We start from the raw sequence: 72,089 nt of genomic DNA on the forward strand, positions 1-72,089 counted from the left end.
CGCAGTAGACTATTTGACTCCAAATAGTTCGTCAAGATGTTATTTACGTGCCTCTCAAGCAGTTTGCTCAGCCAAGGGAGCAAGGAAATAGGACGATAATTCGCCAAGTTGTTCTGGTCAAGATTGGGCTTCTTCAACAAAGCCCTCACCATCGCGCACTTCCATGAAGGGGGAACAGATTTAGAGGAGATGGAAGTGTTGAGAACGTCCAATATGACCGGGCGAATCACGTCCATAGCCAAAATGAGGGTCTGAGGGGGTGCTGGATCGTTAGGAGAACCGGAGGTGATTTTGGAGATAAGTTTATCTAAGACCGGAGTATCCAAGAGTGGAATTATATCAAGCCTACCGGAGACCGAGGCATCAGAAGCTGTAGAAGTGGGGTGTTCCAAATCATTGTTGACCTCCCTAAACGAGGAATATATAGTCTGAATTTTTTGAGAAAAAAAATTGGCCAAATTATTGTAACGGTTTTGGGCGCCATCAGCAGAAGGGCATTCCACAGGGGGTGAGATAAGGGATTTAACAATTTTAAAAATTTCCCTGGGGCATTGGCGGCTGCATTGATTTTGCTACCATAAAAGGAAGCTTGTGCCGCCTTTATCTCTTGTTTGTAGAGCCTGATAGTGGCTCTATATTCATCCTTCCTAAGTTGGGAGTAGTCCTGTCTCCAGGCTCTCTCATATTTACGACAGGCTAATTTCATAGTCTTAAGAGTGGGTGTAAACCATGGGGCAGCTTTAGGTCTTTTCATAAGGTTATTAGTTTGTTCGGGGAGGACTATGTCAAGTGAAGAAGAGATCCAACCATCGAAGTTGTTGGCTGCTGTATTGGCATTTAATGCCTTTCTAGGTGGATCTCTAACCAAGGCAGCTTCCCATGCAGGGAGGGGGAGAGAGGACCATTTCCTACCTTGATGTTTAGCAAGGCAGTGAGAGGAGGGGAGGGGGTTTATACGCCAAATAAAGGGTATCAAAAAATGGTCGGTCTAAGGTAATGGAATAGAGGGCTCAACCGTAATATCATTAATATTGCTAAAAATGTGGTCAAGGAGATGACCTCTATTGTGCGTTACATGAAAGCCCTTTTGATGAAGGTCCAGCGCTTGAAGGTTGGAGCAAAGAGAATTAGCTGCAGTATCGAGAGGATCATCTAGATGCAAGTTGAGATCCCCCAACAAGGTGAAATTAGGTGAGGATAACACGATACTTGCAGCAAGATCAGTTATTTTAGTAATAAAATTGTTAAGAGCGCCAGGAGGACGATAGGCTAGGATGCCGGAAAAGGTGGTGGTGGGGGAGAATTCTAGTGAAAAGTGAAAACTTTTGCAAGTGGATGATGTGGTGGGGGTAATTCGGCATTTATAGCTGTCTCGATAAACAATGGCCAGTCCCCCACCTCTCCCAGTCTGGCGATCCAATCTCTTTAACGTAAATCCTTGTGGAATGGCCCAGACAATAGCTGGATCATTCTCTGTCTGAAGCCACGTTTCCGTTAGGAAGAGAGCGTGAGGATTAAGCTCTTCAATCAATATGTGTAGTTCTGTATGATGTTTACTAACAGACCTACAGTTTAAAAGAAACATTCTCCATTCCTGAACAGAAGATGAAGGACAGGCAGGGCGAAAAGAAGGGCTCCAATTACAGTTTTTACAGGTGTAATCAGTGTAAGTAGGGAGGAACGAATGATCACATGACAGGCTAGTAGAAGGACGAAGGGCAAGAAGCGAGGGAAAATCATAGGAAAGCGGAAGACCTACCATAGCGAATGAACCTAGCCACCAGGAAGCAGGAAGCGTCTGGACGCGGACTGGCGCAGACTGGCTTCTCTTTGGCGCCTCTTCGGCGCGTCTAAGGCGCTACCGCTGCGCGTCACCGCTGCGCGGCGAAAAAGGGACTATATAGATTAGGCAAAGGGGTAGACTAGCGCGTCAACCCTCCTAATATGGCCGCTTATGCTGGAGCAACCAGGAAGTGGTGCCGCTTGCCTCCCTCCACAACAAACAGCACAGGTTGCTGCGGTGGACCGGGGAGTGAGCGAGCAGAATACAAGTGAGGAAACACAATTTTTAAAAGTTTACAAGTTAAAACACAATAAACGCTTGTAACAGTCCTAGCTCGCTGCCAAGCGCTAGCGCAGCGAAATTAGCAATCAATTTCGAGCGCGAAGAACTCTGACCCTTAAGTAGTCAGGGCAAAGGGTAGACTAGCGCGTCAACCCTCCTAATATGGCCGCTTATGCTGGAGCAACCAGGAAGTGGTGCCGCTTGCCTCCCTCCACAACAAACAGCACAGGTTGCTGCGGTGGACCGGGGAGTGAGCGAGCAGAATACAAGTGAGGAAACACAATTTTTAAAAGTTTACAAGTTAAAACACAATAAACACTTGTAACAGTCCTAGCTCGCTGCCAAGCGCTAGCGCAGCGAAATTAGCAATCAATTTCGAGCGCGAAGAACTCTGACCCTTAAGTAGTCAGGGCAAAGGGTAGACTAGCGCGTCAACCCTCCTAATATGGCCGCTTATGCTGGAGCAACCAAGAAGTGGTGCCGCTTGCCTCCCTCCACAACAAACAGCACAGGTTGCTGCGGTGGACCGGGGAGTGAGCGAGCAGAATACAAGTGAGGAAACACAATTTTTAAAAGTTTACAAGTTAAAACACAATAAACGCTTGTAACAGTCCTAGCTCGCTGCCAAGCGCTAGCGCAGCGAAATTAGCAATCAATAGAGACAGTGAGATAGTATTTGCACAAACACACATATTGCATGCAGAGAGAGACAAGGTAGATTACATGTAACATCTTGGTCATGTGCCTAAGATCACACTGTGAGTCAAGCTTGATTTTAAATGGATCTGGGTGAATAATATGCTTAGTTGATGTCTTTAAAAATATGGAAGTACATCTTATTTTAAAGTCAGATAGGCTTTAGTATATGTTCTAGTAGGGAATCTTAGGCAGCATGTGTGTTAGGCCTCTTACTTCAGAAATAGGCTCTAAGCTGTGCAATCAAGATCCAGGGTGTGCCTTTGAAATGAAAAAGGAATGTTATGTCTTGTATATATATATGTGGTCTGTTTTTTGCCAGTAGAGACAGTGAGTTACTATTCGCACAAACACACATATTGCATGCAGAGACAGACATGGTAGATTACATGTAACATCCTGGTCATGTGCCTAAGATCACACAGTGAGTCAAGCTTGATTTTAAATGGATCTGGGTGAATAATATGCTTAGTTCATGTCTTTAAAAATATGGAAGTACATGTTTTTTTAAAGTCAGTTAGGCTTTAGTATATGTTCTAGTAGGGAATCTTAGGCAGCATGTCTGTTAGGCCTCTTACTTCAGAAATAGGCTCTAAGCTGTGCAATCAAGATCCAGTGTGTGCCTTTGAAATGAAAAAGGAATGTTATGTCTTGCTTATATATATGTGGTCTGTTTTTTGCCAGTAGAGACAGTGAGATAGTATTTGCACAAACACACATATTGCATGCAGAGAGAGATGAGGTAGATTACATGTAACATCTTGGTCATGTGCCTAAGATCACACTGTGAGTCAAGCTTGATTTTAAATGGATCCGGGTGAATAATATGCTTAGTTGATGTCTTTAAAAATATGGAAGTACATGTTTTTTTAAAGTCAGATAGGCTTTAGTATATGTTCTAGTAGGGAATCTTAGGCAGCATGTCTGTTAGTCCTTTTACTTCAGAAATAGGCTCTAAGCTGTGCAATCAAGATCCAGGGTGTGCCTTTGAAATGAAAAAGGAATGTTATGTCTTGCTTATATATATATGTGGTCTGTTTTTTGCCAGTAGAGACAGTGAGTTACTATTAGCACAAACACACATATTACATGTAGAGACAGACATGGTAGATTACATGTAACATCCTGGTCAAGTGCCTAAGATCACACTGTGAGTGAAGCTTGATTTTAAATGGATCTGGGTGAATAATATGCTTAGTTGATGTCTTTAAAAATATGGAAGTACATGTTTTTAAAGTCAGTTAGGCTTTACCATATGTACTATTAGGGAATCTTAGGCAGCATGTGTGTTAGGCCTCTTACTTCAGAAATAGGCTCTAAGCTGTGCAATCAAGATCCAGGGTGTGCCTTTGAAATGAAAAAGGAATGTTATGTCTTGCTTATATATATATGTGGTCTGTTTTTTGCCAGTAGAGACAGTGAGTTACTATTAGCACAAACACACATATTACATGTAGAGACAGACATGGTAGATTACATGTAACATCCTGGTCAAGTGCCTAAGATCACACTGTGAGTGAAGCTTGATTTTAAATGGATCTGGGTGAATAATATGCTTAGTTGATGTCTTTAAAAATATGGAAGTACATGTTTTTAAAGTCAGTTAGGCTTTACCATATGTACTATTAGGGAATCTTAGGCAGCATGTCTGTTAGGCCTCTTACTTCAGAAATAGGCTCTAAGCTGTGCAATCAAGATCCAGGGTGTGCCTTTGAAATTAAAAAGGAATGTTATATCTTGCTTATATATATGTGGTCTGTTTTTTGCCAGTAGAGACAGTGAGATACATGAGAAACATAGTAAAGATTGTGGATGAAGCATTTAAAGTGAAAAATAAGTTATATGGATTAGTAATGAATAGAATTCGTACACTAGATAAGGTAATCAATGTGTTCAAATCAAAATGTAAATGGAAAAGAGTAATGAATCGGACTAATTTCTGTGATGTTTTTTCTGGAGAATGGAAGCATAGTTCAAGTTGTGAGCCATTTTTTAACGAAGAAAGTTACTTTCAGGATAATGATTTGGTGCATGCGGTTGACACCAGTGGTTGAGCATATGAGGTGCAGGACGGTTGTCCGGTTGAAAAAGAAAAGATTGTGCCTAGAAATACAGAAGAGGTGTTAGCTGGTGAACTTTTAGGGAGATGTCCTAAGGCTCCAGTGTATACTTGGAATTGTAGTAGTATTTGTAGTGTGCGACAGGATTCAATTGATTTGTTTCGCAGTTTCTTACGGACATATACTAAGAAAAGTCTAAAACTAAAAATGAAAATTTTGCAAGAGTTAGTTCCTTGTAGAGTGAGAGAAAACACAGGTTTGCAAGGGCATTCACTGGCTTGTCTTTCAAGAAAGTATGTCAGAGTGTTTTTCACCATTTTAGGATGTTAGCAGTGCATCATAATAAAGTGAGGAAATTAGTGAGAAGGTTGTATTATGCAAAAAGTCCAGCACTTAAACTAAAACAGTTATACAGTGCTCTTTTGCATGGAACTGAATTAGATGTGAAAAACATTTGTGAAGAAATTGAGTTTTGTTACTTTGGTGAAAAAGAGGACAGTGCAGAAATTGATACAGTAATACAAGGTAATGTAGAAGAGAATGTAGAGATTTCAAGTACAGAAAAATTTTAACATGAAATTACAAAGTTTAAGGTGAATTCAAGTGAAAGGCCTAATTTTACTTGTGTATGTTGTCGACAAACTCATTATAAGCATCAGACTAAATTAGTTGATTTATATGTAAAAAGCAAAAAGGTAAATAATAATGAGTGGAAGGATTTTGCAACTTATTTGTTGGTAGAAAATTGTTTTCATTTGGGTTCTGATCAACGTATTTGTAAATATTGTTATAATAAATTAAATGAAAACAGAATGCCTGCTCGAGCTGTTCATAATAATCTGGAGTTGGCAGACATTCCTTCTGAATTGATGGATTTAAATACCTATGAGTCTATTCTGATTCAATGTGTGCATCCTTTTCAGGCATTTGTTTGCATGGAGCCTAAGACAGGGAAAGTGCCTCCTTCAGATTTACAGAGAGGATTAAAGGGAAGAGTTGTTTATTTGCCTCTAGATTTTAAGAAAAATATTGATACCATTGGTGTAGAAAAAGTAGAGGAGGAACCTCTGGTTATTTTAGTTAATGGTGTTCCGACAAAGAGTAAGAAAATCTGGCAAGAATTAGAGGATGTTAGGAAAGTCAAAAAGGCAACGTTGTATCTGGAAAAAAATAATCAGTACTATAAAAATGTGTAAGTGGGAGAAGAGGAAACAACTGTAGAAGAGGACAGTGATTTCTCAGCTGGGCAAATTGAAAAAGTTGATGTCTCTAGAAGTGAAGAAATTTATGAACATTATAGTGTTCATCCATTGCATTCCAAAGAAGTAATGGGGAATGCTATTGACTTGTTTCAAATGAAAGAAGCAAAAGGAAGTCCCATTAGTGTATGGGAAGAAAGTTTGTAAGCTTGTTGTTTTCCACAGTTATTTCCAACAGGTGAAGGTGGACGATATGACGACCGACCTGTTCAAATTCCTTCATCTGAATACCGGACTTCAAGATTATATGCAGAAGATCCAAGGTTTCGTCAATGCATTCCATATTTGTTCCATCTACTGTTTGAGAGTGACTTGTCTGGACTTTCTTATGCAGTGAACCATATACTGAAAAGTGGAGCACATCTACAAAATGTTTCGGCAAAGGACTTTATGGATAAAGTGAAACTGCAAGACAGTGTTTTGGAATCTCAGCTAATTATTCTCATGGCATGTCAGCGTGGTACTAACGAGTATTGGTACTGTCGTCATGGGGAATTGAAATGTATGCTAAGAAACTTAGGAACTCCTACATGGTTCCTCACTCTTAGCTGTGCTGAGTATGCTTGGGAAGACTTACTTGAATTTCTACGAGAGGCAAATAAAAACATTGAAAATATTGAATACAAGACACCTGGAGAACTGTGCTCTTTGGATCCAGTTAATGTATGCAGGTATTTCAATCATAGGTTTGAAGCTATGATGTCTTTTATTACAAACAAAAAAAATCCTCCGCTTGGAGAGATGTTGGATTTCTTTTGGAGAAAGGAGTATCAAGCAAGAGGTGCTCCTCACATACATATGCTGCTATGTATTAAAGATGCACCAAAATTTGGAACAGATTCAGATGAGAAAGTGATGAGTTTCATTGAGCAGTATTCTACATGTGCTGTTCCGAAAAGTACAAAAGGGGGTGGTGATGGACGGAGCATCTGAACCAATCAAACACTCACACCCAGTCAAAAGACCTGGGTTTAATCCATCACCGTTCTTTAGCCCACTCTGCCACCCCAGTTCAGACATGGCTATATGCAAATCAGTCTGACCCTGTGCCTCATGGGAACAGTCCAGCCCGAACTGCCAAGCCATGTCTTCCCTGGACCGGAAACAAGCTTCCGAGGACCGGTTTCTGGCATTCCAGCCGTCTTCGGCCCGGCTTGCTTGAATCCAGTGGCAAAGTGAGCAAGGGACTCACGTCTGAGCATACCCTGCCACACTTATGGTGGCCAAAAGCGGTGCAAAAGGGGGTGGAGATGGACAGAGCATCTGAATCATTCAAACAGTCACACCCAGTCAGAAGATCTGGGTTTAATCCATCACCGTTCTTTAGCCCACTCTGCCACCCCAGTTCAGACATGGCTATATGCAAATCAGTCTGACCCTGTGCCTCATGGGAACAGTCCAGCCCGAACTGCCAAGCCATGTCTTCCCTGGACCGGAAACAAGCTTCCGAGGACCGGGTTCTTGCATTCCAGCCGTCTTCAGCCCGGCTTCCTTGAATCCAGTGGCAAAGTGAGCAAGGGACTCACGTCTGAGCATACCCTGCCACACTTATGGCGGCCAAAAGCGGTACAAAAGGGGGTGGTGATGGACGGAGCATCTGAATCAATCAAACACTCACACCCAGTCAAAAGATCTGGGTTTGATCCATCACCGTTCTTTAGCCCACTCTGCCACCCCAGTTCAGACATGGCTATATGCAAATCAGTCTGACCCTGTGCCTCATGGGAACAGTCCAGCCCGAACTGCCAAGCTATGCCTTCCCTGGACTGGAAACAAGCTTCCGAGGACCGGTTTCTGGCATTCCAGCCGTCTTCAGCCCGGCTTGCTTGAATCCAGTGGCAAAGTGAGCAAGGGACTCATGTCTGAGGATACCCTGCCACACTTATGGCGGCCAAAGCGGTACAAAAGGGGGTGGTGATGGACGGAGCATCTGAACCAACCAAACACTCACACCCAGTCAAAAGATCTGGGTTTGATCCATCACCGTTCTTTAGCCCACTCTGCCACCCCAGTTCAGACATGGCTATATGCAAATCAGTCTGACCCTGTGCCTCATGGGAACAGTCCAGCCCGAACTGCCAAGCCATGCCTTCCCTGGACCGGAAACAAGCTTCCGAGGACCGGTTTCTGGCATTCCAGTTGTCTTCAGCCCAGCTTGCTTGAATCCAGTGGCAAAGTGAGCAAGGGACTCGTGTCTGAGCATACCCTGCCACACTTATGGCAGCCAAAGTGGTACAAAAGGGGGTGGTGATGGACGGAGCATCTGAACCAATCAAACACTCACACCCAGTCAAAAGATCTGGGTTTGATCCATCACCGTTCTTTAGCCCACTTTATTCCACTTCCCTCACTTATCCTCATTCCCCATTTCTTCACTGACCTTTACCTCTCTCCCATCCCCAACTTTCCAGCTCTCAGTCACTCTACTTCACTCCCCCTCTCCTTCTTTCTTTTCTTTGCTCCATGAATAATTCCAGTTCTCTCACTAACCTTACTCCACTTCACTCACTCCTTCTTTCACTCCCACTGTCCTCTCACATCCCCACTCCCCTTCCCTCACTCCCTCTCTCTTAGCCTCACTCTCTCGCTCCCCTCACTCTCTCACTCCTCTTCCATCATGCTCACTCCCTATAACTCACCCACACTCCCTCACTTAACTTTCTTTGCTCCCTTACTCAGTCCTTTTCTCTCACTCTTCCCTTCACTACCTCTATGTCCTCACTCCCTTAGTCCCCTTCTCTTACAATCACTCGCCTTTATCCACCCTCTATCACTCCTCTTTCCTCAACCTCACTGCCCTTCTTTCAGTCTACTTCACCCCGTTCCCTTACTCCACTTCCCTCAGTTATTTTCATTCCTCATGTTTACTGCCCTTTCCCTAACTTCCCTCCCACACTCAACTTCTTTCAGTCTCCCTTCTTCACGTCCCTTCCCCTCTCTTTCTTTCCTTTGCTCCCTCACTCATTCTTCTTCCTTTACTCACCTTACTCAAATTCTCTCACTCCTTAAGTCACTCCCTCTGTCCTCTCACTTCCTCAGTCCTCTTTCCTCAGTACCTCTGTTTTAGCCTTATTTTCTTCGTCCCTTCAGTCTCTCACTTCTCTTTTTTCTCACTCACTCCCTATAACTCACCCACACTCTCTCACTTACCTTTCTTTGCTCTCTCACTCAGTCCCTTTCTGTCTCTCTTTCTTTCACTACCTCTATGTCCTCACTCCTTCACTCCCCTTGTCTCATGCTCACTTGCCTTTATCCTCCCTCTATCTTCCCTCTTTCCTCAACCTCACTGCTCTTCACTCACCCTCCCTCACCCTTGTTCCCTTACTCCGGTTCCCTCAGTTATCCTCATTCATCATCCTTAACTCCCCTTCCTCTTTCTCTCCTCAAGCACTCACCTTTTCCCAGTCCCTTTGCTTCACTTCTCTTCCCCTTCTTTCCTTCCTTTGCTCCCTCAGTCATTCCCCTTCCCTCACTCACCTAACTTCTCTTTACTCACTCTTTTTCTCACTCCCTCTATTCTCTCATATTCTCACTTGTCTTCCCTCACTCCCTCTCTGTTACCCTCATACCCATTGTCCCCTCACCGTCTTATGACCCTACATTCACCCTCACTCACCTTCCATCCCAAAATGTCATGAATCCACCATCAATCACTCCTGCTTCCCTGTCATCACTCCCCTTTCTTTATTCCCCTTTCGTTCTTTAGTTTTCCTAATGCACATTCCTTTAGTATCCTACCCACTTTCATTTCATTTCTCTCTCCTTCTCTTGTTCTCTGTCACTGAATGTATCCATGACATTATCCTCTTAATAATTTGCTCTCCCTCTAGTTCTTTTTCACTCTCTCTAACTTTCACCATTCCTTTGTTTTCCTTTCTGAGTCCTTCACTCCTACTTTATCTCTTACTACCCTTTTATGACTTTTAATCTCCTGCTTTCTCTCTTGTATTGTAAAATATATATTATAAATATTATAACTTACTTTTTTCTCTTCCACAGATATTAAATTTACTGAAAATATGTAAGTAAGTTTACATTACTTATAAGGTACGTTTGACGTACAAAATTTAGTTTCTCAACAGTCTTTTCCTTAACCTCACTACTCTTCTTTCACCCACCCACACCCCTGTTCCCTTACTGCGCTTCCCTCACTTATTCTCAATTCCCGTGTTCACTCCCCTTTTCCTCACTCCCCTCCCACACTCACCTTCTTTCAGACCTTCTCCTTCATTTCTCTTCCTTTCTCTTCCCTTCCTTCGCTCCTTCACTCTTTTCCCTTCCCTTAGTCTCCTTACTCCACTTCACTAACTCCTTCTCTTACTCCCTCTGTCCTCTTACTTCTACACTCCCCTTTCCTCATTCTCTCTCTGTTAGCGTCATTCTCTCCGTCCTCTTAGTTTCTCACTCCTCTTCTGTCACGCTCACTCCCTATAACTCAGCCACACTCCCACACTCCCTTTCTTTCAGATCTCCTGTTTCATTTCCCTTCCTCTCTCTTCTCTTCCTTCGCTCCTTCACTCTTTTCCCTTCCGTTACTCTCCGTAGTCCACTTCACTAACTCCTTCTCTCACTCCCTCTGTCGTCTTACTTCCTCAATCCCCTTCCATCACTCTCTCTCTCCTACCCCCATTCTCTCTGTCCTCTTAGTCCCTCACTCCTCTTCTGTCACGCTCACTCCCTAAAACTCAGCCACACTCCCTCACTTATCTTTCTTTGCTCCCTCACTCAGTCCCTTACTGTCACTCTTTCCTTCAGTACCTCTATCCCCTCACTTCCTCACTCCCTTTGTCTTACCCTCACTCACTTTTATCCACCCTCTTTCATCCCTCTTTACTCATGCTCTCTGCCGTTCTTTCACTCCCATTCTCTTAGTCTGGTTCCCTCACTACCCCTCATTCCCTATCTTTCTCTCCCTTTCCCTTTACTTTCATCCCCCACTCACCTTCTCTCAGTACCTATGCTTCAGTCCTCTTCCCCTCTATTCCCTTCATTCGCTTAGTCACTCATTCCCCTTACCTCACTCACCTTACTCCACTTCACTCACTCTTTCTCTCACTACCTCTGTCCTGTCACATCCCCATTCTCCTTCTTTCAGTCCCTCTCTCTTAGCTTCACTGCCTCCATCCCCTCACTCTCTCACTCCTCTTCCGTCACGCTTACTCCCTATAACTCACCCACACTCCTTCACTTACCTTTCTTTGTTCTCTCACTCAGTCCCTTTCTGTCTCTCTTTCTTTCACTACCTCTGTGTCCTCACTCCTTCACTCCCCTTGTCTCATGCTCACTTGCCTTTATCCTCCCTCTATCTTCCCTCTTTCCTCAACCTCACTGCTCTTCACTCACCCTCTCTCATCCTTGTTCCCTAACTTCGGTTCCCTCAGTTATCCTCATTCATCATCCTTAACTCCCCTTCCTCTTACTCTCCTCAAGCACTCACCTTTTTCCAGTCTCTTTGCTTCACTTCTCTTCCCCTTCTTTCCTTCCTTTGCTCCCTCAGTCATTTCCCTTCCCTCATTCACCTAACTCCCCTTTACTCACACTTTTTCTCACTCCCTCTATTCTCTCATATTCTCACTTGTCTTCCCTCACTCCCTCTCTGTTACCCTCACTCCCATTGTCCCCTCACTATCTTACGACCCTACATTCACCCTCACTCCATCCCTCAATGTCATGAATCCACCATCACTCACTCCTGCTTCCTGTCACTCACTCTCCTTTCTTTACTCTCCTTTCTTTCTTTAGTTTTCCTAATGCACATTCCTTAAGTATCTTACTCACTTTCACTCTATTTGTCTCTCCTTCTCTTGTTCTCTGTCATTGAATGTATCCATGTCATTATCCTCTTAGTAATTTGCTCTCCCTCTATTTCTTTTTCACTCTCTCTGACCTTCACCATTCCTTTGTTTTCCTTTCTGAGTCCTTCACTCCTACTTTATCTCTTGCTACCTTTTTATGACTTTTAATCTCCTGCTTTCTCTCTTGTATTGTAAAATATATATTATAAATATTATAACTTACTTTTTTTTCTCTTCCACAGATATTAAATTTACTGAAAATATGTAAGTAGGTTTACATTACTAATAAGGAAAGTTTGACGTACAAAATTTAGTTTCTCAACAGTCTTTTCCTAAACCTCACTACTCTTCTCTCACCCACCCACACCCCCGTTCCCTTACTCCGCTTCCCTCACTTATTCTCAATCCCCATGTTCACTCCCCTTTTCTTCACTCCCCTCCCACACTCACCTTCTTTCAGACCTTCTCCTTCATTTCTCTTCCTTTCTCTTCCTTTCCTTCACTCCTTCACTCTTTTCCCTTCCCTTACTCTCCTTACTCCACTTCACTAACTCCTTCTCTTACTCCCTTTATACTCTTACTTCTACACTCCCCTTCCCTCATTCTCTTTCTGTTAGCGTCATTCTCTCCATCCTCTTAGTCTCTCACTCCTCTTCTGTCACGCTCACTCCCTATAACTCAGACACCCTCCCTCACTCACTTTCTTTCAGATCTCCTGTTTTACTTCCCTTCCTCTCTCTTCCCTTCGTTCGCTCCTTCACTCTTTTCCCCTCTGTTACTCCCTTACTCCACTTCAAAAACTCCTTCTCTCAATCCCTCTGTCCTCTTACTTACTCACTCTCCTTCCGTCACTCTCTCTCTGTTACCCCATTCTCTCCGTCCTCTTAGTCTCTCACTCCTCTTCTGTAACACTCACTTCCTATAACTCAGCCACAATCCCTCACTTATCTTTCTTTGCTCCCTCACTGAGTCCTCTTCTCTTACTCTTTCCTTCACTTCCTCTGTCTCCTCACTCCCTCACTCCCCATGTCTCACGCTCACTTGCCTTTATCCACTCTCTATCACCACTCTTTCTTCAACCTCACTGCTCTTCTCTTACCCTTCCTCACCCCCGTTCCCTTACTCCGCTTTCCTCACTTATCATCATTCCCCATATTCACTCCCCTTCCCCTCACTCACCTCCCACACTCACCTTCTTTCAGTCCCCCTACTTCACTTTCCTTCCCCTCTCGTCCCTTTCTTTGCACCCTCACTCATTTTCCTTTCCTCTCTCACTGCACTCCACTTCACTCACTCCTTTTGAATTTGTAAAGAATACAGCTCTTTTTGAAGAATTGGAGGTAGTTCTAATAAGACCTGTTTTTTTTCTTCTTTTTTAGTTTTTTTTTTTTTTTTACTTTTTCCGAACGTTTTTAAATTTTTGGGGTATTTTTTTCAGAACAAAAAAAAATAGGGAATGCCAAACTGCTCAACAGGAGCAAAAAAAAGGTGAAAAATTAGGGCTGAGGAGGGCAGCGATGTTCTTCCCTTTTACGTACAATTAGCAGAATACTCTGCTCTCCGTAACAAAGCAGTTCATCACACTGCTTACACTTAATTGTGATGTCCGTATAAACAGGTTGAATATTGGGAATTAACTCCACTGGTCTTCCTCTTACGGATGTTGTTGGTCCTCCGGTGGAAGTTGAGGCACCATCTCTGGGGGATTATGTGCCAGGTCCCTGACATTCGCCCGGGTATAGTTCTGGGGATGCCTCCTTTGCACATGCCTAATCATTGTTGAATTTCCAAAACTATATTTTCTTCTAGGGTCACCCCGTGAAAGAACAGTTTGGCAAATTTTGCACTCCACCTTTGGAGCATTAACCTTTTTCTCTCCTGGTGGAATAGTAAAAAAAAATCCAAATAAAGTGCTCCTTTACCTTCGGCTGAGGAGGGTCCTCTTGAAGAAACTCATCAGAGTCCTCACTGCTGCTTGGTGGTTTTGCAACCATTGTTTCCACTGAATTGAAGAGCAGAAGAGAATAGGTCTTGAAGGAAATGGGTGGGGTTTTCATTAGTTGTAAAAAAAACTGTTAGCAACCAATGAAAAGTGTTATTTTAAGGTCACATGACTTGACTGCGCTCTCGGGTGAGCTTACCGGTGCGCGCACCCTGAGCGCTCCGAGACAAAATGATAAAAAAAACACATGAAAAATACATTGAAAAATTTATTTTAGAAAAAATAAATAAAAATAATTAATAGTTATAAAAAAACAGCTGCTAAAAAAATTAATAATTCACTTTAAAAATCGGAGGTTACAATCTTGATATAGCAAGGAATTAGCTTTTAAAAAACCTTTGAAATTCACTAAAAAAAACATAGGTTTCACAATCAATATAGTTAGGAATTAGCATTTAAAAAACCTTTGAAATTCCCTAAAAAAAACATAGGTTTCACAATCGTTATAGTTAGGAAATAGCATTTAAAAAACCTTTGAAATTCACTGAAAACACCATAGGTTTCACACCAGTTATAGTTAGCTGAACATTTTACTCATACAAAACCATTGAAATTCCCACGTTATAGTGAGTTGGACTCACTATAACTCGCGCGCCCGCAATCCACTGCTGATGATGTCACATATTACATCATTCATGACATGGTCAGTGACATCACTGATGACATCACTGATGACATCCCAAATGACATAACTGATGACATCTCAAATGACATCACTGATGACATCATCAATGCGATAATACGATGCACCTCTTCACACTCTAATCTAACCTTTGATACACCTAGTGTTAAATACAAAATACCATTCCTGAAACCATTGACACACCAATACCAGTTACTACATACGTACTCACTGATTCCTAGGCACACACATCCACTCATTCACCCATACAATCACTCATACATACAGACACTCATCAATACAACACTATCATATGCACTCATACACCTATACAGACACTCACACACTGCCACTCATCCATGGAGTTACTCACATATCTAGTCAGTCATCCAAAAAATCAATCACACTCCCATTTCCTCATCTATACAGTTATACAGACAACACCTCAATTATACAAACATATACTAACACATACTTACTCTCTTATACAATCACTGATACAAGTACACATTGATCCATACAGTCACTCACACAATCACTGGGTCTCATGTATAGTCATTTATATATGCCAACTCTCACATGCACTGTGTTTTACATATGTACTTACTTGGACATGTAGCACTGAGATATCCATTCACTCACCAACACAGCCATGCACACAGTCAACCGCCCATACAGCGGTTTCCTCATGCACTCTTGAACCCATACACCTAGTGAATCAACTGCTCACACATCTATGCCCAGAGTCACACACCTCCTACCACCCATACACAAACTCAGCCTCACATACAAATACTTGGGCAACCAATCGATAACCTGTATAGCCACTCATATAGCTACTGATCAACACATGCAGCAGCTTACACAACAACAGACATACTGATGCACACATTCAGACAGTTTACTCACTAACCCATGCATTCAGTAAGACACATTTAATCACTCACTCTGGCCCGGGACCAGGGTTCAATTCCCGCCTCTGCGGCTCTTGGACACAATTTCCCCGGACCTGATAATTCTCGTCTCCGTGCCTAGTCTAATCATGGGTCCCACTCTGTGGCTCTGGGCAATAGCTTGCTTAATCTCCACAACGGCCCCAGCAGCGCTTGGATGCCTGGCTTCACCTTGGGGGTGCCCAGGAGTGGACATTTCACAGGAAAGCCAGGAAGGGTTCCACAGCGGTATGAATACAGTGCTACGAGACCTCAGGGTAGAAGGCGCTATATAAATACAAACACATTTACATTTAGTACTCCGAATCTACTGCAGATTGCAAGTACATTGTAAGACATACACTGCATGATCTGTCTTACAGGTGTACAGACTATTGATCTTACTAAGAGTCTCTGAAAATGCTTCATGATATTCTGTAGTGTTAATTCCAAACTTGCACGCTCTACAAGTGCTGCATTTGTAGAATCCAGTTAGTTTGGATAACCAATTAGGTGTTATAGTAACTTCAGCTCTTGTTTTAACCAAGGCATCCCTCATAGAGGGTGCTCTCCAAAATGTTATCGCTAGATGGTCCTACAATAGGGGTGCTAAAGTGATGTCTGTCTTAAGAATAGCATGAAGAAGTGGGACTGTCTCCAGTCCCCAGAAAAGCACAGCTAAAACTGCCACATTGGGCTGTACCTATATTCTAACCTTTTGATCCTGCATTAATCCATAGTAATCCATAGTTTTTTTCCTTTATTCCAAATTTCTCCTCCAAATGGGAACACGCACGTCGTGTATACGTTGTTTGTCAAGTTTCTATTATTCAAATGGTGCCGCTTAGGGCTTCAACCAAGAATAAGACTGGTGACGCAAAATTCATTCCAGGCAGTCTTTATTGAAGTCACATAACCCAATGCATTTCGGGGCTCCAGCCCTTCTTCGGGGGTCACTGTAAACAATGGTGATATTGCATCATTACACAGCTGTTTGTTTGCATTAAACATCATCATAATCCATAGAGCAGTATATATATCTCTAGTTACCTATGATAAATAAAAACGGCATGCTAAAAATATAATCTTCATGAATTGAAAAACCCCAGATTAGAACCCCTGTATTCTGCGCATTGCTACCCACCCCATTATTTCACTGCGCCACCGCTACTGTTGAAAACCTGCTTCATCAAATCTTAAAACAACCGGCTCCTTTTTCCGTCCACATTAAACATGTAACGTATTGCACTCCTTTTTATCTGCATGTTAAATCGTTTATAAAGATCTGTGTTTTATGCCGTCCAAATAAATACCAACGTTAGCAAAAGATGACATGCACTTGACCTATAGATAACGTTTGGACTCGCGGTACAAAAACCTGCTCCATCTAGCTGAGAAACACTATTCTCTTTCTGTTGAAATGCAATCTAATCTCCCGCTAACACATACCTGCCATAACGATATTTCAAGGTCACATCCTTCCGATACTGACTCAAAAAGTCCTCACCCTTCCCATGTTCCCTCGTTTTTAAACACATATCATGAGCTCCAGTTGGTTCAAACACTCGTATTAGTTCCCACCCCCTCTAGTCTTCACAAGTGATTTCACCTGGGGTCCTTGATTAAAAAACTACCTCTCCCAGAATTCTTTATTTAATACATTGTGCAACAAAAGATCAACGTTTTTGCAATCAAGTCTATCTAGATATGATACTGCATATTGAAAACATTCCAGATTCTGTCCTTATTCTCAAACAGTCAAAAATGTAAAATAATGCAATAACAGTTCTATGTCCACCGATGTCATGAACCACGATGCTGTTCATTGTGCGTGAACTCATATTCTCCCCAACTCTCCATTCTTCTTATGGGTGCAATCCTGTAGTTTGGGCAATAGTTATGATGTCTGTTTATGTAGGCAGGATGCACACCTTTAATTATCCGATATTCAACCATATTTTGTCGTCATCTTTTTGTTGTAGGTGCGTGCAATTTTCTGTAGTGCTATGCCCAAAGCACAGAGGTACTAATGCGCAGAATACAGGGGTTCTAATCTGGGGTTTTTCAATTCATGAAGATTATATTTTTAGCATGCCGTTTTTATTTATCATAGGTAACTAGAGATATATATACTGCTCTATGGATTATGATGATGTTTAATGCAAACAAACAGCTGTGTAATGATGCAATATCACCATTGTTTACAGTGACCCCCGAAGAAGGGCTGGAGGCCCGAAATGCATTGGGTTATGTGACTTCAATAAAGACTGCCTGGAATGAATTTTGCGTCACCAGTCTTATTCTTGGTTGAAGCCCTAAGCGGCACCATTTGAATAATAGAAACTTGACAAACAACGTATACACGACGTGTGTGTTCCCATTTGGAGGAGAAATTTGGAATAAAGGAAAAAAACTATGGATTACTATGGATTAATGCAGGATCAAAAGGTTAGAATATAGGTACAGCCCAATGTGGCAGTTTTAGCTGTGCTTTTCTGGGGACTGGAGACAGTCCCACTTCTTCATGTTGTTAGTACCTCTGTGCTTTGGGCATAGCACTACAGAAAATTGCACGCACCTACAAAAAAAGATGAAGACAAAATATGGTTGAATATCGGATAATTAAAGGTGTGCATCCTGCCTACATAAACAGATGTCTTAAGAATAGGCCAGTTAGATTTCAAGATTTGCCTGATTTTACGTTCCTGGCAATTAAAAGTCGTGTTAAGCCTAATTTTACTTTTCTCAGCCCCATTATATTGGGTTTCTTCCGGAATATCATTAACAATCAAAGTTTCATCAGAGGAGACGGGCCATTAGCCATCATTTTATTCAAAGGTTTTATAAGCTCCATTTTGTTATAGCCTCTAGCTAAAAATCTCTGAAATGAATCCTCCAGACATATACTTAAATCCCCCTCATTGTTGCAAATTCTCTGTATTCTTAAAAATTCCCCATATGGGATACTTTTAATTAGGTGGCGAGGATGATTGCTTTGGGCATGCAGAATGGAATTACCTGCCGTAACTTTTCTATGCATCCTGGTCTTGATCTTATTATCCACAGTGTAAACTTCTTCATCCAAAAAATCAACTTTGATATCATTTATATTGGCTGTAAATTCAAGATTCAAATCATTGGTGTTGATCTTTTTGACAAAATCTTCAGCGGACGCTTTAGAACCCTGCCAGATTATGAATACATCGTCTATATAAAGCGCCACATCTTGATGATGCGTATCTCAGTATCCTCCAAATAGCTACAGGGCCGACCCAGAACGTGCTTGTCCCACCATCCCACGTGTAAACACTCGTAACTGGGGGAGACGCACGCCCCCATGGCCACGCCCCGCAACTGTTGGAAAACCTTGTTGTTAAAAAGAAAATAATTATTCTTGAGGCATAAATCAATCATTTGGATCAACATCTTACTATGGTTAAAGAATCGTATATCCTTTTCTGACAAGAAATGTTCAATTGCTCTTAAACCATCACTGTGATTTATAGATGTATAGAGAGAACAAATGTCCATTACCACAAATTGATAATCTGGTTTCCAACAAACTTCATTCAATTTATTGAAGAAATCACTAGTGTCTCATATATGTTGGAAGAGCCTCCATAAATCTGTGAAGAAAAAAGTCCACATATGTAGATATAGGCTCCAATAATCCTTTTTGGGCTGAGCCCCGGTATAGGAGAGGTGCCTTTGTGGATTTTGGGCAATAAGTACAATGTAGGAGTAATCGGATGATCTTTCTTTAAAAACTCAAACTCCTTTTTACTTATAAACCCATCTCTTTTCCATTGATTCAGATTGTTATGGACTAGTTGCTTCACCTTATTAAGTTCATTGAACGAGGCCTTTCTGTAACATAATGGGTCATTTAACTGTCTCTCAGCCTCTTCAATATAAACATCCCGTGGCCATAAAACAACATTACCACCCTTGTCAGCTTTATTCAGTATGATGTTGCCGTGGTTGTTGATTTTGCGAATAAGAGAGGTATATTGTTTATCTCTGTAGCTCCTATGATTCTGATTTAGTGCCACAGTACGATTCAAACTCTTAAGATCCTCAATCATTCGATCGTTAAAAATGTCAATTGCGTCCCTAGGCATCAATGGGACAAGTGTGTGAACTTGAGTTTCCCTACTTTATTTTTCCTTGCAATATTATATAGCGCGAACTCGACAACATGGCATGAACACAATTTACATTACAGAAGAACATATTCTTTTGTGGTAGGCACTGGGAGACAAACCGATTTGCCTGGATTCACAGGATGTTGAGCTGATGCCAAGATTCAAACGTATCTTCCCAGCTCTAAAGTTCGCAATTCTAGAACTTGTGGCGGGAGGTGTGTCTAAAAGTGTATGTCGGTGCTGGCCATCAATGAGAGAGACCTGTGCATTTTTCAAATGGGTGGTGAAAAAATATTAGTATGTTGCTGGAGATGTGGGCCGCCATGCCACCAATGTACTTACCGGGGGAGGGTAAACACCCATTATTCCGCAACTTTCTTTCCGCATACCATCACTTTCGTAATGAAAGTACAATGACTCCGCAATGCCATTATAACGCATGGCATTACATTTTATATGCTTTTACCACGCATACATTTACAACGAAATTCGTTGTAAATGCATGAATGGTAAAAGCATGTTTTTTAAAAATGTTTGGATAAGGTAAGTATGGGTATAGGGGTATATGTTTTGGGATACTGAGGTATATGTTTTGGGGTGGTTGGGTATTTTAAGGGTTCAGATATAGTTTTGGGTTATGGGGTACAGGGGTAGTTTTAGGGTTTAGGGATAGGTATGGGTTTTGGGGTACAGGGTTATTTTTAGGGTTCAGGGCTAGGTTTGGGTTTTGGGGTACAGAGGTATTTTTAAGGTTCAGGGGTAGGTATGGGTTTTGGGGTACAGGGGTATTTTAAGGGTGCAGGGCTAGGTTTGGGTTTTGGGGTACAGGGGTATTTTTAGGGTTCAGGGCTATGTTTGGGTTTTGGGGTACAGGGTTATTTTTAGGGTTCAGGGCTAGGTTTGGGTTTTGGGGTACAGGGGTATTTTATGGTTCAGGGGTAGGTTTGGGTTTGGGGTACAGGGTTATTTTTAGGGTTCAGGGCTAGGTTTGGGTTTTGGGGTACAGGGGTATTTTTAGGGTTCAGGGCTAGGCTTGGGTTTTGGGGTACAGAGGTATTTTAGGGTTCAGGGGTGGTTTGGGGTACAGTGGTATTTTTAGCGTTCAGGGCTAGGTTTGGGTTTTGGGGTACAGGAGTATTTTTAGGGTTCAGGGGTAGGTTTGGGTTTTGAGGTACAGGGTTATTTTTAGGGTTCAGGGCTAGGTTTGGGTTTTGGGGTACAGGGGTATTTTTAGTGTTTAGTGCTAAGCTGGTTCACTTCATTTCTCCAAAATCGGACACAACAATTCAAAGTCAATAACACCCTCTCCAAGTCCGTTCCAGTTTCCCTGGGTGTACCGCAGGGATCCACACTATCCCCAACACTGTTTAATCTCTTCCTGGAACCCCTCACCGAAATTTTACAAACATCTAATGTGCAATATCACATGTACGCAGATGACACACAAATATACCTCAAGATACATTCCCTAGAGGAAATAAAATTACTAAATACAGCTCTTAGGAATACCCAAACTTGGCTGGCAGAAAATCATCTGAAACTGAATGCCCTAAAGTCTGAATTTCTACTAATTGCTCCACCGGCTCAAATCCCGAAAATGCAAGATTTGATCAAACATATTACGGCGTTCAACGTTCAACCTATCATTGTGGACTCAGAAAAGTCACTAGGAATAACGTTAGACAGTAATCTCAACATGCAAAAACATATCAGTACTGCTACAAAGGGAGCCAACTTCCAGATAAACACACTGAGGAAACTGAAACCCTTCCTACCACAGAATGACTTCAAGCAGGCAGTACATACTCTGGTTATACCCAGAGTTGAATACTGATGTTTCTCTCTCTGTGGCTTACCCAAGGCAACTACTGCACCTCTGAGAGCCTCAATCAACGCCTCAGCAAGACTCATAACTGGATCTAAACGTAGCTCCCACATCTCTCCGGACCTTCAATCCCTGAACTGACTACTCCTAGAGGCGAGAATCCAGCTGAAAATTGCGTGCATGACGCACAGAGCCATACATCTTAAGACTCCCAGTTACCTGACACAGAAATTGACGATCTCAGGTGGTTCCAGAACCTCTAGAAATGCGGAAAAACTACTACTGAAACCACAAAAATTCCATAAGAAAAAAACTTATAACAGATCCTTCTCTGGGATGGCACCCAGAATTTGGAACGCCTTACCACCAGAAACCAGACATAACCCGTCCACTACCTCTTTTAAAAAGGAAGTTAAAGCCATCCTCATGGCCAAATACACTTGAGTAGGACTTGCTGAAACCCTGATACAAGACGCACTCGCGCTCCCATCCACAAGACAACTCTTGATGTTAAATCTAGCTATGTTGCAATGACTACATGTTTTATTCACTTGTGTTGATCTGCGCTTTTTTTGATGTATAAGTAGCATTTATTGTTTGTATAGCGCTCTGATATCCGCCAGGATCTTGTTCGCGCTTTATAAAACTCTCAAATAAATAAATAAATATGAGACATGGCATGAAGGGCGGAACGTACCACACGCCCCCAGCGTTTGACACGCCCCCAGCACACGCCCACAGCACAACGCAGACACGCCCACAAGGGACTACTTTGCTGGCACGGTTCTTTTACCTTTTAAATGTATATGGTGGGCGTCTGCATAGCCTATGTCCTTCTGCTGCAACTGCCCTTTCCAACGCTGTATTGGGTGTTGTGGTTGGTGCTGTGGTTCCTGAGATTACCCGCCTCAAAGGTTTGGGCTCTCTCTTTATTATATTAGTATAGATATATATGAAACATTCGCTACCAACAGCTGCTTCACTTAAACAGGAATGACGATAAGCGGACCCAAAGTTCTTAGTGCCAATCAAAGTGATTTATTAGTGCCCAGCAAGTCTGCCATTAAGCATTTTGACCCCCACTCGGGTCTTGATCACATGACATATATATATATATATTAAACACAAAAGCGTTCAGCATTATTCAACAAATTATAATAACCAACATCAGTATTCAGAAAGCAGTGAGCACGCAAGAAGATGTCCAGATCCCAGATGTGGATTTCTTAAAGGATTTCTCTTTATTGTGTTTTTTTATAAAAATAGAAGACCATACCCGACACGTTTTGTCTCATGAAGAGACTTCTTCAGGGCTTCACTGGAGTAAAAATGTGTGTTCACAAGGACGTTGTAGTTTTCAACATGCTATCAAAGAATCCAAGTTTCGGTAGTCTTTTATATAGAAGACATTATCAGCAATGGCTTAATTAAAATCCTTTATTTAAAAAGGTATCAGTTCACTAAAAAATTTTTGTAAAATTCTATTGGGAAGCCATCATTGCCATAAGCCGTGCCACTAGGCATTGTGGCCAGGGCAAGTTGGATTTCTTTTGCTGTAATATCTGCCAATAATTCTTCTAACAGTAATCTTGTCAATTGTGAGAGTTTTTTGGAGTGGAAATAATAAGATAAAGTCTCCTTTGAGACCGTATATTTAGCTGCATATAAATCATAATAATGCTGCAAAAACATTTTGGCTATCCTATCCTTTGCAGAAACCTCAGCATTTTGTCTTTGGTTCAGCGAGTGCCATAATCATTGCCGCTTCCTGCTTAATCCTGGTTGAACGAGCAAGGAACTGCCCTATCATCTGGCTTTCCTCATACTCCCTGTGCTAATATAGCTGTAAGCTCTTTATTCCCCCTAGAATAAAAAACTCTCTTAACTCATGCTTTGCTTTGGTTAATTCCTATCAACAGCATTTTGTGTCACCAGCCGGCTAGCCCTGTGCTATAATAGATCGTCGAGGGCAGATTGCAATTGAGCTATATGTGTTTCCCGACTTTTGAATTGTGCAGTCATAAATGCCACCATTTGTCCACGGATTGTTGCCTTTAAGGCCCCCGAAACTGAAAAAAGATGAAGTGCCCTTGTTTGTCAGAAAAAAAAATCTCTATATGCTTTCTCATATCTGTTACCCATTGCTGATTAGAGAGAAGGGAGTGGTCAATCTGCTACCAGGACCTCTCCTTTTTTCTAATTTCAACCTCCTGATTGATACTAACCAAAGACCAAAGAATGAGCAGAAAAAGCTTTAGCCCATATTACAGAACCCACACAGTTAAAATAACGTGAAAATAAAAATAAATCCATACAGGATGCAGATTTAAAGAACTGTGAATAACAAGTATTTTGTGAAAACCCTGTATTAGCTCTACGCCATGGATCCACCAGTTGATACTCCCTTTTCAGTATAACAAATATGTTCTTGGTATAAGGCTTTAACTGCTTCTTTGTTTTGTCCTGTATGAAATTTAAACCCCCTCCTATAGTTATGGGGCCTTCTGCTCCCATGGCCACCTCACTAATCTAGAAGATTGCTTTAGAGTGGTCCACTACTGGGGCAAAATAGCTCACTAAGTTAGTTGAGTTCCCATTTATATGGGTTGTGACCCGGGTCCATCTACCATTAGGACCCCGACAAACTTGTATGTCCTCCCAATCTAACCCTTTACTAAGATACACCACTACCCCCCTCACTGCCAGCCCAGCTGAAGCAAAATATGCCCCATAATATTATTTAGGGATAAAAAGTTTTGGCGTGTTGGTTTTTAGGTGGGTCTCCTGAAGCATTAAAACTTGTGGAGAGAAAGATGTTAACCACCTGATTAAGCCTCCATGCTTTTGTTTTTTGGATACACCATAACATTGCAAGATAATATTCACATTTTAAAACATTGACTTCTATAGGCTTTTTTTCCCATAAGATCCTATATTTTCTATACCAACTCTGTATTCTTTTGTTACCTAGTACTCTGCTTATTTGTTTCCTGCTGATGCGCCCCAACACCCCCACCACCCTGAAACCTATCTGAGCCCCTCTAAACAACCCACACTCCAAACCTCCACAACCCAATTTGAGAGAGAATAGACCATAATACCCCTCTCAAGGTGGTATCCGGCCCTTTTGAGTGCCATGGTCTTGTACCCGGTAGACGGCACACTCCCACATCCCAGTCATAAAAAGAGCACTATACTAACATCTATTGTATACATCAATCTCTGCCCCAATTAAGTTCTCTCATGTCTTGACCTTCTGCCATCATTTTTTTTCAGTTTGAGATCACTTGTAACATTTCCTGGGGTTCATTCAAACTTGAAAACAGATGAAAATTTTCTTTTACCAACACTCTTAATTTAAACTGTTGGGCTATTGCTACTTGTGCACCCTGAGCATTAAAGAGCTGTAGTAACTTTACAAATTCATTTGTGCGACGCGCTGCTGCTGACATATCTGAAAAGATGCGACAGCAGGGTAATTCACAAAATTTATCAAGATTGTCGGAGGCAGCTTTGAATTTGGAAATGGTTGAGCCAGAACTTGATGTGCTTGTGTAATTGTAACATCCCCAAGTACTCTGGCAGTACATTTTTCTTTATAAATGACTCAACCTATTGGGAGAACTTGCAACCCCGTGCACCCTTCCGCTACTCCTACCAAGTGTTGTGAATGGTTTTCCAATTCATCGATTTTAACTGCAAGTGATGATTTTTCTTTTCTTACAACGCTGACCTGTTGCTGCATGGCATTCATATGGTCCTCAAGATGCGAGATCCTTTACTCTGCCTCCTGGATTCTTGCTGGGAAAATGCCCACTGCTTCTTCAATCTTGGACAACCTCTGATGCACAGATGCTATCTTGCTGGCCTGCGAAGTCTTTAATTCTCTAATTTCCTCCAGAACGAGGTTCAGCATAGTTTTTATAGCCCACTGAACAGTGGTCTCTCCGCCTTGTTGTTTTACTAGTGGCATCTCTTGGGGTTCCCCTTGTTCTACAAGGATCTGTTCTTGCTGACTCTGTATATCAGTAATTATAGTAGGAGACTGCTCCTGAAGCTGAATTGACATTAGAAAATGTACTTGGTTCAGCGGATGATAGCTGAATACCTTCATCCCACTCAGCTATCTGTTTTGAATATATAAGGGGAAAAGGGGTTTTGCTATATAGATTAGTTCACTGCTTAGAGGATCTCCATGTAATGCTTTTGTAGGTGTTTTTGCTTTTACAAAGAGTAGATAATCTTTTGCCCTGTCTGAAGTCACCTTAGTATTTGTTTCCTGAGCATTCAGTTGAAGATTTTCTCCCCCTCACTGATTTTTTTACTTTCCTGATCCGTGACATTCACAATGGGGTCTCCCACCCCTGATCTCTCTGATATCAGTAATCTTTGAGAATCTGGGGCCGCTGCCACTGCTCTGGCCTCAACAATATTATCTGGGGTAGCTTAAGGAACTTTTTGCAGAACCCTGGCGTACTTTTTGGCTCCGCTCTGACCTTGCCGCAGCTGCATTTTTCATTTGGGCTGTTCGGGCATTGGTTTTATGAACAGTGTCCATATTGTCCATCATGTTTGTCATTTTTAAGTTCTTCCCCATTATTTCCAATTCCCCTGTTCTATCCTTAATTAAATTTAGCATTAGAGGTCTTAGAGGAGAGACCACCCAGCGACCCAACCCCAGTCAGACTTTCAAATGAGACCTCATTCACATAGGTACTGGTGTGAAACTTGGTGGTCTCTCCTTATTGCCACTCTGATGACTTCTCTCCTTTTATTTCCTTTTGCGTTTTTTTGCTGAGCCAGGCCAGGAAAGAGCAGAAAAATGAGATGTCCAACGTTGGCCTTTTCCTCCACTAGACTCACTTCCACCTCTGTCGAAATATGCCTGCTCTAGCCAGAAGCAGGAGAGACCAGGATGAAGGAGACTCCGCTGCTCCAACAAGCTCCGTCCCAGGACCTAGAGCAGCGGCCCTTCGGAGAAAAACAAAGCCATGTCTCCAAGTCTCCTCAGGACAGTGTCCTCAACCCGTAAGCCGAAACAGAAGCGGGAGCCTGTCAATGGAGTTCATTGTTGGATAGGAGGACGGCAGAAGTAGCCTCTTAACAACAGCGCCAGTGGGATTGCCTGCCACCTGCTTCCTATTCCCCGTTTGATCAATCTTCATGACATTTCCCCCCAAAAAGTGTCTAGGTAGGTTCTGGTTGTCATTGAAAGTTTGAGGGTGATCTGTGATTGTTACTGTGGCATAAACTAGAGTGGTTTTAGTATATTTAATTTTCTTAGACTACAATAGTTTTTAGAATATTGCTGAAATAAATGTCATAGCATTAATTGTTTCTTGCATTATATTTTATATTATTTGTTTTTATATTTTAAAGTTTAAAGTATTTTTATAAAATATTTTATTCATGGTTTTACATTTTATATATATTCATAGCAATACATAAAAAATATAAATAAAATTAATATACTGTAAGATAAATATTTTTATTAATTATGTTTCACTATATATAAATGGGAGCTGGAAGTGTTCGAATCAGAGGAGAAAGAATTATCCACAAAACCCCCACTACCCTGTACAGAATTTTCAAGGGCAGCAGCCTCCTTTTTGGCCTTTCCCGAAGTATCTCCAGGGCCAACCGCAATACATCCCTGCCAGCAATTCACCTTTTTTAGGCACAGGCTGGGGCAGAGGAGGAGGGCACAAAAGAGGAGGATAAAAACAAGTCCAGTGGCAGAACCAGGAACTGAATTTGATGGAAACCAGGAGTAAAACACAGGGCAAGAGAGTCTAGTGGTAAATTTGTCACATAGACAACTGACACCTACAGAACAAATAGTACTTGAGAAAGGCCTTGGCTCTGTCCCCACCCCCAAAGAGGACAGTTTTCAGGAACAATGTGAAACCCAGAAACTGTTTAGAAAAATATGCCTTAAAGCCCACTTCGAAGATACTGAGGAACCATCCAGACTGGATTTAGGCCTTCGCAATCCCTCGACCTTCACACCTACCGTTGGCATGGTACCTGTGGAGGTAGTGACATTTGATAAAGCTGTCTTAAAAGACTTGAAGAACCAGGATACCAGAGTTCTTTTCCATAATCTCTCTAATCAAGAGCAGGCAGCGATTAGATCATTGACGGAGGACAAAAGCATTACGATAAAGCAAACTAACAAAGGGGGCGCCACGGTCATACAATCCACATTTCGGATTACAACACCAAGTGCCAACGCCAACTACGGAATAGTACATTCTATACTCCAATAGCAACAAACCCCACGACTCGATTGACAACTGAGATAACCACCATGGTCTATGAGGCAGAGAGTAATGGGTGGATCAGTGGTAATGAAGCTGATTTCTTGATTACCAAATATCCCAAAACACCCAATAGTTTCAGGAATCGACTAACTCTTAGAGCCGCTCTCAAAATTCTGCGACCATTACCTACAACCTTTGGTCAAACAGACACCATCATACATTAGGGATACAACAGATATCCTCTGTGTTATAGGTGAAAAAGAAAACACAAGCGATATTGACCTCCTGGTCACCTTGGATGTGGAACAACTGTATACCAATATCCCACAGAGAGAGACATAGGCAGTAATAGAATCTGCACTAAGTGGGAGTGAATGGACAGCAGCAACACCCATTTCATTCATCATGCAATGTGCCACCCTGGCCTTAACAGAAACCTTTTTTGAGTTTGACAGCCAACTCTTCCACCAGTCTCAGGGTACTTCGTTGGGGAGTACCTTTGCCCCCAGTGTGGCATGTTTGTATATGGCGGCGTTTGAACAAGAGACCATTCAACATGCGAGTAACCCCTTCGGAGCTAACCTGAGACTGTGGAAGAGGTACATAAATGACATCCTCATCTTTTGGCAGGGTGACATACAGAGATGCGCTGGATTTTGCGAGTGGAATAACACAAAAAAAGCACTTGAAATTCACCCACACTATATCTGCCACGAACATTGCCTTTCTAGATCTCACCATCAGATTACAATAGGGTAAAGTAATGACATCCCTATACAAAAAGCCTACCAACAGAAACAGCTTGCTACTGTACAGCAGCTAACATCCTGCTACACTGAGAAATAACCTTCTCTTCAGCCAACTTCTAAGAATTAGAAGAAATTGTAGTTCTACAGAGGACTACAAAATTGAAGCAGTGATACTGGCTGACAATCTGCTGAAGAGACAATACCCTAAGAAACAGGTTCACGCTTGCATGAAACAAGCAAGACACAATAATCGTGAAAGCCTCCTAGAGGAACATGAGAAAGGACCCACTGACATTTTGACCTGTGTGGCCACGTACACACCTAGATCCAATCTAATAAAGAAAGCAGTGAACAAACACTGGGCAATTCTGAACACGGGTACACTGTCAATACCCAAACCAAGGTTTGCGTTTAAAGTACCAACAATTTAAAAGATATGTTGGTGCACACTAGACCCAAGAAGAGCAACATCCCTAACCAGAGGCAACTGTGGGATCTCCCACCCATGACAGGACACTACCTCTTGTACTGTGTGCCCACAGACCAGACACACCAAACAATTGGTTCTATCAGACACATTTACGTGGACTCTAATCAAACACACTAACTGTAACACCCCACGTTGTGTGTACATGCTGACCTTCCCTTGTGACAATAGGTATGTTGGCATGCCCATGAGGCCCGTTAAGGTCAGAATCACTGAGCACACGAGCAATATTCGTTGCCATAAAACTACCACCAAACTATACACCCACTTCTCTGAACTCCGACACCCCCCAGAGAGTCTAGGCTGGGTCATCCTAGAATCCCACCAATAAATGACACAGACTGCTTTGTTCAGGATTGAACAAAGGTGGATGTTCCGTCTTGACTTAGCAAATGACAGCCTGAATGACGCCATACCCTGGAGCACCATTAATTAATCTGATATATACAACCATTGTCCGCAACTTTAACGGATGAGTATTTCAGTTTAGGACTCCACGCTAGTCTCTCACCTCTTAATACATCTCTGCCACATAATATCGACATCAGGCTAGTCAGATATGGAGATTAGGCTATGTTAGGACGATATATCTAATAACTAACAAAAGAGTACAATACTACACTCTAAGATGGCCGACATACGAATCACCCAATCGGCAGATGCCAGCAACTTATGCACAAATTTAGCGCAGTGACGCGAGCATTTTTGCACTGTATAAATTCTTGTTCACATTGTTGATAAAACAGCGCCACTCAATACCAATTTTGAAGCCTTTGATGCGCGTCCACATCAAGGTAATAGCCAGAACTATATACTTTTTTTTTTATAGCGCAAACTAGACCCGAACCGAATCAGGTATCAGAGCGCTTTACATATTTTCCAGTTACGTTACATGAGGACACACTTTCATTTTAGGCACGGGGAGATTAAGTGATTTGTCCAGAATCACAGGAGGTTTTGGCGTCGTTACCGAGACTCGAACACAGATCCCCAGGTCCGAGGTCGAGCGCCCATTCAAAGATGGCCTCTATAGTTACACTGTAGATGATATCATGCCGACACCAAAACACACAAGATGATGGATGGAATGTTTCACAATGGCAAAACATTCAGCCCCAGTCACAGATCTTGGTTTAATCCATCGTTATTTTATCCACCAAGCCACCCCAGATGACAGCTGATAGCCAGACACCGGTCCTAGGATGATTGATTCCGGTCCAGGGAAGACATGGCTTGGCAGTTCGGGCTGGACTGTTCCCATGAGGCACAGGGTCAAGGCTGATTTGCATATGGCCATCTCTGAACTGGGTTGGTGTGGTGAGCAAAAAAACAATGGATTTAGGCCCAGATCTCTGTACTGGGGTGAATGTATGACATTGTTCTGCATTCTGTCCATCAACTGTTGTTTTTGCATTTGTCACCCCGAGTGTGACGGGTATGCTCAGACATGAGACTGGTGCTCTCCACACCACTGGAGTCAAGCTATCCTGGCTGATGATGGCTGATAGCAAGAAACCGGTCCTAGGATACTTGATTCCGGTCCAGGGAAGACAGGGCTTGGCTGTTCGGGCTGGACTGTTCCCATGAGGCACAGGGTCAAGGCTGATTCGCATATGGCCATGTCTGAACTGGGTTGGTGTGGTGAGCAAAAAAACAATGGATTTAGGCCCAGATCTCTGTACTGGGGTGAATGTATGACATTGTTCTGCATTCTGTCCATCAACTGAAATTTTTGCGTCATGCTGACACCATCACACCACACACCAGGTGCGGCTGATTTACCATGCTTAACAGCACCAGGAGAGGGTATTTAAGACAGGAACTGGCAACCTGTATTTTCCTTCCTGATGCAGTGGAGCTGGTAGGTGAACCGGACTGCTCTGAGTGGGAGCAGGTGAGTATGGATTACGCGTTGAGACTGTGCCTGGTCACAAGCTTTTAAGAGAGGTAAAAGGTGTTGTTAATTGCTGACAAGTTACCGCTGGTCTTTGGGAAGGGTACACTGACTCTGATGTTCTATAGAGCTCTGCACTAAGACATAGCTTGGGCGCTCTAGACACTCTTAACACACCGCACGATTGGCTTAATGTCGGCACCATGGTGAAGGCACCAGCAGCTATGCAGGCAGTTCTAGGGCACTTTTGAGTTTGTTGAATAACCTTGACAATGATACCAATTTCACAACTATGAGCTTACTTTAACCTGAACCATGCCCACTGTCACTCTAGAGTCATGGCCTTTGCAACTAAAAGTTGTGCCTACAAGCCCACACCCAGCATATTTTGTTGTTTGTTTTTTCCTTTTAATAAACAGCAACACTACATTGAGTGTCCATATACTCTGCTGCGGTCTGATGAAGCAGCACTTGAATCCTTAAGAGGTGAGCTGATACACACTCACCATGATGTTCAATTACTCTAACTGGTTATATAGAGATTTTTATATTCTAAAAAGAAATGAAGGCACACTTAGAATGTGATATGCATGAAATCACATTGTTTTTATCACTTGTATAGATTCAGAGAGGTTGTGTACGGTGAAACACACACACTGAAATTAATAGGACCATGTACCAAGAACTCCATTTGGTTTTTTGATCCTTTTTGTAATCTAGGTTGGCTGCTTTTCTCCGGGGCAACGTCCTACTGAGAGAAGAATTGGTATGTAGAACCACCCCACACACTGTAGATAGTTTTCATTTAGTCACTAGGTCCTGCAGAATCACCAACTGATTTGTTAGACACATTTTATAGGCGAGAAACATGTTGACCACTAAGAGGTAGAGCGTAATTTTTGTCATATTAAAACAAAATAGTCACCCTCCTTCTTCTTTTTACTTTTTAATCAGGTTGTGACTTCTCCAGAATAGAAATATTTATAGAGAATTCCCTTACCTGTTTTAACCCACACACCACATCTACATCTTACCAGGCCCCTCACACCCACGGCACCTATACGGCAAGGAACAAAAGATCTCCGATAGAGAGCATTGAAGCCCCGGCTTGAAAAGGACCAGACTCATATGATGAAGCATGACACCTAGCTTGCTGGGTGTGTGAGGGTCCTGTTCCGAAAGGAGGTATGCCCCACCAGGTGGCCAACTGGCCACCCAGGAACACCGTACCTCTTTTGTCTTCTAGTTCTACCCAGGGTAAGTACGGTGGACCTTTATCAAGCCCTCGTTGTCCCCCTTGTTGTTTACTATATATAAATGCACATAATTTTGTTAATATATATATATGGCGTTCGCCAGTAGGTAGTTATAGTTAGGAAAAGAGTTTTATCTTTTCCCAATAACTTTGGCGCCAGGTGTTGATTCTTCGCGAAAGTTTCAGCAACAGTGGCCAGCTCCAGTCAGCTTCTGTCTTGAAAGATTCGGGCTAATTCGTCAAGCAGGGGCTGAGAGAAAAGGGGTGTCCCAAACATGTTTTCCCCATGTTAATTTCCATAGGAATCTTTAGAAAAAGATACAACCCGAACTGCTTTAAATGGAATTACACCACATCTGCCAAAAATGTAGGTCTTAGTTCAGAAAGAGCTCTTTTTTTTAAATGGTGTAATCCGTTCAGTAGTTCCTGAGAAATTAGAAAAAGAATGGGTTTGATATCTGTCCTCCATAAGAAACTTTAGACAAAGCTACAGCCCGAACTGCTGAACGGAATTACACCAAATTTGGCAACAATGTAGCCCTTGCTTCAGAAAGAGCCCTTTTTTGTTAAATGGTGTAAATCCATTCAGTAGTTGTTGAGAAATTAGAAAAAGAAAATGTCGATATCTGAGCATCAAGGAGGGTTCGCGTACCCTGATTGTCTGCCAACACTCCAAACCAGGAAGTGTTGGCAGCCATCTTGTGACTTGGTAGAACCAAGTGACAAGAAAAAGTGGAAAAAAGAAAAAGAAAAAGGGGGCAGGGTAGAAACACCCTGACCCGCTAGGCCTGCTCAGGGGGTCCCACAGGGACCACCAGGGCCCAAAAAAGCATTAATTTGTTTAAATTGGCAGAATTTGCACTGGGTGCACGAATGCTGATGAAAATTAAAAACAATAAAGCGCAGGCTCCCTCGCTTTATTTTAATGAGGTCCCCAGGAGGGCCAGGTCCCGGGGATATTGTCAATAAATAATAGCAGGGGCCCTGGGGGCCCCCACAGCCCTGGGGACCACCACCTTCCCAGGGCTATGCTGCTTATGTGAGTGGGGGCATGTGGACCCCCACAGCCCACAGCCCCGACGACCACCAACTCCCCGGGGGCTGTCTTTTAAAAAAAATAATACAAGTGTGGGGGGATAAGAGCCCCCCACATGCCCCAGGGACCACCATCTCCCCGGGGCAATCTTTCTTTAAATGCAGGGATCCGTTACAGACCCTGGGGACCACCACCTCCCCGGGGCTTTAAATTTTGGGAGGAGTACCGTGCAGCTACCTTCCTGGAGCCCTTGATGGCCCTTGGGACCGCCACCACCCATGGCCAGCTCCTGAAGGGTCCCGGGGTGGCCACCCCCTGGCTCGTTGCAAGTTGGGGAATTAATTCCCCTTGAATACTGAGGGTCCCTGGGGGCCAACTAGCCCAACAGCTACCTCCAGTATGCACCACAGAACTGCGTTACAGAGAGGTGTTCTGAGGCCACACCCCTTTTTACACCTCTCTGCAACACAGCTCTGTGGTGCCTACTCTATGTACCTGGTAGGGTAGTTGGCACCCAGGGAACCTCAGGACTCAAGGGGAAGTCATCCGCCAATTTACAACGAGCCAGAGGGTGCATTTGCACAGTGGTGGAGGGAGGGAACGGGGCCTAATAAAACAAGTGTGTAAATGTGCCCCCTGGCCCATTTTATATTGGGATTAAGTCGCCTTCAACTAGCCCACCAGGTACCTCCAGTAAGTGCCACAGAGCTGCGTTGCAGATAGGTGGTCCAAGGCCACACCCCTTTTTATACCACTCTGCAAACGCGGCTTCTGGTGCACTTCTGCCTCGGAGGATGAAGTCCACTTGTGTCCTGACGTCCTCAGAACAGAAGAGGACCTCATCGCCCCACCAGGAGTGCACCAGAAGCCGCGTTTGAAGAGTGGTGTAAAAAGGGGCGTGGCCTCGGAACACCTCTCTGCAACACAGCTCTGTGACACTTATTGGAAGAACCTGGTGGGCTAGTTGGGCCCCAGGGACCCTCAGGATTCAAGGGGAGTTAATCCGTTAAGTTACAACTCACCAGGGGGAGCATTTGCACAGTGGTGCAGGGAGGTGGCAGCCCTGATATAACAAGTTAGTAATCTTGCTGTGTGGGACTTACTGGAGGTAATAAAAGTGGTAGTTGGCCCCCACAGTTGACGTTGGGGGCTAACTACCCCTACTGCTGCCTCCAGTAAATCCCTCACAATGGAATTGCTAAAAGGTCTTTGGAGGCTACTCTCACCTTACTCCACCACTCTAAAAACAAGACTGCTATGTCATAGTTAGAAATGAACATTTAAGGTCGACGTGGCTTGCGCCCGACAGTGATGGCGGCGTGTCCGTAGTTCCCCGAGGCAGACGGGAATGTAGACGGACCAACGCGGTGTCTATACCTCGTGTATCGACTCCAAAACGGAGGATGAGGTACATGAGTTGGCCGTGACCTCTATGGAAGCTGTTTGGACGCTCAGTGACTCGAGGTAGCCAGCTATCTGCCAGTTTTACTCTCAGCGCAGCTCCAAGGATTTCCCGACTGCCATTTTAAGGAGTTTGTTGACGGACCGGCTTTCCCGCAGCGGTTTTGTTCTCTCTACGTATTGCTCATTTCTCAACCACTGCACAAGTCTTCCAGGGCACTACAGATATTTTTACTCAGGATGAGACTGCCTCCTTACTTGTGACTCTTTCTCCACAACTTTGGCGCTAGTTAACTTTCCTCAGCATTCACCCGCCATCTTGCACAATACTTTCTTTTACCGCTGACGGAACATTTATCCTACACAGTATTCTGCTGAGCAAAATAACTGTTATTTTGGGCTAATGGGTCACTGGTCACTTAGAATTCCCTCGAATGCGCCACAATAGATGACTGCATCCACTGTCATGTTGTATTGTATTTTATATTTATGAAGACGCGCTGACTACTTCTTTCTGATTTTTCTGACCCCCTTCTCATTCATACCTGTCTTGTTAAGTCTCTATATTCAGTTGCCTTATTTACTGCCTATTAAATGCACAAAAAAATTCTATTTATCCACTGTGGTTATGCAACTCATTAGCGCTGGGACGCCCATTGCTGGGGTAGCCATGCGCTTTACAAGACAACATAACATAACATAACATAACATGGTCTCCTATGGCATATTTTTAGACATGCATCATCCTAGTCTCATGCAAACCCCTTGTAATCCTTTTTTCATGATTGTTTACTGAATAATTATTTGTATATTCATTTATCAGTACTATTGCAAGATTTTATTCAGTTATTTGTGCATTATATACCTTCTTGAATGTTTGTATATTCTGTTGAAAAAAACTAATTTTTTTTACCTCTTTACTTGGTAGTGATACCATCAATACTCTTTAATTGCAATTTAGAATCTCTACATGGGAAAACAACTTAAAGAGGCACTCCTATCCAAATCTTCATCCCGCAGTTTTCCAATCCATACTAGTTCACGGTACCAGTGTTTAGATATGGATGACCTAGCTGACTCCTCGACAAAAAGCGCGTCATCAGCGGTGAATACTCTGGCTTCTAGGGGAAATAAAGCATCGACCAAAAGACTGAAAAAGGACCCTACCTCTCCTCCTAAACAAGCCTCTTCCGTTACTATGGACCTATTGTTAGAGGAAATTAGAGCTTTACGTCCATTTGTTGAAGAAACCACTACCACACTCCAGGAAACTACCTCAACACTGCAGGAACTTTCCAATAAATGGTCGTGTGTAGAAAAAAGCGTCACCACATTAGAATGAAATGTCGACTCTTTGAATCCTTCCAATTCTAAAATTGATTCTTTGTGCTCTCAAGTATCAAACCTACACAAGCAAATAGAACATTCAGAAAACAGAAATAGAAGAAATAATCTCTGTATTTATGGCTTGCCGGAAGGGTCAGGAGGGTCAGATTCAATTGCATTTTTCAAGTCCTTTCTTCCCAAACTTTTCAAGCTTCCGAAAGGTACCAATTTGAATACCCAAAGAGCACATCAATTGGGTTCATCATCACACCTAGCCTCTAATTCGAATAAACCAAGAGGAGTGATACTATATTTTCTTGAATATACTGACTTAATAAAAATTCTTTCTGCGGCTAGAGCATTGAGTACAACTACTTGGTCAGGAAGTTCATTATTTTTCAATCAGGACTATGCTAAATTAACAGCAGACCGACGCAAAGAGTTTTTAGCAATGAGACCTCAGTTACGGTCGATGGACGTGAGATATGGTGTCTTCCACCCATGCTTATTTAAAGTGACTATTAACAACAAGACTACTACTTATGAGGATCCACTAAAACTTAAAAGTTTCCTTTATTCTTTTCAGGCTGACTCCATAGACACCTCTTCTTCGTCAAACTTTAAATAGTCACTTTTGACTCTAATTTGTCTTCACTCCTTGCATGCGCCTTACCTTACTTATGGTGTAGTCACAAATTTACCCATGGACCTTTCCATGGGCTGATATTAATATTGTTATATGTTGATGTCACAGTCATAGTGACACATTTGCGTTTAAGACCCTGGTGACAGCTTAACTACAACATGGACACCCGAATCAGTCGATTTCTCAAATAGATCACAACGGACAACGCCCATACCTCCGGAGTTATAGTTCACATCTTCGCGCAGCACTGGCATACGTCAGGCCAACACACTCCGCTTACACTTACAGTAAAACACAACAACGCTACATGGCCCAGATTTTCATTCTAGTGATCTACTAGTTGCAGGTCTAGTTGTCAGAATGGTGCACACACTCCCTCATAGCTGGTATACACCCACAGCACATGTGACTCTACCAATAAATAGACAGGGTGCACGTGCTCTATGCCATTTTAGAGCTGCTCCCATCGCAAGTGCTGTGATGACCTGTCTTGGTGGTTCGGACGCCTCATGTAGGCCCGAACCACCGAGCAGGTGGGCCCATCACTACGTGCATGGCCTCTTTGGTCTCTCAGTTAGTGGTACCTCAGTGACTGAGCGGGTGAGCAACCTGCGATGATGATGGGTGCACGAGTATGTCCTTAGCCATAGTGATATCAAGACTCAGCACCATATGTGAGACTTCTTGGTGGCAGAGCGGGACGGCGAAAAGGTGAGCGGTGAGGCCTGGGTGCGCAGTGGAGGGAGTAGATGGGATGCAGCAGACTGGATACAAAAAGAAGATGCAGAGTTTATGGCATACGCAGTCCTATATACCCTGTCTTATTACATTTGGATATCTTTTTCCAATAGCAGGAAAGTTTTTATAGTCGGTTAAATGTCCATCGCTCCCACATGTGTAGCAAAGTAGATGAGTATTTATTTTTTTATACTATGTACCCTTAAATTTACTATCTTATTTTGACAACCTTTCCTTTCTCAAGTCATTTAGGAGTCGTGCCTCTGTTGCTGTGCTCAGTACAGCTTGTGCCTTCGTTGTAGTGCACATCACTACTCACGCAGTGCTAGACATTTCCTAACTGAAAAAACAGGGATATGAATCTAACCTACGAATCATAGACGCTTGTGCATGTCTGTTTCCCTCCGTGCTACCCCATTGGCCTTTGTGTGCGACTTATTCTAAAAGATGGTACGCAATTGGCCAGAGGCGGGCTCATTGCTCCCCCCCATTGCCTATTCGTGTCTATTACGCGCTTGCTGTGCGTAAAAGACTCCAATACGACATGGGGTTTCAATTATCACGCACAGACACGGGCGTGATGATTGAAACCACGTGTATGTCTGCGCACCCTTGTTTCCTATAACCAGATGGAAAACATTACAACTCTACTAATAGTTGATACATCGAAGCCCATTAAACATGTTACAGGTGTACAAATGGTTGTATTTTTAATGGGGGAGGGGAGGTGTGTGAGAGGGCGAGTTTAATATACTCCACATTAAGATAGTGGCAATTACCAATCATAACATTTTTCTTATACTATCTTTCTTTAAGATGTGGAGCTTCAGAGTGCACTATGTCCCGGTACTTGGTGGGAAACACACCAGTGGCAAAAAGATGAGCTGCGAATATTCTTTTCAGTGTCACTCTCTCACTCTCTATCCTCCTCTCTCCTTTGATGAACAAATGATGCACAATCTTATCTTCCTTTTTATCTAACAGATTGTGCTTCACGAATTGGCGTCCCTCACCACCCCCCCAACCCCACCAAAGCTCAACGTCTGAGTAATCTGCGATGATGCGTGGCCATCTTAATAACGTCTGAGAAGGTTGCTTGGCACGTGGTGGACAGTCTTTGAAACACGTCGGTCGGGCAAGGTGAGCAGCAAGCTTCTTTCCGCAGCAGCGAGAAGTCATCTCTAGGTGGTGAGAGTGGATAGTGTGCAGCAACCTGAGTGCGTAGGAATGGACAATAACCTCCAGGCAGTGGAAGTGGACAGGGTGCAGCATTCTGGGTCCGTAGGTACGGGCACTCACTTCCGAGCACTGGGAGTGGATGGGGTGCAGAAGTCTGGGTGCCCAGTAATGACAAGTCACCGCTGTGCAGTGGGAGTGCATGGGGTACAGCACCCTGGGAAGAAAAGAGTGCACAGACACCTCCTTGCAGTGGGAGTTGATGGAATACAGCAGGCTATGTCAGGTACGCTCCACAGGATCCGGGCGACGAGTATAAAGCCCACCTCCAAACGTCACAAACACTCTGATAATTGTCAACAGAGGATTTGAGCCATTAGGCGAGGGGAAAAGTAAAATAATAAACAGGGAAGGGAAGGAAGGGAACAGCTGGGAAAGGGATGTACCTGAAATGACAGAACATACAGGGGTAAGACCACCAATCGTACAACACCGCAAAAGCTAATGTACTACTACGTAAACTAAATACCTGTGGATTAAAAGGCAGGTCTTTTCTATGGGTTTTCTCTATTCCCCTTTTTTTGAGAGACAGGCTTGAGACCTATAGGGAACATATACAGGTTAACTTCAGTCTGATAGCAAGTACTGATACACACATGACCCAAACAGGACACTTCCTTTCATACCTGATTCATATTCTAAGAACGCAGGAAAAGGGATTCTGGTTATAAGTCACCACCATGAAAGAAGAACAGGACTGAAAAGGAACCCTGTAGCAGTGAAAATGCCAACCTTCTGGACACGGTAATGCGTGGGGAGCAAGAACCACAGCATTCCGCTCCGTTGGAACAGTACACTCAAAACACAAGGCAGTCCTTTGGTATCAGACAAAAGGAGAGTTCAAAGTAAATGATACACGAAGTTTGTTGTAAGCCCAAACACATAGGCTCCGCCAGGACAACACTACCTTTTAGGCGTGCCTATGAAACCCACGGAAACGCGTAGCTGCGACCGCCACAGCGCTCCGCCTGTAAATAGGGACAAAAGGTCCAAAAGAATAACCACAAGCGCTTGCTCTGGCTACGCGGAGCTGCGACCGCCACCGCGCACCACCTACTGTCCGTGGTATGGAAAACGAGTATGGCCACAATGTACACAAAAAGGAAGAAGACACGGCAGCGTGTGGCTTCCTACCACTCCGCTCCGCTCTTCCACATCAATCCAAAAACAAAGAACAAGGCGCGGCAGTTCTTGCACTGCACGCACCAGGAAACGGCAACGCGTGGACACCCACAGCGCTCCGTTCAATGACGGGCAATCAAGATGCGGGAGGGGCCGCTCCTACCTGAACTGCAGAACAACCGCTGCAACCGTCCAGGACGAGCCCCCCAGCAAGGCGGCAAGACGCGACCTTCCTTCTCGGACTCACGAGCAGGAAACAGGATAACACGCAACAGGAAGCGTGTCTCACGGACAGATGTAGCCTCAGCCGAGGCTTCTGGGAAATGTAGTCTTTGCAACCTAGAGGTGAAGACGATCGTTCCTGCCACACAGCGCAGTCATGCAGGCGCTCCGACAGGCTCTGACAGGCTAGGTATGCATAGGCGTAACACAGAAAAATACGTGTTCAGTTGTATGTACTCTGCAATTACTAATTGTATACTATCTTTCAGATCACTAAACTTGAGGGTGCACTATAACTCGGCATGCAGTTGGACACACACCAGTGGCAAAAAGGTGAGCTGCGAAGATTTTCTCCAGTGTCAACATTCCCTACCCTGCTCCATCTCTTCCTTTCTCTCTCTCACACTTTCAATGTCTTTTTTTCTCTCTTCCTCTCTCTCTTTCTCTCTTATTCTTTCTTTCTCTCTCTTAACTCTTTCTCTCTCTCTTTCTTCCCCTCTCTCACACTATTTCTTGTTATCTTTTCAAGTTAGGAACCCTGCTGTCCACAGTGCAGATTAATAAATCCAGGCTAAATTCAATGCTGTCCGCAGTATAGATCCAAAGCAGACTTCAAGTTGTGACCTCTGCTAAAAGTAGTGTTTGCAACAGGTAAGCAGAGTGGCCTAGATGCACAAGGCCTACAATTAAATGCGGTGCGAACAAACTATATTGTCCTGCATAATGATGTGATCTCTCACCTCATTCAGTCTCATCTCTAAATCATTTTAAAGACCTGCTGGATCATACTGTAGATATCAGCCACCAGGGCACTTTCCTACAGACACCTCTTCAGCGCGAGCCTGCGAGAGGGGTGGGATGCATAAGGCAGTCTGCACAAGTGCTAATAACCAATATTGCCAAGTGTTATGTTAATTTGTGATCTTTCACCTCATTCAGTCACATCTCTGTCACATTTTAAATACTATCTGCACCATAAGATAGGCCAAAGCCTACAGACCACCCTGCCCTACAGACTCCTGTTGAGGGTGATTCTGCAGGAGGGGTGGGGTATACTTCCCTGGGTGTGCATCTGAGAAAAAGCGATGTTATCGTCTGTAAGCATGTAATCTCTCACCTCATTCAATCACATCGATCTAATTTTAAGGATCTCCTGCACCGTAGTATAGACCTCAGCCAGCATCCAGCGCTGCTCTACAGATACATGTTGTTGGCTTTTAGGACACTGTAGTTAGCTCCTTACTGAGTGTACATGCACACAGGCTCCCGCCACTGCATTCCACATGAACATTAAGCTTCTAGCATACGATATATTACTATATATAAAAACATTAGCATGATATATTATTAGTTAACCTCGTGTTTTCTCGTGCACTCCAACTCCTCTTGAACCACGATTATCACTAATGATTGATCATACTTCAAAAACGAAGAATGCACTCAACTCATATTTTTTATCAAGCTTAAAATAAACATTCATGTACCTCCAAATTTTTCTATCATTAAATTAATTCTCTCTTTACAGATTGGCTGAAAGGGGCTGAGTGGGAACTCTCACCTGCAATGATGCCCTGAGCAGTCTAACACCTACCATTGCAGTATCAAGACACCGTACCGCTGTGGAGACCTGCTTTTCTATACAAATGTACCCCGGACTCGGAGCTTGCACTAACACGTCAAGGGACATCAGTGGTGGCAGGTGAGCTGTGAAGCCTCAGTGTGCAAGACCTACAATTGAACACATTGCGGGGTAGGGACTGGGATGCAGCACTCTATGCGCACAGGTGCATCCAAGCGATTTTACAGTAAGTACTAAAGTACGACTATATTATCAAACAACGACGATAACATTATCACCACTTTAGCGACAGGAAACTGCTGGTAAACCGACTATAAAGGATTGATAATATGCCCTTGTAAATTCCCATAGAATTCCAGGTTCACACCAAAACCTGACCTTCTAAAAAAATTCACAAAACAATATTATAAACCCCTTATTGCCGCTTTAGCGGCGGTTTGCTGCCGCTAAAACTGTGATAATGTTATTGCCCCTCCTTCATAATATGGCCCAAAATATCTGGCTTCATATATTTAATTTTAAAGACTTCTTAAACCACACTCTATATCGCAGATCCCTGCGTCATAGACAAACGACTGACAAACAGTAAACACTAAGGACTGAGTGCAATAATACGACGCTCTATCTCCTCCTGCCTCACTACTTTTAATTCTACCTCCCCTTCTCACTTCCACCCACTACCCTCCCTTCCATTTTCACTATGATCCTTTAATTCGAACTAGCTTTTTTTACCTCTTCCACATAGCACACATACTTATGTTTCATTTTAGTCTTGCAGGTTACCTACTCTGCTACCGCTGGAGTCCATCCAATATTTTGTTTATTATACTGTTCTATTAAAGTTACGTTTCTATTTATTTATTTCTGTTTTAATAAAGAATAATTAAAAAAATTAAAACATAACTGAGTGTTTTTCTGACAACATTTGACTATTATTTAAAGTCAAAACTATTTAACATTACAGTGCATTTACAAAAAATAACTCTTAGGCACATAAATTCTGAGTAATTATACAACTACAAGAGTTCTATGAGTGTATCACTTTATAACACCATAAGTACTGCCCGTGTGATTACAAAACAAATAAGGCACTGCCTAGCACCACCGAGGCTTCAGCTGAGTCACACCCTGCATATAAAAATAAAGTCCTGAGTATGACAATCCCCGGACTTAAATTGCCTCGTACTCCTCAAACAATTAGTAAATAATTCTCGGGAAGGTGGCTGTCTCCTAGACTACAAAATGTCTCTGTACCCTTCGGCGCCCAATTCACATTAACACAGTACTTAGGGGCATATTTACAAAGAAGCCGTTAAAATTATACCCCTTAATATGTAAAAGAATAACTGACGGAGCTCAAAGTTTTACTAAGAAAAGAATGGTGTTTATAACTGGAAGTGTATTACACCAGATGACTCTTTACCAGCTCTTCTACCTGTTCAATAAGAGGCTGTAGCTGCGATTAACGGTTCCTGTGGAAAATTTTGAAAAGTCAAGCACACTTGCTGTTTCGATTAGCAACACTGTGTGCTGAACTTGTGATCTGTGTGCTCAGTTGAGTGTTCCATGAACTGTTACTATGGTAACAAGCAGTAAGCAGTTTGAGGGTAGGGTTCAAAGGTGTTGGCTGTACAGAAGCTGCTATATTTACCCAGCATCCGCTACATGGCAGAGGGGAAAGCAAACAGAGAAAACAGAACACTGTATACATTAGGAGCAAAAGAAGTACACAACTTTTTGAATTAACCTCAAGAGAGGGCACAAGCAATAGCCACTAGCGTTACAAAACCCAATGTACAATTTGCCTACTCTGTACTCAACAATTCTTTCTCTATCCCAATCAGACACTGCTGCTTCACGTTTCACAGTGTGCACTTCACTAAATACTTCGTGGCTATTTAAATGGGAGACGGGATTGTCGACATTCCAAAACTTAGTGGCATATTTACAAGGGCGGCGTTAAAATGATCACCGCTTTAGCGGCAGCAAACTGCTACTAAAACGGCGATAATGGACTTGAAAATCCTTTGCTGCTTTACCTGAAGATTTTTTCTACACTGCTATTTGCTATGGCAGGGTATGAGCCAAGGCTCCCGCCCTGCCATAGCAAACTTGGTTTGGATTTTGAAAGAGAGAGGAGGGCAACCTGCTCTCTATTTCAAAATGCAAAGCAGATTTCTTTTCCCCACGGGTAGCTGCATATTAGCAGGTCCCCGTGCGGAAAAGTAATGGCGGCTTCCGAAGGAAGCGGGGAGCTGACTGGGACTAAAGGGACATTGGGGCTCCACCCACGGTCCCCAGCATTGTATATACACCCATTGGATGGGATCCCGGGGAAGAATAAAAATTAGTAGTAGGTGATAAAAATAATTACGGTAAAATTAGGAGTCTATAATGGGCATATTTACAAGGACAGCGTTAAAATGTTCTGGTGTAAACGTGGGCTTTTTTTGGAGTTCTCAGGACTTCTCAAGAGCCTATTATTAAGCCCATTATCGCCGCTTTAGCAGCACTTTCCTAATGCTAAAGCAACAATATTTTAACTGTGTCCTTGTCAATATGCCCCAATATTGCGAAAAATACAGCGATAATTCATGTTCGCAACTGAAAAGCTTGTTAATATAAGACTGTGGACTTAACATATCAATCTACCTTGCACATCAAACATGCTTAAGTCTGCTTCAGAGCAGATGTTAGGATCCAGCATAAACCACAATTAGCGAGAGTTTCGGTTTCGCTCTTCAAGTCCAGCGCCGCCTTCTAAATACAACGCTGTTGTCGTACCTCCCTCTTCCATGTTCTATTGTCATAGGAACACCTACCTTGCCTATGGGGAAGCCTACATTGCAACTCATTAGCAAACCGGATGCGAACATGCGTTAATGCATCTTAGCATCGCCTAGTAAACAGAGCGATATAATTTTCACCACATTTTTGGCTTTTTTTTAAAAAAATGCGGCGAAATGGCCCTTGTTAATATGCCCTCAAGTTTGCTATGACAGAGCGAGAACCTCAACTCCCGCCTTGCCATAGCAATCAGCAGTTTCCCAGGGGTAGGTACCCCGAGACACAGCAGGAGCCAGTCCTGGGGGCTGGTGTTCCCCAGGGCCCTCGACTGCTCCAGAATGGGGGCCACGCAGCCCCCCTCCCACAATATAAAAAGCCCTGGAGGGTGGTGATCCCCGGGGCTTAGAGGCCCCCCGCCCATTTTTCTCAAAGCCCCGGAGAGTAGCGGTCCCCAGGGCTGGAAGGAGCCTTGAAGCCCCCCTACCCAAGTATTTCACTGGGAGAGTAGCCTTTGAGCTCCCCCTTTATTTTGTAGCACATAGTGATGCTGGTCCACGGGCTACGGGACCCCTGTGGATCCCTATCAAATGTAATATTTCAGACCCCATGATTTGGCCCCCCGGGGGCTAACTTTTAAACAAGCGTGGGAGGCTGTGCTTTGTTTTTATGGGGTTTTTTTTACGGCGGATCCGCGCACCCTGCGCACAGTTTTCAGTTTTTTCCCCCAAAAAATTGGGCCCCGTTAATGCGTTTTGCACACTTGTTCCACTGATTTCCTGTGCCTGCTAACAGAGACATTTCTGCCTTCCTGACACCGGGTGTTTCTTGCCGTCTTTGCTACCCACGCCTCACGGCCCCCGCTGCGCGGGGGCCGTTTGAGGCTTTGTCATCACCGGATTGCCTGAAGTGAGAGGTGACCGCCGAGGGAACAGCGCAGGAATAGGGACTGCGAGGACCAGCGGGCGTTGCGGTAACAAACTCGCCTCAGCTGGCCCTCTTCCCGCCCCCTCCGGACTTCAAGAGTGGAGGATTGTTCCTACCTTGTGTGCCTGCTAACAGAGACATTTCTGCCTTCCTGACACCGGGTGTTTCTTGCCGTCTTTGCTACCCACGCCTCACGGCCCCCGCTGCGCGGGAGCCGTTCGAGGCTTTGTTATCACCGGATTGCCTGAAGTGAGAGGTGACCGCCGAGGGAACAGCGCAGGAATAGGGACTGCGAGGACCAGCGGGCGTTGCGGTAACAAACTCGCCTCAGCTGGCCCTCTTCCCGCCCCCTCCCTCCGGACTTCAAGAGTGGAGGATTGTTCCTACCTTGTGTGCCTGCTAACAGAGACATTTCTGCCTTCCTGACACCGGGTGTTTCTTGCCGTCTTTGCTACCCACGCCTCACGGCCCCCGCTGCGCGGGAGCCGTTCGAGGCTTTGTCATCACCGGATTGCCTGAAGTGAGAGGTGACCGCCGAGGGAACAGCGCAGGAATAGGGACTGCGAGGACCAGCGGGCGTTGCGGTAACAAACTCGCCTCAGCTGGCCCTCTTCCCGCCCCCTCCCTCCGGACTTCAAGAGTGGAGGATTGTTCCTACCTTGTGTGCCTGCTAACAGAGACATTTCTGCCTTCCTGACACCGGGTGTTTCTTGCCGTCTTTGCTACCCACGCCTCACGGCCCCCGCTGCGCGGGAGCCGTTCGAGGCTTTGTCATCATTGGATTGCCTGAAGTGAGAGGTGACCGCCGAGGGAACAGCGCAGGAATAGGGTCTGCGAGGACCAGCGGGCGTTGCGGTAACAAACTCGCCTCAGCTGGCCCTCTTCCCGCCCCCTCCCTCCGGACTTCAAGAGTGGAGGATTGTTCCTACCTTGTGTGCCTGCTAACAGAGACATTTCTGCCTTCCTGACACTGGGTGTTTCTTGCCGTCTTTGCTACCCACGCCTCACGGCCCCCGCTGCGCGGGAGCCGTTCGAGCTTTGTCATCACCAGATTGCCTGAAGTGAGAGGTGACCGCCGAGGGAACAGCGCAGGAATAGGGACTGCGAGGACCAGCGGGCGTTGCGGTAACAAACTCGCCTCAGCTGGCCCTCTTCCCGCCCCCTCCCTCCGGACTTCAAGAGTGGAGGATTGTTCCTACCTTGTGTGCCTGCTAACAGAGACATTTCTGCCTTCCTGACACCGGGTGTTTCTTGCCGTCTTTGCTACCCACGCCTCACGGCCCCCGCTGCGCGGGGGCCGTTCGAGGCTTTGTCATCACCGGATTGCCTGAAGTGAGAGGTGACCGCCGAGGGAACAGCGCAGGAATAGGGACTGCGAGGACCAGCGGGCGTTGCGGTAACAAACTCGCCTCAGCTGGCCCTCTTCCCGCCCCCTCCCTCCGGACTTCAAGAGTGGAGGATTGTTCCTACCTTGTGTGCCTGCTAACAGAGACATTTCTGCCTTCCTGACACCGGGTGTTTCTTGCCGTCTTTGCTACCCACGCCTCACGGCCCGAGCTGCGTGGGAGCCGTTCGAGGCTTTGTCATCACCGGATTGCCTGAAGTGAGAGGTGACCGCCGAGGGAACAGCACAGGAATAGGGACTGCGAGGACCAGCGGGCGTTGCGGTAACAAACTCGCCTCAGCTGGCCCTCTTCCCGCCCCCTCCCTCTGGACTTCAAGAGTGGAGGATTGTTCCTACCTTGTGTGCCTGCTAACAGAGACATTTCTGCCTTCCTGACACTGGGTGTTTCTTGCTGCCTTTGCTACCCACGCCTCACGGCCCCGCTGCGCGGGGGCCGTTCGAGGCTTTGTCATCACCAGATTGCCTGAAGTGAGAGGTGACCGCCGAGGGAACAGCGCAGGAATAGCGACTGCGAGGACCAGCGGGCGTTGCGGTAACAAACTCGCCTCAGCTGGCCCTCTTCCCGCCCCCTCCCTCCGGACTTCAAGAGTGGAGGATTGTTCCTACCTTGTGTGCCTGCTAACAGAGACATTTCTGCCTTCCTGACACCGGGTGTTTCTTGCCGTCTTTGCTACCCACGCCTCACGGCCCCCGCTGCGTGGGAGCCGTTCGAGGCTTTGTCATCACCGGATTGCCTGAAGTGAGAGGTGACCGCCGAGGGAACAGCGCAGGAATAGGGACTGCGAGGACCAGCGGGCGTTGCGGTAACAAACTCGCCTCAGCTGGCCCTCTTCCCGCCCCCTCCCTCCGGACTTCAAGAGTGGAGGATTGTTCCTACCTTGTGTGCCTGCTAACAGAGACATTTCTGCCTTCCTGACACCGGGTGTTTCTTGCCGTCTTTGCTACCCACGCCTCACGGCCCCCGCTGCGCGGGGGCCGTTCGAGGCTTTGTCATCACCGGATTGCCTGAAGTGAGAGGTGACCGCCGAGGGAACAGCGCAGGAATAGGGACTGCGAGGACCAGCGGGCGTTGCGGTAACAAACTCGCCTCAGCTGGCCCTCTTCCCGCCCCCTCCCTCCGGACTTCAAGAGTGGAGGATTGTTCCTACCTTGTGTGCCTGCTAACAGAGACATTTCTGCCTTCCTGACACCGGGTGTTTCTTGCCGTCTTTGCTACCCACGCCTCACGGCCCCCGCTGTGCGGGTGCCGTTCGAGGCTTTGTCATCACCGGATTGCCTGAAGTGAGAGGTGACCGCCGAGGAAACAGCGCAGGAATAGGGACTGCGAGGACCAGCGGGCGTTGCGGTAACAAACTCGCCTCAGCTGGCCCTCTTCCCGCCCCCTCCCTCCGGACTTCAAGAGTGGAGGATTGTTCCTACCTTGTGTGCCTGCTAACAGAGACATTTCTGTCTTCCTGACACCGGGTGTTTCTTGCCGTCTTTGCTACCCATGCCTCACGGCCCCCGCTGCGCGGGAGCCGTTCGAGGCTTTGTCATCACCGGATTGCCTGAAGTGAGAGGTGACCGCCGAGAGAACAGCGCAGGAATAGGGACTGCGAGGACCAGCGGGCGTTGCGGTAACAAACTCGCCTCAGCTGGCCCTCTTCCCGCCCCCTCCCTCCGGACTTCGAGAGTGGAGGATTGTTCCTACCTTGTGTGCCTGCTAACAGAGACATTTCTGCCTTCCTGACACCGGGTGTTTCTTGCCGTCTTTGCTACCCATGCCTCACGGCCCCCGCTGCGCGGGAGCCGTTCGAGGCTTTGTCATCACCGGATTGCCTGAAGTGAGAGGTGACCGCCGAGAGAACAGCGCAGGAATAGGGACTGCGAGGACCAGCGGGCGTTGCGGTAACAAACTCGCCTCAGCTGGCCCTCTTCCCGCCCCCTCCCTCCGGACTTCGAGAGTGGAGGATTGTTCCTACCTTGTGTGCCTGCTAACAGAGACATTTCAGCCTTCCTGACACCGGGTGTTTCTTGCCGTCTTTGCTACCCACGCCTCACGGCCCCCGCTGCGCGGGGGCCGTTCGAGGCTTTGTCATCACCGGATTGCCTGAAGTGAGAGGTGACCGCCGAGGGAACAGCGCAGGAATAGGGACTGCGAGGACCAGCGGGCGTTGCGGTAACAAACTCGCCTCAGCTGGCCCTCTTCCCGCCCCCTCCCTCCGGACTTCAAGAGTGGAGGATTGTTCCTACCTTGTGTGCCTGCTAACAGAGACATTTCTGCCTTCCTGACACCGGGTGTTTCTTGCCGTCTTTGCTACCCACGCCTCACGGCCCCCGCTGCGCGGGAGCCGTTCGAGGCTTTGTCATCACCGGATTGCCTGAAGTGAGAGGTGACCGCCGAGGGAACAGCGCAGGAATAGGGACTGCGAGGACCAGCGGGCGTTGCGGTAACAAACTCGCCTCAGCTGGCCCTCTTCCCGCCCCCTCCCTCCGGACTTCAAGAGTGGAGGATTGTTCCTACCTTGTGTGCCTGCTAACAGAGACATTTCTGCCTTCCTGACACCGTGTGTTTCTTGCCGTCTTTGCTACCCACGCCTCACTGCCCCCGCTGCGCGGGTGCCGTTCGAGGCTTTGTCATCACCAGATTGCCTGAAGTGAGAGGTGACCACCGAGGGAACAGCGCAGGAATAGGGACTGCGAGGACCAGCGGGCGTTGCGGTAACAAACTCGCCTCAGCTGGCCCTCTTCCCGCCCCCTACCTCCGGACTTCAAGAGTGGAGGATTGTTCCTACCTTGTGTGCCTGCTAACAGAGACATTTCTGCCTTCCTGACACCGGGTGTTTCTTGCCGTCTTTGCTACCCACGCCTCACGGCCCCCGCTGCGCAGGAGCCGTTCGAGGCTTTGTCATCACCGGATTGCCTGAAGTGAGAGGTGACCGCCGAGGGAACAGCGCAGGAATAGGGACTGCGAGGACCAGCGGGCGTTGCGGTAACAAACTCGCCTCAGCTGGCCCTCTTCCCGCCCCCTCCCTCCGGACTTCAAGAGTGGAGGATTGTTCCTACCTTGTGTGCCTGCTAACAGAGACATTTCTGCCTTCCTGACACCGGGTGTTTCTTGCCGTCTTTGCTACCCACGCCTCACGGCCCCCGCTGCGCGGGTACCGTTCGAGGCTTTGTCATCACCAGATTGCCTGAAGTGAGAGGTGACCGCCGAGGGAACAGCACAGGAATAGGGACTGCGATGACCAGCGGGCGTTGCGGTAACAAACTCGCCTCAGCTGGCCCTCTTCCCGCCCCCTCCCTCCGGACTTCAAGAGTGGAGGATTGTTCCTACCTTGTGTGCCTGCTAACAGAGACATTTCTGCCTTCCTGACACCGGGTGTTTCTTGCCGTCTTTGTTACCCACGCCTCACGGCCCCCGCTGCGTGGGTGCCGTTCGAGGCTTTGTCATCACCGGATTGCCTGAAGTGAGAGGTGACCGCCGAGGGAACAGCGCAGGAATAGGGACTGCGAGGACCAGCGGGCGTTGCGGTAACAAACTCGCCTCAGCTGGCCCTCTTCCCGCCCCCTCCCTCCGGACTTCAAGAGTGGAGGATTATTCCTACCTTGTGTGCCTGCTAACAGAGACATTTCTGCCTTCCTGACACCGGGTGTTTCTTGCCGTCTTTGCTACCCACGCCTCACGGCCCCCGCTGCGTGGGAGCCGTTCGAGGCTTTGTCATCACCGGATTGCCTGAAGTGAGAGGTGACCGCCGAGGGAACAGCGCAGGAGTAGGGACTGCGAGGACCAGCGGGCGTTGCGGTAACAAACTCGCCTCAGCTGGCCCTCTTCCCGCCCCCTCCCTCCGGACTTCAAGAGTGGAGGATTGTTCCTACCTTGTGTGCCTGCTAACAGAGACATTTCTGCCTTCCTGACACCGGGTGTTTCTTGCCGTCTTTGCTACCCACGCCTCACGGCCCCCGCTGCGCGGGAGCCGTTCGAGGCTTTGTCATCACCGGATTGCCTGAAGTGAGAGGTGACCGCCGAGGGAACAGCGCAGGAATAGGGACTGCGAGGACCAGCGGGCGTTGCGGTAACAAACTCGCCTCAGCTGGCCCTCTTCCCGCCCCCTCCCTCCGGACTTCAAGAGTGGAGGATTGTTCCTACCTTGTGTGCCTGCTAACAGAGACATTTCTGCCTTCCTGACACCGGGTGTTTCTTGCCGTCTTTGCTACCCACGCCTCACGGCCCCCGCTGTGAGGGTGCCGTTCAAGGCTTTGTCATCACCGGATTACCTGAAGTGAGAGGTGACCGCCGAGGGAACAGCGCAGGAATAGGGACTGCGAGGACCAGCGGGCGTTGCGGTAACAAACTCGCCTCAGCTGGCCCTCTTCCCTCCCCCTCCCTCCAGACTTCAAGAGTGGAGGATTGTTCCTACCTTGTGTGCCTGCTAACAGAGACATTTCTGCCTTCCTGACACCGGGTGTTTCTTGCCGTCTTTGCTACCCACGCCTCACGGCCCCCGCTGCGCGGGAGCCGTTCGAGGCTTTGTCTTTACCGGATTGCCTGAAGTGAGAGGTGACAGCCGAGGGAACAGCGCCGGAATAGGGACTGCGAGGACCAACGGGCGTTGCGGTAACAAACTCGCCTCAGCTGGCCCTCTTCCCGCCCCCTCCCTCCGGACTTCGAGAGTGGAGGATTGTTCCTACCTTGTGTGCCTGCTAACAGAGACATTTCTGCCTTCCTGACACCGGGTGTTTCTTGCCGTCTTTGCTACCCACGCCTCACGGCCCCCGCTGCGCGGGGGCCGTTCGAGGCTTTGTCATCACCGGATTGCCTGAAGTGAGAGGTGACCGCCGAGGGAACAACGCAGGAATAGGGGCTGCGAGGACCAGCGGGCGTTGCGGTAACAAACTCGCCTCAGCTGGCCCTCTTCCCGCCCCCTCCCTGCGGACTTCAAGAGTGGAGGATTTTTCCTACCTTGTGTGCCTGCTAACAGAGACATTTCTGCCTTCCTGACACCGGGTGTTTCTTGCCGTCTTTGCTACCCACGCCTCACGGCCCCCGCTGCGCGGGGGCCGTTCGAGGCTTTGTCATCACCGGATTGCCTGAAGTGAGAGGTGACCGCCGAGGGAACAGCGCAGGAATAGGGACTGCGAGGACCAGCGGGCGTTGCGGTAACAAACTCGCCTCAGCTGGCCCTCTTCCCGCCCCCTCCCTCCGGACTTCAAGAGTGGAGGATTGTTCCTACCTTGTGTGCCTGCTAACAGAGACATTTCTGCCTTCCTGACACCGGGTGTTTCTTGCCATCTTTGCTACCCACGCCTCACGGCCCCCACTGCGCGGGTGCCGTTCGAGGCTTTGTCATCACCAAATTGCCTGAAGTGAGAGGTGACCGCCGAGGGAACAGCGCAGGAATAGGGACTGCAAGGACCAGCGGGCGTTGCGGTAACAAACTCGCCTCAGCTGGCCCTCTTCCCACCCCCTACCTCCGGACTTCAAGAGTGGAGGATTGTTCCTACCTTGTGTGCCTGCTAACAGAGACATTTCTGCCTTCCTGACACCGGGTGTTTCTTGCCGTCTTTGCTACCCACGCCTCACGGCCCCCGCTGCGCGGGAGCGTTCGAGGCTTTGTCATCAACGGATTACATGAAGTGAGAGGTGACCGCCGAGGGAACAGCGCAGGAATAGGGACTACGAGGACCAGCGGGCGTTGCGGTAACAAACTCCCCTCAGCTGGCCCTCTTCCCGCCCCCTCCCTCCGGACTTCAAGAGTGGAGGATTGTTCCTACCTTGTGTGCCTGCTAACAGAGACATTTCTGCCTTCCTGACACCGGGAGTTTCTTGCCGTCTTTGCTACCCATGCCTCACGGCCCCCGCTGCGCGGGGGCCGTTCGAGGCTTTGTCATCACCGGATTGCCTGAAGTGAGAGGTGACCGCCGAGGGAACAGCGCAGGAATAGGGACTGCGAGGACCAGCGGGCGTTGCGGTAACAAACTCGCCTCAGCTGGCCCTCTTCCCGCCCCCTCCCTCCGGACTTCAAGAGTGGAGGATTGTTCCTACCTTGTGTGCCTGCTAACAGAGACATTTCTGCCTTCCTGACACCGGGTGTTTCTTGCCGTCTTTGCTCCCCACGCCTCACGGCCCCCGCTGCGCGGGTACCGTTCGAGGCTTTGTCATCACCAGATTGCCTGAAGTGAGAGATGACCGCCGAGGGAACAGCGCAGGAATAGGGACTGCGAGGACCAGCGGGCGTTGCGGTAACAAACTCGCCTCAGCTGGCCCTCTTCCCGCCCCCTCCCTCCGGACTTCAAGAGTGGAGGATTGTTCCTACCTTGTGTGCCTGCTAACAGAGACATTTCTGCCTTCCTGACACCGGGTGTTTCTTGCCGTCTTTGTTACCCACGCCTCACGGCCCCCGCTGCGTGGGTGCCGTTCGAGGCTTTGTCATCACCGGATTGCCTGAAGTGAGAGGTGACCGCCGAGGGAACAGCGCAGGAATAGGGACTGCGAGGACCAGCGGGCGTTGCGGTAACAAACTCGCCTCAGCTGGCCCTCTTCCCGCCCCCTCCCTCCGGACTTCAAGAGTGGAGGATTATTCCTACCTTGTGTGCCTGCTAACAGAGACATTTCTGCCTTCCTGACACCGGGTGTTTCTTGCCGTCTTTGCTACCCACGCCTCACGGCCCCCGCTGCGTGGGAGCCGTTCGAGGCTTTGTCATCACCGGATTGCCTGAAGTGAGAGGTGACCGCCGAGGGAACAGCGCAGGAATAGGGACTGCGAGGACCAGCGGGCGTTGCGGTAACAAACTCGCCTCAGCTGGCCCTCTTCCCGCCCCCTCCCTCCGGACTTCAAGAGTGGAGGATTGTTCCTACCTTGTGTGCCTGCTAACAGAGACATTTCTGCCTTCCTGACACCGGGTGTTTCTTGCCGTCTTTGCTACCCACGCCTCACGGCCCCCGCTGCGCGGCAGCCGTTCGAGGCTTTGTCATCACCGGATTGCCTGAATTGAGAGGTGACCGCCGAGGGAACAGCGCAGGAATAGGGACTGCGAGGACCAGCGGGCTTTGCGGTAACAAACTCGCCTCAGCTGGCCCTCTTCCCGCCCCCTCCCTCCGGACTTCAAGAGTGGAGGATTGTTCCTACCTTGTGTGCCTGCTAACAGAGACATTTCTGCCTTCCTGACACCGGGTGTTTCTTGCCGTCTTTGCTACCCACGCCTCACGGCCGCCGCTGTGAGGGTGCCGTTCAAGGCTTTGTCATCACCGGATTACCTGAAGTGAGAGGTGACCGCCGAGGGAACAGCGCAGGAATAGGGACTGCGAGGACCAGCGGGCGTTGCGGTAACAAACTCGCCTCAGCTGGCCCTCTTCCCGCCCCCTCCCTCCGGACTTCAAGAGTGGAGGATTGTTCCTACCTTGTGTGCCTGCTAACAGAGACATTTCTGCCTTCCTGACACCGGGTGTTTCTTGCCGTCTTTGCTACCCACGCCTCACGGCCCCCGCTGCGCGGGAGCCGTTCGAGGCTTTGTCATCACCGGATTGCCTGAAGTGAGAGGTGACCGCCGAGGGAACAGCGCCGGAATAGGGACTGCGAGGACCAGCGGGCGTTGCGGTAACAAACTCGCCTCAGCTGGCCCTCTTCCCGCCCCCTCGTATTATAACCAAACGGTTAATGACGCGCTAGCGGGACGCGCGCGGGGCACAGCGTGGAGCGAAGCCCGGGCAAAGGGCGGGCCCTCTGAGGCCCTCAGAGAACTGAGGAGAACTGGACTGGACACCACCCCCTGGTATTTTATTTTCGTTGTTTAAGCATTAGTTACATTGCGTTGGGCTTTTGTAATCCTTGTGTCGTACCAACATATTAGAACATTCACCATGTCTGACAAGCAGGGAGGGTTGTTAAACAAAACTCTTGATGACTACTTTACCAAGGCTTCCACAGACATCCCTCTGGAAATTGCCTTAGCAGAGGGCCGTGCTGAACGCCGTCGCTGTGTGGAAAGCATGAAAAATTGCCCACTCTCACCTTTACTTTTAGCCCCTGCCTGCATTAATGGAAATCTTCAGTTAGTTAACGCTATCGTACACATATCAGACAGTCAGCCACTAGAAGCAACTAATATTACACCGTCTTTAATTGCCTCCCCTGAACTGGTTTCAAATGGCATTCCATCAACTATCCATATGAGTACTCCCAATGTCACAAAGCCATCTGCCCTTATACCAACCAAAATAATGCGTAATAGGGGAAATAAACCCATGCCAGTACTAAGGATTCATGGACCCCCACCCTGTAAGAGGAGGCGTAAAGGGGGGAATGCACAACAACCTAAGTTAAGTCACGCTGACTTTGGGAAAAAGGCGAAGAATCCTGTTAATAACACTGATAATGCATCAGTAGCTACAGTTGGGGTTACTATTACACCACCGCCACCACCTAATATGCCTATAGTTATAGAGGGCGACATGGAAGCCTCTATGATGGACCAAGTACCTCAAGTAAATTGTGACCCTGTTACCCTAGATACACTAGGAAGCTTAATTAAAACCTACTCTGCTTTCAATTCTAGAGAGGCTGATTGAAGTGGAATTCAGACTAAGTACAATTGAGCGGGCACTGGGAAACAAGGGTGTCGAAAACATCTTAACTCCCAAGACAGCAAAGGATAAGATCGTTACTCAAGCTGAATCCATCCCAGTAGCTCCAGCTCCTACAGTTAATTCTACCTCGTTGGTAAAACCTTCCACTTCTATGTCTAAAGGGAACAAAACTATTGCTCAGCTAATTCCATCATCTAAAAACTCACAAAATAAACCGGATTCTATGCTGGGTAACTTAATGAGTAAACAGCCAAATGGTACGGTTAACACTACCCAGGGAAAAACTACGGGAGAGGCGGGGGGCCCGAAGCCCAGTTGGGGGAGACCCAAACAGGCTCCCATTCCTGAATTACCACCAGAGGCAGTGCCCTTTGTGGTAGTTCTAACAGGGGTCCCTGTGTTACAATCCAACAGACGGGAGGGTTTTGCACAATTAAAAAATAAGATCATGCATTGGTTAAGTCTTTATAGGCCAATAGCGAACCATATAAATGGTGAAATTGTGCATGTTCGTCGTCTTCAATGGGTGGGAGGTAGACCTAAAAACAGTGAGGGCGACGTGGTGGTTGTGAATTTTAGGGACCCCAATGCTGTACAATTTATACTAAACTGCCCGCCAGGCACTACCAGCAATTGCATAATCCCTAGACCACTGACATATTTCTATCCTAGGTCAGTGGTATTCCCGTTCCAACACCAACCACCCCCGCTTATAGCACCCCAAATCCAGCCCAGCTGTTATCCACCATTCATACAGAGGGCTGGTAACACTCAACATACACTGCAACCGCCAACCAGACAAAATTCTGGGGACTTCTACTACCCGTTAAACCCCGTGTCTGTACCTGATCCCCTTGGTTGGAATTGTGTTCCTTACAGACCCTTCAATCCCAACAGCAGAAGAATGGATCATCTGAAGCCCTTCACACCTCTAGAAACCACTAATAGATTCAATATATTTGGTGGACTAGATGATTGTGATTGATGCCATATGTCTGTTGGGAGTGGGGGAAATGCACTTGAAACTGTGAATTTGTGTGGGGAGGGGGTTGAGGGAAAAGAATCTGATATTTTGAGAGTTGGTGTTATTTCTAATGAAACTGAACCTGTGATGATTACACGTTCCCTACCCATGGCTATACTAACAATTGGGGATAGCCACACATCAAATGAAAGTGATATTCACCCAAATGATCTATTGCTTCCCCAGGATGATTTGATCAGACCAGAGGGGTCTTTGGATGAGCAACTTGAGATTTTCCACAATTGTCATGAGGCGGGAAAAGTTTCCTTGGTAAAGGCACCGGAAATAAGACAACCATTTAAACTAATCTCTTGGAACATAGCAGGGGTCCAAAAAAAACTAAGGGACCCAGAATGGGCAAGTTTTATCGATTCCTTCGACTTCTGCATGTTGCAAGAGACCTGGTCAGTTGAAATCAAACATAGACTAGGGTATAAATCATATGGTATTGGTGCTATTCCATCCAGGTGCGGAAGACCATCGGGCGGGCTGATAACCTGGGTGAAAGTTAGCCTAAGGGTGAATATCGAGGTGGTGGATGTTAACTCACCAGATATATTGGTCTTAAAAATTACTGTACGAGATGGGAAAAAACTTTTCCGAGTAAACATCTACAATAGGCCATCACCCATAACAAGAGAATCTTCAACACTTTCTTATTTAGATACCCTCTTGAGCAAGCTGGACATTAGGGAGGACTTTATTATCGTGGCTGGCGATTTTAATTGCAATTACGAGCCAGTTGTGGGACTCAGTGATATCTTTCTAGAAGAAGATGAGGCTAATAAAATCCCTGCTTTAGGCAATATCAAACCAGTTAAATGTAGTACTATGGCCCTCCAAATGACGAAAATATGCACAGAATATTGCCTTAGGGCCTGTAATGGACGTTTACCGTCAGATATTTTGAAGAAGCCTACCTTCTTTAGGGGGAATTACAAAAGTAATATAGATTTTGTCATTGCCTCTATATTAACTTGGGCATACCTCCTTGATATGGAGATAATAGAAAGATTAGAAAGCGATCACCTCCCTCTAGACCTTAAAATAGAGTCCTCACTGTTAGAAGTTACAGCTTCCTCCAGGTCCCATGAAGGAACTAATGGTGACGACAATGAAACCCAAATTAGTAATAACAGACGATCCTTAAAATGGCCGTTTATATTGGACAATGGCGAAATTGTCGCAGAAATATATACACTTTTTGCATGTACTTTTGGCCCATACTTAAATCACTCACTAGACGAGGAAAATAATAGCCACTTTAAGGTGTTACACCAAAAATTCTTTGATGCCTTAAAGTTGCTAGTTACCAAGATGCCCAAGAAAAGTCAGCAGAAGACACACAATTTGTCTCATTGCAAACCCTGGTACAACAAAGCTTGTAGGGAGTCCAAAAGGGCACTTATAACTGCAATTAAATCTAAGGCACTTTTAGATATTAAATCAGCTAGGAACAATTATAAGTTGGTTCAAAACACATCCAAATCAGTTTGGGAAGAAGAGAAATGGGCTGATTTGCTCCATGCAGCAAAAACACGTGATAACGTAGCTTTCTGGAGGCTAGTAGCGAATGGAAATCACAAAGGGAGAGTGGCCAAGGACGTCTATTTGGACGAACAGACCTGGGTAAATCATTTCACTAGCCTTTACAAAAGACACGAAGAACCTCCCACTGATATGGTAGTCTTAAACAATACTCTTCCAATAGAATATCTGAACTTTACGCTAGGAGAGACAGAACTGGCAATAAGCCAAATTAAACCTGGCAAAGCCCCTGGGTTAGACAAGATTCCGGGAGACCTGTACAAACATGATCCAAAAATATGGGCACCCTACATTAATTATCTGTGCAATGAGTTATCCCGAAACCTAGACTTCCCAGAGAGTTGGAAGGGAGCTGAAATTGTTTTAATTTTTAAAAAAGGAGACAGGATGGACCCCTCAAATTATCGGCCAATAAGTCTAATGGATATACTCCATAAAATTTATGCACGACATATTTTATTTCTTGTTAATGACTGGTTGGACGATAAGGCAATTCTGACTAGATACCAAGCGGGATTCAGACCCAAAGTAAGCACAATAGATCAAATTTTCCGATTCTGTTGCCTGTATTGGAAATATGTTAAGATCAAAAAGGGCCAACTATATGTTGCCTTTGTCGATCTAAGGGCAGCATTCGACTTAGTGCCGCGCAAATTACTATGGGAAGCATTGAGTGTAGCAGGGATGCCAACCACCCTAATAGTGCAAATTAAAGAGCTCCATAGAAACAACTTTGCGAGAATTCGCTGGGGCCCAAAAGGAGAACTAACCCCAAAAATTCCTATCGAGCGTGGTGTGCGACAGGGGTGTGTCCTGGCCCCTACACTCTTTTCCCTTTTCGTGAATGATATTCCATCACATTTAGAGGGATGTAAAAACGATTCCCCCAAGCTCAATGGAGAAAAGGTAACTTCCCTATTATTTGCTGACGACACTATTCTGATTTCCCAGACAAAAAAAGGTCTCCAAGCTCTTCTAAATTCCTTCAGCGAGTATTGTAGCATGAAAGGATTGGAGATAAATGGGAAAAAGACTAAGTGTATGGCCCTAAACCCAACTAAAATAGATAAAGGCTGTTTAACCCTTAATGGTTTAAAACTAGAATCGGTTCCTTACTTTGCTTATTTAGGGGTGACACTGGATTCCAAATTTTCTTGGAAGGCTCAATTGGAAAAAAGTAAGATGACATTTCACCAGAATGCAAAACCGATTCTCAGGGAACAAAGTCTGAGTACCAGTAAAGCCGTGTCTCCTGCGGTTGAACTTTTTAAATTTAAAGTCCAGCCAGCAGTACTTTACGGCTCAGAAATTTGGGGTCCCGGGTTGAAAGGCACTTTTAGTGTCCTAGATAACAACTTTCTGAGAAGTCTGGTCAGGGTTCCTAGAAGTACCCCCCTGGTGCCTCTTCAACTGGACCTACATTTTCGAAGAACGGACCACCATATTATTTTATGCCCTCTGCTGCTATGGATAAGGCTATGGCAGGTACCAGAACTACAAGACTATAGAAATGGCCTTAAAGAAATTATGGAGCTTGATAACTACAAAGTGATACCGTGGTTCAAACATGTAAAAACCTGGCTTCATAATTTAGGCCTGAAACATTACTGGGAAAACCCGGACCTATTACCACCTAACTCAAAAAAAATAGCAAAAAGGGCTTTTTGGTCATATATCATAGACATGACCACAAGTGTTTCATCTAGTGGAACACTAGTAACAAAGTTCCTCACCTTTAAAGACGAACCAATCTTTAAGACCTTTTTGGATGAAATAGAACCACCGCTTGCAAAAACACTATTTTTAAAATTTAGATATGGCAACCTCCAAATAGGCTCAACATTGGCTCGTTGGACTGGTGGTACAAATACCCCAAATCAAGTGGTAGATGAATTCTGCCCCATGTGTGGAAGTCACCAAAAAGAAAACGAGCAACATATCCTCTTTTTCTGCCCACTATATGCCCAGGCCAGGAAAAGATGGATCAAACCAATATGCCTAGTGTTAGGTGTGAGATCATGTACTCAGGCTCTGAGAATCCTTTCTACCAACACAAGCCAACCCATAACATTTAGTGTCAGTAGATTTTTGCATTCTATCTTTTTCCAAAGAAAAAAATTGGGCTATCGATTGTAAATAGCTAGAAATGCCAAAATTCCCTTTCAATTTATTAATGAGGGACCAACTGCAGAATCAGAATGCTGTTGTTTACAATTGTCTCCTATATAAATGAATTGTTCCTAACAATGGTTTTATGTTCCACGCTGTACAGTTTTTAATATGTTTTTGTTGTATGTATTGGAATTGTTTATTTTATGGCATCCATGCCGAAATAAAGATTGTTGAATTGAATTGAATTGATTTCTTGAGCCTCACTTCTACCGAGACACAAAATGGCTGCCAACACTTCCTGGTTCGGAATGTTGACAAACAGTTGACAGCCAATTAGCATGCAGCTCGTGATCGTATGGGTGCACTCACTATGCGCTCAGGATGCGCGGATCCACCACGGCCATAGATATATCTATGATTTTATTTTTGATTTTCTCAGCAACTACTGAACGAATTTAGACAATTTAACCAAAAGGCACAAGTCTGCAACAAGGTCTACCTCTTTGCCAAATTTGGTATAATTCCATTTAGCAGTTCCGGCTGTAACCACGATTAATGGTTCCTATGGAAAATTGCATGGGGAAAACACGTTTTGGGACCCCCTTTTTTCTCAGCCCCTGCTTGACAAATCACCCCAAGACTTTCAAGACAGGAGCGGACCGGGCCAACAGTTTTGAAAATTTTGCGAAGATTCGCCATCCGGCGCCAAAGTTATTCCAAATAGAATGTTGCTGATTTCCTATGGATAATAGATCCTAAGTATAACTACCTACACTTGGCAGTCGCCAGTAGGTAGTTATAGTTAGGAAAATATTATGACTTGCATATAACTTTGGCGTTATTTGACCAATCTTCATGAAATTTTCCAAAAAAAGGGTCTAGGTAGTTTGGGGGTGATCAGTGCAGTCAGGACCAAGAACTTGCGGTGCGAAATAGGGGTGCGTTTGTAATGTTAATTCCCATAGGAACCTTTAGCCACACCAACAGCCCAAACCGCTAAACGGACTTACATTAAATTTGGCAGGGAGGTAGATGTAGCTTCAAGGAAGTGCCCTTTGCCTATTTAGTGAAATCTGTTCAGTAGTTTTTGAGAAATTTAAACCAAATATTATAGTGATATCTCTGGCCACAGATATTTAGCGGTGATTTAGCAATTACTCGTGAATGCATGTGCCAACATGAATGCTTTGATTGTCTGGACGCAACCTGAACAAAAAGTTGCGGCTGCCATTTTATCTATCTTTCGGGAACGGTTCCCGGGGCTGAAAATTTGAAAGCCCCCATAAGGGGTCAGAGTGGAGATACTCTGACGCCATGGTTGAGAAATGGGGTTGTTAGTGACACAAGTTATGCGTATAAATGTATTTTTTAATTGCGCAGGATATGCACAATGACATTGCGAACGACAGTGTGTCTCTCCATGTATCATTGCGGGGACATCGCGACTATCAAAGTCGTCGTGAATATTGCTGGAAATATAAAAATACATATCAGTGAATCATTTATACGCATAGTTATAGAGATATTGTGATTCTGATAACTGTTTTTATAGAGTTTTTATAGAGTTATTTATATAGTGAGCTATCTACTGTGATGGTTAAATTAATTATATAGTTCAAATTTTTGGATGTGCTGGTGGCTATTGAATTCCTGCTTATGTTTTCCGTTTTTTGTGATGTATCTGCGGGGAACGCGATTATCAACGTCATTGCGATCTATGGCCTCAGTGCAAAAAGAAAAAGTAGGTTTTAGAAATGTTTGTCCTAGAAACTCTCTAGAAAAACATGACTTTAGAGAATACTGTAAGAAACCCCTGGTGTTTAAAATACTGTAATATGTGTGGTAATATGTATTTCACACTTTATGGAAAAGCCGCAATTGTCCCAGGTAACGATTTCATCGCAAAGTCCCGAATAACTCAGAAAACAGAAAAACCGGTCTGAAAGATGGTTTTTAAAGAAACTAAGTACAAAAATATGAGTTTAAACATGCTTTGATAGAGATATGTACATATGTGTAGGGCAATGTTCACAATGGATTTTTTTTTACATATTATTTTTGGATGTGTTGGTGGTTACTGAATGCCTCCTTTTGTTTTCTGTGTTCACGACGTGTTCGCAGAGAATGCGACTGCATCATGAAGATTGTCAAAAACTAAAGAAAAAAACTTTTTTTTAAAAATTCACAATATTTCAGGTACTCGGGTGGCTCTGACAAGAGCCATTGTGTTGGTTGTGTGTAAATGGCTGCAATACATAAGACTGGATACAGAGTTTCAGGTTACTTAGAAACACTCTGTTGCCTTCATCTGTAAAGTGCACTCTGTCATTTTTATAAATTCCTTGTATGTCAAAATGCAGATTATTGTTATAGATACAGCCCATGCGATGATCTCTGAGGAATGCAGAAACAGTGTTATTAACATGGTTAATGGATTTGACAATCTGTGGACAGAATTGATTTGACCACTTCCATTTCTGTCTTTGTCAAATATCAGAGTACACCAAGACAGTGTGAGGGAAAAGCGACACCAGTTCTGCAAAGGTTCCTTTCATTTGGATTTCCAGCCCTATCTCATTCAATGTGCCTAGGTCATTGCCACCAAAGTGCACAATCATGAGGTGAGGAGCTTTGGGAATCCACAATGGATTTAACCAAAGCCAGCAACTGATGAAACGTTAACCCTCTCAGGTCAAACCAAGTAATCTGCACATTTGGCAAACCCAAGTCCCTTTCAATACCTCCCTTTTTTGCAGTCTCTTTAGCCCAATAGATATAGCTGTGGCCCATGATCCATACTCTAAGCATTTTGAAGTGAAGGAGCAATAGCAGTCAGAAGTAGGCTGGAGCTGAATGAGGTACTTTTCCAAAGGAAAGGCAGTTAAAATGTAGGTGTTTAAAAAACAAAGACATTTTTAATTGGATGCTGCCAGCATGAAATGTAATAAAATTAGGTAGTGTGTTGGGGGCCCTAGCAAGAAGTCTTATTATTGGCTGTTATTTACACAAAGAAATGTAATACACATATGGATATGCTTTTGAATCAGTGGAGTAAAGCACACCTACTGTATCTTATTTGGAAGTAGCATGTTCCATCTAGAATGTGCTATGAACTTGTGACCTACTGGTTCCACTGGGTTGCTAGGTTACACTGAGCTACCTTGTTTTGAAAGAGAGGGAAAGAGTTACCAGATGCTAACCATTCGCAAGTGGTGATGCAGTAGTCTAAAATGAAAGACAATATTTAATTTACAGCTTTTCTCATGATTAGAGAGTGGAAAATTGAAGAGGTTGCAATTTTAGAGTGGATTTCTATGAGAGTGGTGTACCATTCTTGTGCTTAGTTTTTTCAAATCTTAAGTCTCACAACTATCCAGAAAGAGCTAAAACAACAATATAATCTATGAACTCAATTCAATGGTATGTATATAACTTTTGAATTATAGAAAAAATGTACTTTAGGAATAAAGATATACATGGGAGCTTGATTAAAGAGTATCACAGTAATGTGAAAAAAAATATAAGATGAACTGTATGTGACAGAGGGTATGTGTTTAAGATGTTAGTACTGTTGAAAATTACAATGAGCAATGCCTTTAACAATGACAATGTTTTAAATGGCTAAGCATTATGTGCAGAATATATATATATCTATATTATTTGCATTCTGGGAGTTGTGGTAGTTTTAGTCACATTATAAAAGATGAGTACTGTAGTCATGAATAAAACATAAGAAAATGTGCTGTGCCTGTATAGAAATTATAAAGTGGTAATACTTGTTAGGTAGTGTTTGTCAATGTGTTTTTTTAACTTATATGACCGGTTTTCATATGGTGGTGAGATGTGTTTTTTCTAATTGCTGATAGTTCTATGTACGATGAGCCTGCCGAGTGTATTTAAAGATGCAGAGAACTATATATTTTTGAAAGATGGCAGGTAGGTGTATTTCTTTTATGAAATCACATATATGTTTACATGGTGATCCATGTTCTTCAAGGCTGTTGAAAGTTTAATGTATATAGTGAGGCTGGTGCATTTCTTTCAACATGCTCTGTTTAGAATTGGGGAGGGGTGATAGTGACAAACGTCTTTTGAGAGCTCGTATGCTAGCTTCACTTGGTATGTAACCTTTCTTTGAGAAATTCTAAATATATGTTTTAAAGACACAAGAAATATTTGCAAAATGATGTAGGTATTCGACTAGGAAAATGTTTTGTGCTTTCAAAAGGTACAAATTGTTGTTTTTAGTTTTAGAAAGATACTGATGCATGTGGACGCTGAGTAACAGAGCAATGTATATTATTAGGGATATTATTAGGGAGCCAAGTATGCAATTATATACCCAGTGAGATTTCTATACTTATTCAATCACTCAGGCATTACACATGTACTCTTCTGATCACTCAGACACTAATTATGTACTCATTGAACTACACAAGCAACACACATGCATTCACCCAATCACCCAGATATTAGCAATATGGTTATGTGAATGCACAGGCAATAACTGTGCAGATATGGGACCACCGGTGTAGTTCGTACATATGCAGGGACTCATGTAGGCACTGTCTATGCACTCATCCACTCACCCAGGGAGTATTGTTGTAGTCAAAGACAAACACACAGTATTAGTGAGGAATACATACTCTTTTAGAACTATCTGGTCAATTATATATATAACCTGTCACACACTTTGAATGTACTCGGGAGAACTAGAGTGCTCTATGCTGTGATACAGTTTAATGTGCAGATTTCTATATGCAGTGTTTCTCAAAATCTGACACATCTAAGTAGAAAAGTACTGAAACACTAAATCTACCCGTGACACAGTGGTAGAGAGACACAGAAATAGCTCTTATGTTGTGTTTTTAGATTTAGACTATTGAGACACTGCATGTACTTTTACACTTTAGTTGATGTTCATTTTAAAATTAATTACAAAAGATGTAAGGTGGTCTTTTACCATGTATAAGTACGAACTGAGATATGGAGCAGCAGTGTTGTAGAAGAGGTTGCTATAATATTAAAAGTAAGTAATACATTGAGTTTTGTGTTTTGGTTTGGCATTGGTACATTGAAGTAAGTGCTTGTAGTTATGTCGGTAGGTTGATTTGCAGATTTAAAACTACAACATAACATAAAAACTATTTTTGTATTATGTGTAAGCCAGTAGTAAAGGTGCTGCTACATTGAAAACAATATCTGCATAATTATAGACAGATTGCCTACAAAAGCTTGGAGGGAAAAGGAATAGAAACACGTATAGTATATCTGCACAACTAATACTCAATAGGGTCAAAATGAAGAAAAAGTGGTGAATGAAAACATATCTATTGGTAAGAGCACAAACTCATATAAAAAATATATATATGGACATTTCTAAAGATTATGAAATAATGAAAATAAAATTCAAACTATGAGAAAGAATAACAATGGACAAAATTAGTGTAGCAAAAACAGGAAAGAATGTAATAAAGATGTATACACCATAACCAGGAGACAGAAGCAGTTTAAGGAAATTAGAGCTAGGATGTTTCGTAGTACAGTAGTTACAAATCTACTGAGAAATATTAAGATGCATAGAAGAAGGAGACATGCAGTCAAACAGAAATAACATGTTGAGAGAGTAGTTGATAAGGCCTTTGCTTTGAAGAGGAAGCTTTTCTTTTTGATTATAAATAGAATGAAGACTCTTGACAAAATGGTGCTGTGTATGAAGAGACAAAACCAGAAAAAAATATTAGAGAATAGAAGTAACTTTTGTACAGTTTTTAGTAGAGAATGTATACATAATTCTACTACAGAGCCTTTCTTTATTGAAGAAAGCTATCTGCAGGAAACATATTAGTTCATGCTAATGATGAAAGATGACCATGTTACGAAATGAAGAATGGCACTTCTATTACGAAAGAGGTGATGGTACCTACAAATTTAGAATAAGTTATTGGAGAACAGGTACAGAGAAGGCGGAGTCAGGCGCCTGTACAGAAATGGAATTGTGTTACTGTTTGTAGTATTTGGGAGCAATCCATTGATATATTAAGGAGATTTCTACATATCTTTCCAAGGCATAGTTTAAAACAAAAATAAGTACTTTACAAGGATTGAACCCTTGGAATATTAGAAAGCATACAAAGTTGCAGGGACACTCACTAGCTTGTTTATCAAACAAAGTGTGCCAAAGCACCTTTCGTCATTCCAGGATGTTAGCTGCACACCACTCAACAATGCGAACTTTAGTTAGGAGGCTGTTCTATATGAAACTCCTGCTTTATGTTTAGGAGAAATGAATAGAGCACTTTTGCATGGTACTGTTGTAGACATAGAAAAGGTTTGCGTTGATGTACAGTTTCATTTCTTTGGTTGTAAGCAGGATTGTAGGGGAAATGAAGAGTTGTTAAGAGGGGGAGTTGCAGAACCGGACACATATATTACAGTTGATAGTTTTAAAGAATGGATTACAAAATTTAAAACAGTTTGTTCTAAAAAGCAGAGTGTGTTTGTAAATGTTGTCCATGCACTTGCTAGAAAATTTAAACACAGACCGTTGACTTATATTTAAAAAGTGAAAAATTAAATAATAATAGCTACCAAAAGTTAGCCGTGTATTTATTTGTGGTGGAACAATTTGACTTGTCTATACGGCAAGTTATATGTAAGTACTGTTACACGAAATTTGAAGATAATCAAATGAACAACACACAGATAGTAGGTACCTATTTTGTAAGATAATAAAATGCCTTCTAATCTAGCAAAACTATGAAGGGCCGAAAAAAAAAAACATTTCTAATTCTGTGCAGCATTGCAAGAGGCCATTATGGACTGCTCTCCAGCTCTCACTACAACTCCACTATCCATGCAGTAAGATGTTATTTGGGAACACTGTTGAGCCAAATCTTGAAGTTGAGATTGGACCTCTGAATGGACTCTCTGCCTACTATTGAAGTCGAGGGTCCTTTAGCCTTGAGTTACCTTCTTGCTGCTTTTACACTATTGCTATGGTATGTTTTTAGATGGTAGCGCATGAACATAGTCCTGCAATAATATTTTTTATTTGCACTTCTTGATAATGTCTTGTGAGATATTGTGCATTGCCCAAATCTGCTCACTGCGAACTCCTCTCAAAGTGTGTTCTAGATAGACAAATGGGTGTGTTCCTCTTATTGTTTTAGTTGAAAAGTGTATTATCCAATGATATTGCTTTATTTCCCGGTGACATGGTTTTCTACTTTATGTTTTAATTCGTTTTTTTGTGGTTTTTGTAACGTTTAAAAACAAATGTTCTTTTTTATGGTAACAAAAATGGCAACTGGGACAGAAGGAATAAAAAAAATTGCACTAAGAAATGTGCAAAAAATATAAAAGGGGAAAAACATTTAGCATGTATGATTTTTTGCAGCAATACACATAGGTGTAACACGCTGCTCACATCACTTATACCAGCACTACTGCCCATGCAATATGCAGCCATTCTTGAAAACTCTGGAGCCATATCTGTTGTAGTAGTCTATACTTCTGAAGGGACTTTCTGGCCGGGAATTGTTGCTGCTGCCACTGATGTAGATGATCCTCCAGCTTCCCTCTGTTTTATGTCCAGTTGGAGACATTTTCTATGCTAGGTTTAAGATGATATAACATGGATGTTGTCCCACATGAGTGTTTTTGTTCATCCCTCTAGAGAGGGTCTTGTCACAGACTATGCATTGCACTAGTTTTGCAGCAGGCTTTGATTCCCCAGATGGGATTTAAAAAAAAAATCAAGCCACACTGGCCCTCTTCTGGGGAGGCCCCTCATCTTCAATATCTTCTGCTTTGCCCTCTTCCACATACTGCTTCTGCTGTTCTTGTAGCTGATCCCCATCTCCTTGCTGTGTTGCCATCTGTGGTACAAATAAAGTCCCCAAAAGGACTCCAGACAAAATCTAATACCTGGTCACAATAACGTTTGGAAAGGAGATTGATGAAGGAGGAGTGGGTGTATACTTCCTATGAATTTTAATGAAAAGTATATTATCCAATTATATTCCCTACTTTTCCAGTCATGTGATGTTTGCTGATTGTGCATTGCACTAGTTTTGCAGCAGTTTTTGAATTCCCTATGAGTTTGGGTACCAATGGGTAGTTTGATGGGTGTTTAGTAGTTATGTTCTATTTGTGAGTTCAGATGTTGAAAGTTATTTTTTGAAACTGTTGTTTTTTTTTTACAAATGTTTTGTTAAAATAAATTAAACCAATAAGCTACTAAACAGCTAGACTCAAACTTTGTGCAAAATATGTCTATATAGCTGTTTTACTTTGTATTCATGACTACTGATGTCATTGTGACATCCGGTATTGCTGTGAAGAAGGGAAATGCATTTTTGCTTTAGCTATTTCGACAAATGAATACAAAGGGGAAGTTAAATTAGTATCTTACTAATTAGCTACACTGATACCTTATGTAAAATATGTCTATATATGTGTTTTACACTTTGTCAAAAACATCTGGTATTCGCATTGTGTTCTTGGTAATTGAACTCATAGAATTATACAGGCACTACATATTCAATCATACAATCACCAAGGCAGTCTTCATGCACTTACTTAATTACCCAGACATTACACACTTGATCGATTGATATTAAGTTTATTTTGGTTCGATGAACCATAAAAGTGCACAGTACCAAGACATTTTTTGATTACATAAAAACGTAATCAAAACAATCACATTTCATGCCAGTGTACATATATTAATCAATTACCAACATAGTATATCAATTTATAAAACGCAGCCCTATTACTACAGTCAGATCGAGGGAGACAAAACCTCAAAGCGCGAAACCTCGAAGGTGGGCTCCTAAGGGTCCTTCATGTGACTCAGGTTATCTGCATTATTTCCAAATGAGGGTGGCTCAGGTACATACTAACTACCGACCCATACAGCCACTCACACACCCAGTCACTAACCTATACAGCGACTCACACACCCACTCTTAAATTTTACAGGTTACAGTTAGGAAATAAAATTTAAAATGCCTTCGAAATTCACTGAAAAAAATAAAGGTTACAGGGACCTTATAGTTAAGAATTAGCATTAAAAAACTTAGAAATTCACTGACAAAAACAAAGGTTACAGGGACGTTATAGTTAGGAAATGTAATTTTTTTTAAATCTTGGAAATTAAGTGAACAAAAAACAAAGATTACAGGGACATTATAGTTAGGCTGACATTTCAGTCATACAAAACCAGAGAAATTCAGCAGTTAGCTAACTATAACTATAATTCACGCCTCCACAATGTACTACTTATGACCTCACATATTACATCACTCACGAACTTGGTCAGTAACATTACTGATGACATCAGTGATAATGCTGCTATATAATGAAAATAGATATTTGGAGTAGGTGCAATATTGCAACCCTAGAAAAGATCTGTTTACCATGTCGATGAATTTAGATCTGTTTATCGGAACTTATGATTCTATAATTTTGGAGATGTTACAGATGGGCTTTTTTAATTTTTTACTGTATTTCTCATATGGCATGCACTTTGTTATCAAATTTTGATCAAGGATAAAACGCTTTTCATTATAAAATTGTTTCTTTTGGGCTATAGTTGCATGTTATAAGATGACCGCTGTAGGAGAGTAGGGTCTGCTATCCTATGGTCACCCCAAATTTTTGCTTTTTGCTTCACTGGTTTATGACTTAATGTGGCTGTGGGCCTGCTAATCAGACCCACAGCCTGCTGTTCTCTCTCTAAATTAATGCCAATGCACTCTAGGTGCATTACGAATTGGAATTGGTTCACCTTATAGGCCCCTGTAACAGTGTACCCAGGGTACCCAGGGCATAGGTGTTTCCAAGGCCTACCAGGGGCTGCAGCACGTATTGTGCCCCCCCTGGCCTGGCCTCCATATTTGACACAACTGGCTGATCCCTCAGCTGGGGTAAGTCGGTGTAATCACCCCTTACTTAGGTATAGTATGCCTATACCTAACCTAAAATGGACACATATGTTCCTATCAGCCACTCCTATGGAAGGCCTCATCAATCCTGGAGGCAGAGTGCTTGGAAATATGTGAGATGGTGCTCTAGCATGAGCTGAGCCTGTCTGCAGCTTTCGGAACCACTTCCTGTAGCTGTTCCATGATACTGCCATACCATATACTCTTAAGTGCATTATAATCCTCGCGGTTGTTTGCTAACTTTGGTTTGGCTTTATCAAAACATGTCGAGTAAGGTGTCATACGAATTGGAATACTACCCCTTCACCAGTTCTGGCAACGGGGGTAGCATTCCACCCTTCTAGAGGGACACGACATGTACATAACCTGAACCCTGGTTAAAGTTAAACTAGAGCCTCAGCATCACAAAATGGATGCTGCCACCACAGACACAAGTCTGACCTCCTGCTGCTGGGAGTCCTTCCAGCGAGGGAGGCTTGGACAAAGGGTTTCCTGCCTTGGGAGGTGCTAGCACCACCCCAGACAGGATTTTGTGTATTGGGTAGGACAGGGCTGAATAGAATGAGACATGCCTGGGGCACACAAGTGTCCCTGTGCATATGCCAGTTCAAACCGGTGCTGGGGCTCTCCAGCCCCAGTCTTGGCGTGAAGCTGGACAAAGGAAAGGGGGTGTAACCACCCCCCTTCCTGGTCCCACCCAGAGGAGGGACCTAGCAGGTAATCCGGCCCCTAGATTTGGAATAGGAGTAGGAGCTGTGTCCCAAGACTTCAGATCATCCTGAACTCGACTTGAAACAAAGAAGAAAACTGGACTTCGACATTCTGCTGCACAGAAGACTGAAGAGAATCTCCCTTGTGGCCAAGGAGTGACCACCCTGTGAATACAGGCACCAACCAGCAACTCGATGTCTGTTTTGCCACCGCCTCCCGCCGGAGCCCGAGCCCAGAGCCTGACAAGACCTGGATTCCCAGACATCTCACAGCCCGATCCACAGTCCCTGAAAAGAAGAGACCCGTGGAGGCATCGAGAGACGTGGGACCAGCCATCTTGAAAGACCCCCGAGAAGCTGACTGCGCAGCACCCAAGGCACCCTCGATGCTGTGCTTTGGGGTGTGAGAAGCCCCACCACCGAGCAGCATTTGCACCGAAGATCAGCCCCCCAGCATCTCCACAATCTGCGTGGGGCCCTTTTGCACTTTGCCACTTGACGCGTCATCCTGGTCACTTGCCACGCGGCTAGTGGCCATCTTGGTGACGAAATCTACAATCTAAACCACTGGCCTGATTGCTTTAGACTGGCCCTCGCTCCTGTAAAAAGGAGCAGCACCTCTGACTCTGCTGGTTTGAGAATTAAGCTTTCTTCACTTCCTGCGTGGCTTGCATTAGCCAAGGCATGTTTGCTTTAATCAAGTTGCCGACACCGCCATCAGCTAGAGCCTTTGTGGGGCAGCTTGTGATCGACTCCTAGACGTCCTAGACCTCTTCGTGTCCACGTGGCTGCGGAGACAAGCTGCACCTCATCGCCTGTTTGCACCCGACATTGCCTGGTTCCATCCTGGTGCCTCGCCATTCACTGGCTAGTGACTTCTGAACATTGTCCCTTCTGCTTTCAGGTCTTCACATCTTCAATCCACACTTGGATCACACCGGACACTTCTCGCCTGGACGCCTGCAGCATCTTCATCCTCAGGCACCATCAGACTGCGTGACGAAACCCGACACACTTTGGCACCTATGCACCCGCTTCCTGTGGGTGAGGTAACTTACTAACGCCAGTGTTCTTACACTGGTACACCCTTCTAGTGCCTAACTCTAAAGTTTGGTAGTCCTAGTCCAGTCGGAAGGCTCCTTTTGCAGTAACTTTGTAACTTTTACGCACCATTGACTTTGCATTGGTGCATGCGTGCACTTTTAGCACTGCACCCGAGTCCCGCGGGCCTTTCCCGACTTCTTCACTGTTAGTCCCGAACAGCTCCTGCGATTCCTCCGGCCCTAGGCATATTTCCTTTCAGATTGGTGGTTCTTATACCACTATTTTAGTACATGGTTTAAGTGGCCCCTAGGGCTCATCCATATTGTGCAACTTTTGTGTATTTAAACGGATGTATGACGTTACTCCGCATACCGTTACAACTACCTACCATTACAACGCGACCATTACAACGCATACCATTACAACGCATAGCGCTTTGGGGTGCTGGATAGTGGTAAGTATAATTTACTATTCTAACTCCAGTCCCCGTGGACCCTAGGGAAGGTGTTGGATAGTAAATTATACCATTCCCTATCCTATAGCGCCCCCCAGCGCAATGCGTTGTAATGGTATGCGTTATAAAAGTCGCGTTGTAATGGTAGTGCGGAGTAACGAATGCGTTGTAACAGGTGCATACCATTTAAACTGTGTTTTGTTTTAACGC

The sequence above is a fragment of the Lissotriton helveticus genome, chromosome 2_1, assembly GCF_964261635.1.
Source record: "Lissotriton helveticus chromosome 2_1, aLisHel1.1, whole genome shotgun sequence".
Lineage (NCBI taxonomy): Eukaryota > Metazoa > Chordata > Amphibia > Caudata > Salamandridae > Lissotriton > Lissotriton helveticus.